The 72,089-nt window shown below is 48.1% G+C and overlaps 1 long non-coding RNA gene across 1 annotated transcript; it reads right to left on the bottom strand.

Moving 5' to 3' along the window:
• Positions 1 to 51,694: 51,694 nt before the first annotated feature.
• Positions 51,695 to 70,557, bottom strand: LOC118708845. The gene is made up of 3 exons (XR_004984742.2): positions 70,508 to 70,557; positions 64,118 to 64,120; positions 51,695 to 51,810 (listed from the first exon to the last, which is right to left on the bottom strand). It is a non-coding gene; the product is annotated as an uncharacterized LOC118708845 (long non-coding RNA).
• Between the last annotated feature and the right edge of the window lie 1,532 nt (positions 70,558 to 72,089).

The raw sequence follows: 72,089 nt of genomic DNA, 5'->3' as shown, positions 1-72,089 counted from the left end.
GCTTATAGGGTGACACTCCCACCAGCTGAGCTACCTGGCCAGGACCTAAAATATTTCTCAAATTGCTTAAAACATAAAATCAACCACATGATTTAAACAAGAAATACAAAAAGACTTGGAAATTTTGAAAGAAAAGTGATGGGTAATAACATACAAGCAAAAATAAACAAAAAGAATTTAGGAATCCACTATTAATATTAGTCATAGTTGAATTCAAAGTGGAAAGCAGCCCTAATTGGTTTGGCTCAGTGGATGGAGCGTCGGCCTGAGGACTGAAGGGTCCCAGGTTCGATTCCAGTAAAGGGCATGTACCTTGGTTTCAGGTACATCCCCAATAGGGGGTTTGCAGGAGGCAGCTGATCCATGTTTCGCTCTCATTGATGTTTCTACCTCTCTATCCCTCTCCCTTCCTCTCTGTAAAAAATCAACCCCTCAGGGCAGTCATAAACCTTCACACCAGAACACAGGCATTCGCGAAGCAAGACCGATGAGAAACACCTGGAAATATAAAACCAGTCCACGGCTTCATCGATATTCTCTAGGCCACCAAATACGAAGTGGAAAATACAGACTAATACAGCTCTAACGTGCTGGTTAATATGGTGTATCCACTAGATATGTCAAGCTTGCAATCATTAAACTATCATGGGCCTTTCCTCAGGTGCTCAGGGACAGTTCTTGTCTTTGACCACATGCTTTGCCACAAAGATTTCAATATTCCCTACAAATTAGCCTGTTGTCTGAGCTCTCTGACAGCAATGTAAAAACTTAGAAGTAACAAGGCAAACAGATAGCAAAATTAATCTTGGTTCAAAGGGAAAATGAAAAGTCAAATTGCATACTATCTAAAAAGTATTAATATGGATGATGCCAAGTATCAGAATTTAATGCTATTAATATATATAATGAATGTAAATAATTTATAATAACACAATAAATGGCAATGATGTTTAGTTTTATCCATGTTGTACCATGTATCTATATTTTATTTTAATTTAGAGACTCCAAAAGGTAGCTTTATAAAAACAGCATTATTCCTATAAACAATGATTGCAGAATTAGATAAATGTTAATCTAAGATACTAAAAATATCCAAAATACACTGATGAAAGAAAAAAAAATCTAATAGATCAATTGCTACAGAAAATTTTGAAAAAGCTGTCATAAAATTATAGCCTAACCAAAAGAAATAAAACTTTTAATGACAAATGAAAGTGTATATATAATCGCATTCCAAATTAAAAGAATAAAAATTAAGTTCAAAATGAAATGCAATTTCCAAATGTCGGAAGGCAAAGTTAAGCCATTTGCCAGTTCACAGCATGGAAGACATTCCAGTGCCCTGTGCAGAGTAGGAAGGTGGATCCGCATCTGTAGAGTGTAAATGACAACACGTACTTAAAGCGTTCACATCTGACACCAGAACTCTGCTTCTCACAAGTTATCTTACACATGCAACTTCCATGGTGCAAGAAAATGTCCCCAAAGATTTAAAACAAAGCATTGTTTGTAACAAGAAGAAAAACATGTTTAACAAAATGTTTAACAAGGTAAGGTCATCCAAACAATGAGCTATTGCAAGCCAATGGGGAAAATCCCATCAGCATTGACAGGAAGTGTATATGAGGGTGCTGGCACTTTTCTGTTCCTTGATCTCGATACTGGTGACATGGGTGTGCTCCTTTTGTTAGAGTTTATCAGGCTGTATACTTCTGTGCTTGTATCTATATGTTTTCATGACATATCATTCATATCGTATCATATCATATTCCATGGATTGAAAACCAGTTTCTGAAAGGACCAGAGGGCAAATATTTAAGGCTTGAAGGCCAGAAAGTATCTGTAACAACTACTGCCTGCCTTGTAGTGGGAAGGCAACCCTACACAACATGCCAACAAATTAACGTGGCTGTGGTCCAATAAGAGATTTTCATAAAAATAGGCAGTGAGACTGGCACTATGATTTGCTACTTTCTGTTGTACAGTACATAGAATAAATATGTATATACTATATTATTCTATATTGCCTTATTAAAAGTATGAAGTGCATCTATATTTGCTAATAGGTTAAAATAATGTAGGTCAGAACAATTAATCTAGAACAAAGTATATATATCCTCAAAAAGAGGATATATAAAACATATATGTGCATGTTTGTGGATGCTGATTTGAGGAACATTCTATTCTAGAAGTGTTCATAAGACCTCACCCTAAGGGCGTGAAGAGAGAGAAAACTTTCATTGTAAATATGCAGGAATTATTTTCTTATGTAATTATTCTAAGCCTTAAAGGGAGGTTTGACCAATTTGATTATATATAGTAGATTTATCTACTTAGTATTATATTTCTTAAAAACAATCATTTTTCTCCATAAAAATGGTGACAAAATAAAGATAATAGCATTTTCTATCTATGTGTGCAAAAACTTGTCCATCATGTACCAGGAAATAAAACACTGAAACAAGTTACTAACAGATTTTTGTTTCATAAACTAATTATCTCCTTTATTTATAACAACAAATTAAAATGTCATTATCTCTAAAAAATACATTTTTTAAAATTTGCAATTTGTATTTCCATGGGAAGGTATAAAAATAAAATAAAAAGAGAGAAAAATAAAGTATAAAATAATATTAATAGCTATATTTTAGTAAGTCACAAATATGCACTATATATTTTATGGGTATTGTTTTCAATTTCAAAGCTATAAGAATAAAAAAAAAGTTATAACATAAAAACACACACCAAGATATCTCTTTACATATATATATATATATATGCCTAAGCAACTAGCAGACTGGTCAATGGACCCTCAGGTAGCTATGATGTGCACTGACCACCAGGGAAGACACTCAATGCAAGAGTGGAAACCACAGGCATGGAAACATGGAACAGACTGATGAATCTCAGAGGGAAGGGGGGAGGGAGAAGGGTGGGAAGACATTAACCAAAGATCTTATATGTATACTAGAGGCCTGTGCACAGAATCATGCACAGTTGGGGTCCCTTAGCCTGGCCTGCGGCGATCAGGCCAAAACTGGCTCTCTGACATCCCCCAAGGGGTCCTGGATTGCAAGAGGGTGCAGGCCAGGCCAAGGGGCGAATCTGTGCACCAGGCCTCTAGTTGACATATAATAAACTTCAATTATATATTTCTATAATCACTACAAAATGGAAAATCCTTGCAAAGTAGGCAGACTCCTTCAGTATCAGCTGCACTTGAGGAAGGGGTCTAAGCAAAGGGCATGTGCAGAAAACAGACTGAATAATAAGGTATATAAGTCTAACATGTGAAAAATGAGAGGATTAAAATCTAAAACTATCTTGGGGGCCAGTATTTTCCACTGATGGAAGGCTTGTTGGAAGATCAGGGTGCAGAGTGCACCTTCACTGGGATGAAGGGATGGGACAAAGGGTGGCGGTCGCAGGTATTAACAAGAAGCTCCTAACAAGCAAGGCCTGGTGTGCACCTTCGCCATGATGTGCAGTGTCGCTTTCTTCAATAGGTTTGCTTTCTTAGCATTCTCAAGTTTCTCGGGGATTCAGTGAAAATCCTAAAAGGCACACGTCATTAAAGCATGGGCACAGAGCCAACTTAAAAAGTGTTAGTGAAGTCACTATCTATTCTGTAGGCTTTTCCGTTTTTTAATCTACCTCATGGGGCCCTTTGTCATAAAATGCTTGTGGTACTTCATGATATTCTTAGGCTCAGTGGCAGGAAATTTAATACAGAGTTATTAATTGCTGCCTGAGGTTGAATTGAAGTTATCCACAAACGTCTCCTTCCGTGAGCACTAATCTTTTAGCTTTAACTTTCATGAGGCACATGCTGTCTTCCTGTCAAGGGGGCATACACTCACAGGCATGTGCAGCGAAGGACCCTGGCAGAGCTGGAGAAGCCAGGAATCCCAGCGAGTCACTGGCCATCTCTGGCCTGATGGTCTCCCATCGGCCCTCTGCACCTTGGACCTCAGCCTTTGCTCATTGGGGTCCCGTTGGTGTGAAATAGATTTGAATATTTAGGTAACAAAAATGTCATGCTTCTACACAATAAGCTCCTGTATTCCTACCGTGTTTTCCCGAAAATAAGACCTAGCACATGGAAAGATAAGACATCCCCTGAAAATAAGACATAGCGCAACTTTGGGAGAAAAATTAATATAAGACACTGTCTTATTTTCGGGGAAACAGGGTATCAGTGCCAAACCAACCTTTATATCTGTGACCTGATAAATCATCCAAATATCTTTTCTAATGTGAAAGACACTGGATTTGGCCAAAACCGGTTTGGCTCAGTGGATAGAGCGTCAGCTTGGGGACAGAAGGGTCCCGGGTTTGATTCCGGTCAAGGGCATGTGCCTTGGTTGCGGGCATATCCCCAGTAGCGGGTGTACAAGAGGCAGCTGATCGATGACTCTCTCTCATCGATGTTTCTAACTCTCTATCTCTCTCCCTTCCTCTCTGTACAAAATCAATAAAATATATTTAAAAAAAAAAAAGACACTGGATTTGGGGGTAAGAACTCAATTACCTTTGATATTTAAAGGGTTAAATGTAATAGTTGTCTATGTCTTTCATTGACCAGTTATCTCCTAAAATACCCTGAGTGGTGGTCCTGTATTATCAGGGTAGACTCTTCTTACTTTCTATAATTGCCAGAGACTCTCTAGCGCAAGCAAGGAACACTTGAAATGATGGGCATGCATTAAGCACATCCTAGCTCTACACTCTCTGCAAGGGTTGCATGTAACCCTAATTGTGCTCTTGGAAATAGTGCTGTTTCTCTCCCTCTCTCCAAGGGAGAACTGCCGTGTGGGAGGGAGCTCCATTCACGTGGCCAGGCAGCACCAGGGGGGACGCGAAGCTGGCACTGGTTGCAGCCTCCACCATCTCTGCCCTAAGCAGGTGTGAGAGTGTCAGAATGACCAGGCAGTTCCCAGTGCACGCAGGTGGGATCTGAGTAAGCTCTGCCTGGTGAAGTCATTTGTTGTGAGAAAAGGCTCTACTGTTTATGGGTATTAGCTAAGTAATCCAACCAATTTCACACAAATGGTGTCACCAGGTATCGCTTGCAGTTTTAACTTCCCCTGCCATTTAGTTGATAGCCTGCATTTACCAGATGAATGCTTTCTTAGTTATAATGGGATTTATGGGTCATCTACTGCCCACCCCATGCTTTGTACATTATCTCTATCACAGGGACATCCTGCTCCGGTGAAAGACGGGAAAACGGGAGCTCTGAGAGGTGAGTGGCCGGCTCCCTCCCTCAGGCAGCGGGCTCTCAGCCACCCTGTCAGCCTCTAAGCCTGTCCTCACGGACTGTCCATGTGGACTCTTCTTCAAAAACAAAACATCTCCCTTCCTGACCGTTTGCCGTTCTCTGTTACAGAAGACTAACATCACAGGAGAATAGCATGTTCCTTTCAGGCCTCTTCAAACTACGGCCCGCGGGCCACATGCGGCCCGCAGAGGAGTCTGATCCGGCCCGCCAGGTTTTTTGGGCAGTGAGCGCAGCTGAGGTGTTACAGTAGGAATTAGTAGTTCATATAGTCCGGCCCTCCAGCTCTCTGAGGGACCGTGATCTGGCCCCCACTTTAAAAAGTTTGAGGACCCCTGCATAAAACAGAATTGTAGCCACTATCATCTTTAAAGAAGGAGAATTATGTGGACATTGCTTCTCAGCCCACATTTTAAAAGAGGTCAGTGTTGACTTCCAGACTGACTTTGCTTCGCTCCTATCTCTGGTGTCTCTGAGTCCGTCCAAGGTCAAGGTCGCTGGGACTGAGGGGGACTCAGGCCAACCTGGACTGGGTCACTGGAAATATCCCCTGCAGCAATCTCTGCACAAACTATACTTTGGTATTTTTCTAGGTTAGGATAACTCTCCGTCTTCATACAACAGCTTCATACAACAGCCTTCTGTTCTAATGGATTTGATCAGTGTGTTCCCCAGACTTACAGGTTGTTTTGCTATTGCATGGAAAAACAAATTCCTGTTTGTGATGCTTAAAACCCACTAAATATTCACCATTATGTCATTCAGCTCATTTAAATGATCCCCTGCCACTCTGCCAGGTTGTACTTGGGCTCATTTTGATCAGAAACTGCAGGAGTTCACAGGTCAAAAAGGTACTTTAGGCTCCTTATTTTGAGTCTTGCTCATAGCCTCAGCCATGCTCTCTGTAAATTCTTGTTCATTACTCACAACAGAAGCTTTCATTTGGCACATGCAGTGTAATAGTAAGATAGTATGACAGGCTTCATTTTTACATGGAAATTACTCAGTTTGAACCATTGCTACATTGCATTGCTCTGCCTGACTATGCCTACACAGGATCAAACATTAAACTTTCCCCATCAATTGTATCCATGCAGTGGAGAAGTACTGGCAGAAGATAAATAATGGTTTATAATGAAGTAAATCACTCATGTGTTTTGTTAACCCGAAGCTGTGAGACTGGTGCATGTGCTGATATACATAAACAGATGGTGCAAATCCCATGTAATCCCAGGGATGGACCTCACCATGTAACCTAAAGCAAGGTAATTCTCATAGGCACTCTTTCTTTTCTCATCACTGCTTATTCTGAGAATGAGGCACAAGGTTCAAGAACCAAATCAACAATCATCTTAAAGAAGACTTAAGAGCCAGGCCATTTATTCAGTCACCAGGAGAATGCACTGCTTCAGACGCAGTGAAACGTTACCGTGTAAAGACCATTGAATCTGAATCTATGTGCTGGGATTTGGCGGCACCTGAAACTCCTTCCTGCGAAGCACTGCTGTGCTTTATGGCGCAGCGATTCACTTGACAAGGAAGAAGCAGATCTCAAACTTGGAGAAAGGAAAAGAGATGAATGGGAAGAGAAGGAGAAAGGCTAACACAGGGCATAGCAGGAGGACATGAGGGAGAAGTAGACAGATGTGGGAATGGTGGGAGAGAAAGCCAGTGACAGTTACATATAGTGACCCACGTTTGGGCTCCAGTTTGTAGTGGACCCTTTTCATGTCCCGCGTGGTTCAGGGTTCGGGCTCTGGAAGAGGCCACATGCAAATGAAAGAGACTAGAAAATATCAATTTGGAAATATTGGGGGCCAGGAGGGAACCCGACTCAAGGGAAAGGACTCCACCTGGTTCTGGCCTTGCTATCTCTTTTATTAATACTATGGGATCCACCCATAGCCTTTAGGCAGGCAATTCCAATAACAGCCAATCAGCAAGGATTTACATAAGATTAAAAGGTGGAGGTTGCCTTAGCTACCATTATTTCAACTAAAGAGTGGGTGGTTGGCTCTGACCTTTCAGAGCTTCAAGGTTGACCAGCCTTCTGAGTTCCTTGTCCACATCTCTGCCAGTGAATGCAATGGCGGCTTCCATCAGTTACATAAGTGTAGTAAAACATTGTTCATTTTAGGATCATTATTGAAAGTATTTTATCATTTTATCTATTTCTTTTCAGTATATTAATGCTTCTAGGGGCTAACTGAAAAATAAGTTTGATTAGAGATCCAGTTAAGCAAAACAAAGTAAAGCCTAATAAGAAAGTTAAATTCAGATTTTGTCAGTTTGCACACCTAGTCCCAACTTTGCTTTTTGCCTGACATGCTAAATGAAAGTACTTGGTGTAAATAGTGTCTGCTCATATGCACAGTCTATGACACACGATAAGGACAAAGCCTTGTAAATTGTACATAAGCAACCAGTATTTGTTTGTGTTTTATTATTATTATCTGTTTTGAAAAAGAATTTCCAGAGGCCTTGGGTTACACTTCTGATTATTTTCTTAAAGAAGATTTAAGAACCAGACCACTTACCTGGTATACAAGCACCAGAAGATTGTACTGTTATAAATACAGTTAAACAGTACTGTGTAAAGGTTTTATGGCCTATATACCATTAACAGGTCTGTGGGAATTTTGTCTAACATATAAAAAGGCTGAGGATGCTACATAATAAATGGTATAGCATTATTATTTTCTTTGGTGCTTACTGTAATGGGATAAACCATGATGAATCCTTTAACTCCTCATGCACAAATCCACAGCATCTACCTTGTAATTTTCCAGGAAGTAATGCACATCTTTACAACCTCCACTTTTCAGAGAAGAGCCAGAGGAGACGCATTTTAATTGGACAATAGTTTTCAGTCTACCTTGAGAGCACAGCCATCACTGGGTTTCTCCTTTCATGCGGGCTCCTGTCTTCTCTGCATTTCCATGGCATGTAAATTGTATTGGTTTGATACTCCTTCTAATTCCCCTTACCTAAGGCAGGCATTCTTCAATTCTATGTTCTTTCTAGATATTGAGCCATCTTTGACTCCAACCACCTGCCAATATCAAGCTCCTACTCTGGAAACTGCTGATTATAGGCATGTAGCCTTTACAAAGAAGACAGTATTTTTTGATTCAAGAACTTACTAACCACAGTAGAAGGAGAAGGGCTTCTGTTGACTGAGCACCCACTATGCATGGCCATGCCAGGAACACGATGGAAACCCACTCACAGCCACACCCTCTGCTCTGCCTCATTGCATGCCACCCTTACAAGAACTATGATATAATATAGATAGCATCATCATCCTTTATTGGAGGAAGAACTGGATCAGAACCATTAATAAGTTGTCATGACTTAAAAGCTAGTGAGTGCCAGAGCTCGGATTTGAACCCAGGAGTGTCTGACACACAAGCCTACACACTACACCATGCCTTCCAAATGGCTTAGAACAAAGAATTCATAATACACACTATTAGGGTTTAAAAATATATATTTTATTGATTTTCCACAGAGAGGAAAGGAGAGGGATAGAGAGCCAGAAACGTCAATGAGAGAGAAACATTGACCAGCCGCCTCCTGCACATCCCCCACTGGGGATGTGCCCGCAACCAATGCACATGCCCTTGACAGGAATCGAACCTGGGACCTCTCAGTCCACAGACCGACGCTCTATCCACTGAGCCAAACCGGTTTCGGCAAGGTTTAGCTGGTGACACGGGCTGTGAAGAATTCACAACTGAGAGAAGAGATGCAGGGAGGAGATTCATTTTACTTCCCAAGGGGAGGAAGGGCCAGGCAGTACAGGGCTGGGAAGAAAGGGTGGCTTGCACTTTAAAAGAGCAAACAGTTCCTGTTGCTAAGCAACAAGGAAGGGAGGGGAATTGTGTTGAATTTGCCTAGATACTAGGAGGTTTTCTTGAAAAGTTAAAGTTCATTTACTTTCCAGGAGACTGTAGGTCTGGCAGATGTCCTAAGGAGGTGTTTTTATCAGCATCTTCTTCCAAGCTTATAAAACATGCTTAGAACAAAAGTTACAAAGAGTTCTAAAGGGGAAGGCTTGGGTTTGAAGGGGACAAGGAAGGGCACTTTCTGCTAGCTACAGACCCTTTGGTGGAATTATTCCTAAATAATTAAAACGGCAGGGAGGAGGGAGTTGGGGGAGAATGGGAGCCTTGGGCAGAGCAGTCCTTATGTATCCCACTGTTCAAATAGAGGGGGTGTTTAAGTCGAATAGTCAACGATCTTGAGGTTTAATTACCAGGTGCTTATAAACTGTGGAAGGCCACAGCAAAAAAAAAAAAAAAAAAGGGGGGGGGGGGGGAGAGGGAGGCCTGTTTTCTATCCTTACCTAAACACATAACATAAATAATTGGAGAACCAAGGTAGAGTACAAAAAATTGACAAAACGTTCATGAGGGGTAAGAAATTATTGTGTTGAGTTAGCCTGGGAAGTCCAGGTGAGTATGCAATATATAAATAATTTCATTGCATTTAAGTTTAGTTGACCATATTTTAAATCAACATTATTCTGTCTTTTAAATACCCTTCTGGAAGTGCCCAACATTTTCAGAAGGTGAAACAAAACTTGCAAGAATGTAAGACTGAATTGAGTAAAATAAATGAAAATTCAATGGTAGTGCCCTATTTCATTTACAAAACTGAAAATTTCAGGGTTAGAAATTTAAGATGATTTTTGCCCTGAAATCTTTATTTTAATCTGACATAATTAAAGCCCATAGAGTAAAACATATTTTATCCAAAGTCAAAATAGAGAAAAGAAGTCAAGTTTCTGATTCCCAACCAACTTTGACGCTACATTATAATGGAAAATTCCTAGTTTCTTAAAGTACTATTATAATTATCAATTAGTAGAATAAAAAACAGCAATGAATCCAATGCCCCTGAAGGAGAATTAGCTCTTGATTCTGTGAAGTTGAAAAGAGCCCCATGCCAGCCTGACAAGCTCAGGGGAGGCCTGCATGGCGGTCTGGCAAACTCAGAGACCTAAGATAACCACAAAAGATGGTCTGAAAATTAAATATCTAACTACAAACAGGTTATAGTGGGCAGTCATGTCCTAGACTAGGGGTGTCGAACTCAATCAGAGAAGGGGCCAAAATCTAAAATCCAGCCTAAATCGCGGGCCGAATGGTTTACTGAACAGTCATAAACTGTCATTGTGATGGAAACGCAGCGGAGTGCAGTGATGACAGCACGTTGCGGGCCACATTGCAAGGCCTGGCGGGACGGATTTGGCCCGCGGGCCTTGTGTTTGACACGTGTCCTAGACCGATATTTCACCTGACAAAGATCAACTTAGATCTTCTTTATGAGCCCATTTGCCTTCCAGCCTCTAAGATAACATATCTGTGAGATGTCTGGGTAACTTGTAGCTTCCCTTTTTCTGAAGCCTCTGGGACACGACAGAGGCCTCAAATTCCTTCTTTATCATGTTAATTGTTCCTGCACTCACCTAAGTAGTGTCCCTCATTTTATTTTTTATCCAGTCCCAGGGGTTTCCCATCGCTTTGCTTTCTTCTGCCTCCTTAATCCATCACCAATGAATTTCATGTAACCCACCTATGTCCCTCCTTTGATTGCAATGTATAAATAGAAATGTAACCCACCATTCTTCGGAGCATTATCTCAATCCATTGAGGTTCTGCCTCCCAGCATATGTCGACAGTTTGGCTCAAATAAACTCACAAAAATTCTTTACAGGTTTCAATGGTTTTTTGTTGTTGTTGTTGTTGTTGTTGTTAACAATTCAATCACTCGTCTTCTGCACAAACAGAGCAGGCTGCCCTGCAGTCACATCTTCCCTTCGAAATAACTTACTTCCTTTTCCTCAGTCAAGTATGTTGGTACATTTTTTGGTTCACAATTCCCATAGAGGGTATAACAATATGGACAGATACAGCCAATTTATTTTTAACAACAGACATTTATTAAGTATCAACTATGTGTCAGGCTCAACCCTGGGTTCTAAGAAATCAACATCATCTAATGAGGAAAGAGATGTCAAAGCAGGTAATTAGATGATTTCAATATTTTACCCCACTAATTCAGTAAGTATTTATTGAGACAAGCATTTGGCTAAACCATGAACAAAAACAGATATAGTTCTCTCAATCCACTGATCAAATCATCATAAAATAAGTATAAAACTGCAACCAGGGCAAGTGATTCAACAAAGAGGCACCTGTGTCACACAAGTCAGTCATGAAGGTAGTCTACCAAAGGCTGGGAAGTTGAAAAAATGTTTGTGTGCACATGATAACATAAACTAAACATTTTTAAGTTGATGAGAAAGTTATCACAAAGAAAAATGAGGGTAAGGATGGTTAGAGGAAAAATCATGGGAAAGGAAAGATTAGACAAAGTCCAGGTGAAGCCATTTCTCGGAGTAATAGTGAGCCAGCCAAATGAACTGTCACTGATGTTTTACCATTACTTAATTTATTAAAACTTACTTTGACTCCTCATAGGCATTTGCTACAGGAATAAATCATCTATCGTATAGGACCACAATAGTAGGACTTCAATTTGAAAATAACTTTTGAATAATTTGAATAATTTCCTTGGAATAAAATACTCTAAATTATTTCTTCCCTCACAAACATACAAGGTATTTTTCTTGAATCAAATTATCCTAATATTATTATAGCTGGGAACCTCTTTAAATTTAGGAATCTTAGGATGATAGAACCTAGCCTTAGCACCAAGAGAAAAGTTAGGACAAGTATTAAACTACTTCCACTAAACACAGTTCTGCCCCAGGGCCAGCTGTCCAGATCAATAATATCCTGAATACAACAGAAGCTCTGAGGACGCTGCTGTGAGGGGCTGATGATGGATGGCATATCCATCAGTCAGTCAGTAAGACTGAGGTCAATGACTAGTCTTTGGAATAACCTTAGAGTGGTGTTAGAATGAGCAGGTTTGAACCTAACAGTTATAATAAAGAAAAAACAAAAGAGCAAAAGGGCCAATATGAGTTGATAACAAGTAGAGGTTGATAGAGAAAATAAGAGAAATAATTATTATAAGAAAACAGACGAAAAACAGTATGAATTAGACAAAGGTCTTGGTTCAAATTCTTGGATAAAGCTTTTCACCATCTGAAGTCATACTTGTTCAAAAGGTCTTGTGTATGCTGTCTGCTCCCAAACAGCAGCTCCTTCCAGAACAAGCAGGTCAAATGCAAAAGCTACCTGGGCTAAATAAACAAGGTTTAAGTTTATGTGGGCCACAGAAAACAAACTTCAATTTTCATAGAAACATAGGTGTATTTTTATAGAGACATGCTGAATACAAAGGGCTGAAATAAATGATAATCATTAACATAAAATAATAGAACATTTTAATAAAAATTAATTTTTTTCTTGAGCATTAACTTACCAGACACTGAATAACTGCACAAATCAATAAGCCTAACACAAATAGACCTATTTTTCTTGTTCTACAAAAGCAAAATATTTCCTGTTGTGCACACCAAATAAGTCAGTACAAGACTAATGACATGGCCATTGCTGCTAAAATATTTGCTGCTGGTATTAGTGGAGAGAAATGGTGCTCCTGCATGTAAGACACAAATGGGAAATGAATGTAACACGATTATAGTAATCAGTCATTAATGAACCTTGTAGAGCATTAATAGCTAGAGGCCTGGTGCATGAATTCATGTACATTGAAAGGAAATTAATTAGAAGAAATATTTTAATATCACTATTTGCCCTTTCTCTATAATAGAAGTGTCAACCAAATTCATGATCGACAATGACAGATAGAAGCACATGCATGCTATTGGTACCAGCGAAAGCTTTATATATATAAACTAAAGGCCTGGTGCACAAAATTCGTGCATGGGAGGGGGCTGCTCTCAGCCCAGCTTGCACATTCTCCAATCCAGGACCCTTCAGGGGATGTCTGACTGCCGGTTTAGGCCTAATACCTGGACTTGCCTAAGACCATCAGCGATCCTGCTAGCGGTGACCCTCAGACCGTCGTGACCCACAGGTTGAGAACCGCTGCTATAGAGCCTAAGACCATCGGAAAACACAGATATTTACATTACAATTCATTAACAGTAGCAAAATTACAATTATGAAGTAGCAACAAAAATAATTTGATGGTTGGAGGTCACCACAACATGAGGAACTGTATTAAAGGGTTGCAGCATTAGAAAGGTTGAGAACCACTGTGCTAGAGTATTTCCTTTAGCTTCCATATTATATCTCTTTTTGTAAGCCTCAACCTTTATCATAGCCACTTCCACTGGCACTTGGAGTGCATCTCAATGCTCCTCAGTATAACCAGAGGTTCCAGCAGAGGTAAGAAGCCCCCTTTGTTTCCAAAGCACCCCAAAGTTCTGCACTACTGCAGAAGCACAACGTCTGTGGTGTTTGCTCTGCTTCTTCGCCCTGGGTTGATTTTGCCTCGGGTAGAGAACTATGTCTCACAGGATGGAATAAGTTGATGCAGCATATTCTGCTTGATAACCTCCACTTTCAGGTTTGGTATATGATCCACCAACACATACTGTTAGGTGAGAGTTCCCAATGGGAGTCTCTGCCAAAGCTGTGTGAGGTACATGAAGGGCTCCGACTGAGGGAAGATAGCCGAGCTGCCCCTTGCTCTCCGAGGGCAGGAGACGCAGTGAATCCAGAACCGGGACTGCAGCAGTAAGTGCTCATCCCAGGGACATTGAGATCGTTTGGTCTAAAAGACCTGGGGGAGCAATAGGCTGGGGCTTCATTGAACCTCTGGGCATGACTGTCCAGGTATATTGTTCCCCTCCCCGACTCAAGGCCAAAGGCACAGTGAGGAAAGAGCAAAATTCACTACAGAGAAGCAGGTGGCTCCAAAGGAATGATGACACCCTTGGCTTGGGGTTCTGTACTAGAGCAGAATGGAGGGTGCCGATTTCTTTGGTGGCCTTGGTGTCTTAAACAATCAATATCCTTGTCCATTACACTTCTTTCCTGGCAGGACCAGGGTGTTATAGGGTTGGTACAGAGTATGAGAATGGCTTTAAATAGAAGGCATTTTCTAAAGGTCTGAGCCCTTCTTTTGCTTCTAGGTTAATGAATATTGAGGAAATTTGTATAACAATTTAGTAGATCTATCTGAACTTTAATAGGTTCTACTCCAATTATTTTTCCTATTTCGGTGGAATTTTTAATCCCATAAAATATCAGTATGGTGTCAAGAGCTTTACTTGGGATATAAATCAAACATAATGAAGAAGGCAAAAGTATATCCAGAGCAGAAACCACCCAATTATAAGTAGAGGAGTCCTCTGGAATCTCAAGAAGTAGTCCGTTTGCAAAATAAGTCTCTCCCTATTAAATGTGTAGGGATGATGTTACAAAGCAGGAAGGAATGTTTGTCATTCAAGGGCTAAACATTACCAGTTTAAGCTGGGAGACTGGAAAAAGTTGTGGGTGATTTAAAATATCTACCAGCTACTGTAAGTTTATTCTGGGGAAATGTTTGAGTAAAGGTTGTAGGGGGTTTAGTGTAGAAAGAGTAGCAGCCATATTCACTAGGAACTGATCAGGTTGGCCATTGATACTTATAGTTAAATTCACGTTGAGTATTTAAGGTAAAACAAGAGAGTGGGTACTTTATCTTTCCTGGTTGGATCGGCTCAAATCTTAATTAAATGATTTTTTGTCTTGTTTTTACATTGCACGGTTTACAATGTCTGTAAGTGTCTTTGTCAGAGGTGGTCACCGGGCACCGTGCCACCTAACTGACCTACAGGGCATGCATCTGCTTTAGGTCCTATTTCATTTTCACTTTAACTACTCTCCCAGGTATTGTATTTCAAATAAAGGAGTTAATTCCCACTCTAATTTCTGATTTTGAATTAGGTCTCAAATTTTAGATTTAATTTTATGACAAAATAAAATGAAGTGGCCACTACTCCACTGATGCCTTGCTCAGCTCCTGGTGCTTTGGAAAATGTTTATTTGTCAATCCTATAAACCTCCTAGAGTTTTTTTTGTTTGTTTGTTTTTGTTTTTGTTTTCTCTCTGACTTTTATGTTACTGAACTGAACCAGAGTTTGTTTGCTGGCATGCACAAACAAAAAGCAGTGTCTGGCAGTAGAGAACTATCCTGTGATATGAGGATTAATGCCAGTTCAGAGAACAGGGGAGCTTGTTCTGCAGAATACCCGGCTCACAGAGGAGAGGCTCCATAGAGCCAAAATCATGTTGTCAGGAGTAAGGGGTGTGAAGTCGTAGGTGAGACTGATTGGTCATGAGTGAGGTAAGGGCAGTAGATCACGATTTCAGGTCTTGAGATCAGATTTCAAGTTCAGCAGTCTGGTGACATGGGGATGTGGCCAGAGGATTGTCAGCTTTAGGGCTCAGTAGCTGAAACACAAGTAAGGCATTGTGCTATCTTTAGCTGAGTAAAGCCCATACCTTATGACCGATAGTCAGAGCCTGGCCATCATTTCTGGATGACTCCAGGATTCATTATTAGTAAGCGAAAGGCCAGACTCAGCCATCGTTCTACAAAGAAACTGCATGGAGGGCTGAGGCTGCAATGTCAAACCAGTCATAACTTAAATCAGGGCCTCGGTTTCATTCAAGAGGATAATGTAGTCCGTGTTAGACAGTAGAAATGTTTGAGCATGCTTCCTCCTAGTCGACTTGGCCTTGAATCCCAGCTGCACTTCAGAAAGTAAGACTACTCCCATTCCAGAGAGGCCATGGACTATGCCCCAGGTAGAGTTGTTAGTGCTGACATCAGGCCAGGCCTTGAGTTACAGTTTCATAGCCCTTCCCAGTAGGCCTTCTTTCACAGAACACCGTCAGCTTTCTAAAGAACTGGATGACCATGTAAATAACATGATCATCAATAACATGACCCTAACATTACTTAAGAAAAACTATTTTGTCTTAAATTACTTACTCTGCAAAAACAAGATGCAATAAATGGGTTTAAAAGTGGTCCTGCACATCGCCGAAACTGGTTTGGCTCAGTGGATAGAGCATCGGTCTTCGGACTGAAGGGTCCCAGGTTTGATTCCTGGTCAAGGGCATGTACCTTGGTTGTGGGCATACCCCTATTGGGGGGTGTGCAAGAGGCAGCTGATCAATGACTCTCTCTCATCGATGTTTCTAACTCTCTATCCTTCTCTCTTCCTCTCTGTAAAAAATCAATAAAATATATATATATATTTTTAAAGTGGTCCTGTACAAAGGGTCAGTGCTGCACTCTGGACTCTCTGTGTGGAGATAGGCAGAGCAGTCACCAGCTGGCTAATAAAGGCTCCCTAAATTTTAATTTGGTCTGAACTCCAGTGGTCATTCATTGTCATTCACTCCACAATAGTTCAGTCAATTTTAATTGTTAATGTTTCAGATATGGCTTTTTGAGACTTAACTTTTCTAGATTTTTTTTTTAACCTTCAAGTTTCTTATATCGATAGAAAGAGGAATTGGTAGGTCCCTTCCAAGTTCTGTCTAATCAACTTATGACTGCCAGGATTGAAAACCTGGGATCTTTGCCAATGTTATTTCTAATAAGGGCTTAATCTCTAAGATTTACAGGGAACTCATACAACTTAACAAAAGGAAGATAAACAACCCAATCACAAAATGGGCAAAAGACCTTAATAGATACTTTTAGAAAGAGGTCATACAGAAGACCAAGAGACATATGAAAACATGCTCAAAGTAGCAAAGTTGTGGCAGAATGCATGGGAGAATGATCAGCCAGCACTCTGAGGGAGGAAAGTTTAACCTTTATTTCACAGATCTGCCAGCCCAGGGGAATTCCGATAAAAAGCCTGAACTGAACTCATGGGGAGGCTCTGACCTGTGTGTCTCCTCTTGTGGTGGCCCCTGAGGGTCCCTGTAGCTCCACCCAAGTCATTGGTGGCAGGGCCCTGGGGTTAGACTCGGCAGCTCGGCCCAAGTCAGGCCAAGTGGAAGTATGACTATAGTTTTAACCAGATACTGAACTAGGTTGCAAGCCACCCCCACCCCATTTTTCTTTTCATCACTAATCATCCGAGAGATGAAAATCAAAACAACAATCTTACATCTGTCAGATTGGCTATCATCAACAAATCAACAAATGACAGGTGCTGGCGAGGATGTAGATTAAAAGGAACCCTTATCCACTGCTGGGGGAATGCAGACTGATGCAGCCACGGTGGAAAACAGTATGGCGTTTCCTCAAAAAATTAAAAACAGAACTCGCATTTGACCCAATAATCCCACTTCCAGGAATATATCCGAAGAAATAAGAAACACTAGTCAGAAAGGATATATGCACACATATGTACATAGCAACACAATTCACCATAGCTAAGATTTGGGAACAGCCTAAATGCCCATAGGCAGATGAGTATATTAGAAAACTGTGCTATATCTACACAATGGAATACTGTGCTGCTCTAAAAAAGAAGGAATGCTTGCCATTTGCAACAGCATGGATGGACCTGGAGAGTATTATACCAAGGGAAAGAAGTTCATCAAAAGGTTGGTGGATCTTGAGGCTTCAGGAGGGCTAAAGATACATGTTATTGCCTGCTGCCAGACAGCTGAGGGCATTTCCCCAACCTGAAAATCTACATGTTATTACCTGCAATTAGCCAAACAGCTGAATAGCTGAAAGCAGTTCCCTGAACCTAATACTTTACTGCTTATCAAACTTTGCCTTTGTTATGTATATCTGCTGTGCTATATGGCAAAATGTGTGAGAAAAGAGTCCTGTGTCCAGAGATTCAGGGAGAGCTTGGAAATTCAATTAGTATCATTTACTTTCCACAGCCAAGGACAAGTAAAGTTAACACATAAGCCTTATTTCAGACTAATTTAAATTGGCAAATTGAAATAAGTGAATATCCAGGGAACTTAGTTGTACTGTGCAGGAAACTATTCCTAGAGCATTAACTAATGTAAAAATATCTCTGATGTTAGCAACTTCAGCAAATTTGACATATGAATGTTTTTTTTTAAATATATCTTTATTAATTTCATAGAGGAAGGGAGAGGGAGAGAGAGATAGAAACATCAATAATGAGAGAGAATCATTGATTGGCTGCCTCCTGCACACCCCGACTGGGAATTGTGCCCACAGCCTGGGTACATCCCCTTATCTGGAATTGAACCTGGGTCCCTTCACTCCACAGGCTGACGCTCTAGCCACTGAGCCAAACTGGCTAGGACAACATATGAAGTTTAAAAGCTTGTTATCAATACAACAAAATAGCATACACATCAAATCACATATGTGTAACTCCATCTATTGAAAAAATCCGTATTAACTGGTACACCTAGCATATCTGCTTTGCTATATGGCAAAATGTGTGAATAAAGAGCCCTAGGCCCAGAGAGTCAGGGAGAACTTAGTTACTAAAGTTAAGCCTTTTCTGGCTTCCCCCTGTATTCCAAATCTATATTTCATGTCTAGTCTCTTTATTAATTTACTCACAGCCCTTCTCCAGATTCCTGAACCCTTCTAGATGCTGAGAAACACCCCAGCACATTGTTATATTTAAAATACTTTTATTGAAATATTAAAAAACTAGAGGCCCAGTGCATGAAATTCATGCATGGTGTAGGGGGGTGTCCCTCAGCCCAGCTTGCACCCTCTCCAATCTGGGACCCTTCCAAGGATGTTAAACTGCCTGTGGGATCAGGTCTAAACTGGCAGTTGGACATCCCTCTCACAATTCTGGACTGCTGGCTCCCAACTGCTTGCCTGCCTGCCTTCCTGATTGTCCCTAACCTAAGGTGACCAGATCATCCAGCTTTTGGCAGGACAGTCCCAATTTCTAACAAATTTTCCCACATCCCACAGCATTTAAAAAAAAAAGTCCCGGTTTTTGGAAAGAATCTTTCCAATCTTTCCAAAAATCAGGACATTTTTAAAATGCCATGGGACATGGGAAAAATTGTTAGAAATCGGGACTGTCCCACCAAAAGTGGGATGATCTGGTCACCTTACCCTAACCTCTTCTGCCTGCCAGCCTGATCACCCCCTAAACACTTTCTAACCTGGTCTCTCTCAACTGCCCTTCCCTGCTGGCCATCTTGTGGTGGCCATGTTGTGTCCACATGGAGCCACCATCTTTGACCACATAGGGGCAGCCAGCTTGTGTGCTGGAGTGATGTCAATCTGCATATCACTCTTTTAATAGATAGGATAGAGGCCTGGAGCACGGGTGGGGGCCAGCTGGTTTGCCCTGAAGGGTGTCCTATATCAGGGAGGGAGTTCCTTTTGGGCGTGGGGTGGCCTGGGTGAGGGGCTGTGATGGTTTGCAGGCCAGCCAAGCCCCCTGGCAACCCAAGCGGAGGACCTGGTATCTGGAATTTATTTACCTTCTACAATTAAAACTCTGTAGCCTGGAGCAGATCCAAACCCCCTGCTCTTGCTGTGGCTGTTAGCCATTTCTGATGGGGCTCATGTATCTTCTATAATTGAAACTTTGTAGCCTGGAGTGGAGGCCTAGGCCAGCCAGGGTGTGTGGAAAGCTTGGCTTCCGTTGCCAGGGAAACCCAAGCCTCTCTAAACTGCTCTCTGTGGCTGCAGCCATCTTGGCTGGAGTTAATTTACATACTTGCTCTGATTGGCTGGTGGGCATGGTTGGTGGGCATGGCTGGTGGACATGGCTTGAGCGGAGTGATGGTTAATTTGCATATTACTCTTTTATAAGATAGGATAATAATAAAGAAAACCTGGGATCTAACCAACATGTGGATTAGGTAGACCTGGGCCACATGGACTCAAAGAAATTCTGAATTCTTCTAGGAATCTTTCATGTCTTGACTATGTTGACAGGAGTTCTTAATTTTTCTCAGGTCCACAGTTTAAATTCTACAGTCACCTGAACAGCTGAGTCATAGGAGGGATCCTTAGGGGGAACTGGCCCTAAGAGAATTTAGCAAAAAATAGGGGTCAGAGGAAGGGGAAGGGGGGAAGGGACTGATAATGGTGAGGAAAGAGCAAGATGAACAGGAAAGAGAGTAAGATGCAGAAGTAGCTGGGGACAAAAGGCTGCACCTTTTTTTTCTTTATTCCTCACCTGGGGATATGTTTTTATTGTCTAAGAGAGAGAGGAAGGGAGAGAGAAACATGTGGGAGAGAAACACCCATTGGTTGCTCCTGAGCACGCCCTGTCTGGGGATTGGACCCGCAGCCTTTGGTGCAGGATGACCCACCAACCAACCAGGCCACCAGCCAGGGCGTCCCCTGTGCCTTTTACGAAGGCTCTCATTTCCTTCAGTTTCCTACAACATGCTCCTCACTGCCACCCGAGACTTCAGCAGAAGCACTTTGGACAATCATATTTCAACAACAATCTTCTGAAGTCAATCTAGTCTCTTTTATCAAGCACCTCAAAACTCTGTTACCAAGTTCCAAAACTACTTCCATATTGTAAATTTTTATGACAACTGTGATTCATTTTATGGTATCGAAATCTGCGTTAATTTGCAAGAGTGCCTACCAAACTAGCACAGATAAGAACTTCACTGCCTCAGTCTGGAGGCTGGAAGTCCAATGTCGAGATGACAGCAGGTGGCTCTCCCAGCCTGGGGCTCTGCTGGCCCTCTTCAGTTTCCTTGGTTTGTCCAAGTGTCAGCCAATCTGCCCTCGTCCTCCCGTGGCATCCTCTGGGTTCATCCCCCCTCCCCCACCCCCACCAAGCCCCCTCCCCCCCTCCCTTTCTCTCCCCTCCCCCATCCCTAAGAAGGACACTAGTCATACAAGCTAGGAACACACACCACTGCAGGATGCCCTCATCTACCTAATGCATCTGAAGGACCCTATTTCCAAGCAAGGTCACATTCTGGGTCCTGGGGTTAGGACTTCCACATGTGAATTTTGGGGACAGGATTCAAATAATAACAAACTGTTATTTATGTATGCTTTGTACTTTTAAAATATATCATTCTGTCCTTAAAATTAATAATTTCTAAAGTCTTTCATGGATAGAATCTAAATGCATGCAAGAAATTTCTACTAAATGACTATCATATATTTTCTAATAAAAGCTTAGTGTTAAATTAATATGCAAATGGGGGGAAAACAGAGACTTGATAATCTCTGAGACTTGAGCCAAAATTTAACTTGTGATTCCAAGGAAGTGCTAAAAAGCAATATAGCTGGAAATGTTGTTCATAGTTTCTATACTTATAACTGTAAGTGGTTACATGTGAGTCCAGTGGCACTCAGAGGAGAAGTGGGAAGCTGTCTGGACAATTCAGACATGCAGTGTGTCTCAGAGGGAGTTGCCAGAGACAGAGATCGCAGTGGTGGGGACAGGTTCGCTGGCCCCTGAGGATAACTCAGGAAGGCCAAGGCAAGCACAGGGCTCCTCTTCAAATCCTCAGTGCTTTCTACCAGATAACGCTCCCAGTCTCTACGCATTCAAAATGGGATTGAGAACCTCACAGGGGCCGTCTATCCTGCAAATGAAGCCTCCACTAGAATGGACTTCCTTCCTTCACAAAGACCACCATTCCCAAAGCAACTCAGACAGGCTTCCCAAAAATGTGCATGAACAGAGTATTTTGACCTTTATCGTCTTTCAAATAAAATGCAGTTTTAATTAAATATTTGCATAGTACTTTATGTTTATTTTAGATTTGCATCTATGGTTATATTTGCATTTAAAAGTGCTTCACATTCCTGGTGACATTCAGCAAGATTTCTTTCTCTGCATTTGATGACTGAAAACTGAGACAGAGAAATGAAATTCAACTTGCTAACTTCATTATGGCTTGACTGGTACTAGCAAGCAGTGTAGCTAGCTATGGAGGTACCAGTCAATAAGAAATTAGCTGAGACCAAGTCCATTCAGAAAGTCAGCTGGCTGCTTTCCAGACAGTACAGTCATTATGATTCCACAGTTTCTTACACAATTTCCTAAGTGCTTAGCTGCCTCTTGGTTTGCTCCTAAGTGTGAAAAAGTAAAACTGCTTGTTTTCAAACAAAGTATATTCCACAAAGCACTCTCCACTTAAATTTTTAAAAAGCAACAGCTGCCTTTTCCGAGAACACTTGTTACTTCTGTAATTAATGCAAGGTGGCCAGCTGGCCTCCACACGAAACCCCTTTATTTCACTCTACCTGGAAAGCCACTTAAACCAGGAATCAGAGAATATTCAAGGGATTCTTTATAAACTGGGAAGAAGGAAAAGAATCAAGGGTATTCATTGCACAACCTGAGCGGCATACAGGCAACTGGCGAACTACACAGTGATTTCTAATGGAGACCTTTGCAAAAATAAGATTACAAATTAGAAGAGAATAAGAGATGGCATTTATTAAGGGGTTGCTCTGTGCTGGGAACCACTCCAAAAGCTTCTCCCATGGTACTCATCTGATCCTCACCACAGTCCAGGGACAAGCGCACTCATTATCACACATCTGCACCTGAGAACAGTGGGGCAGGGACTTGCCCAGAGTCAGAGCACCACTGCCAACAAAGCCAGCTCTCAGAAACACTAGGAGATAGCGTTACCTTTAGAAAACCACTGGTGAAACACTGAAATATGTTTAGATAAGTGAGTTAAAAAAGACAAAAATGGTGTTGACTTCTATTTAAAGAATGCATCTATAGATGAATGGATATAAAGGCACAATCAAACAAGAATAGATTATGATTTTATTTTTTTTACTAAAAAACTAGGGGCCCCGGTGTACCAGTGGGGTCCTTCGGCCTGGCCTTCAGGATAGGGTTAAAACCCCTGAGGGGTCCCAGATTGTGAGAGGGCACAGGTCAGACCTAGGGACCCCACCGGTACACAATTAGGGCCGAAGGAGGGCTCCAGGGCATGTCCGTTTCACCTCACTCAGTCCCAGCTGGACCCTAGCAGCAAGTTAACCTACCAGTTGGAGTGTCTGCCCCCTGGTGGTCAGTGCACATCATAGTGAGTGATTGAGCGGACTTAGCATAGCATTAGCATATTATGTTTTGATTGTTTGAACAGACGATCAAACAACTGGACACTTAGCATATTAGGCTTTTATTAAGTAAGATTTTATTGAGAGCCTATTTTGTTGAGAGCCATACATTTTTAAAACAATATAGGATATACTGATAAATAACAATAAGTCCTTAACCTCATGAAACTTGCATTAAAAATAAGACAGACAATAAACAAATTAAAAAGTAAATGTGACTTCATAACTGCCCGCCTACTCAGCAGTTAATTCAAGCCACCTGGGATATTACATCATTCTCCTACCTGGGCTCCCTAGCTTTCAGGCGTGCTCCTAAGTCTGTTCTCCAGGTAGCTGCCAAAGTGATACTGCCAATAGTAATGAGATCACATATCTTCTGCTAAAAACTTTCCAATACTTTTCATATGATTCATAATAAATGTCAAACTCTTTACAAATGGTCTACAATTGTATGTTGTTTATAATTATTTATATTTTTTACATATAGATAATAATCTTCCGGTCAGAAGTATGATTTCAAGCTTTTATATTTGTTGAGAAATATTTAATAGCCCAGAATATGGTCTATCTTAGTGAACATTCCAAGTCTAATTGAAAACCATGTGTAGTCTGCTGTTTTGGGTAAAGTATTTAGTCAAAGTCAATCAAGTCAGCTGATAATGTTTTTCAGGTTTTCTATTCTCTCTATCTTTGGTGTTCTGAAGTTTCATTATAAAGTCTTGAAAAAAATGAATCCTTCTTATTTAATCTACTTGGTATTCCTTAATCTTCACTCTATAGGTTTCTATTTCTCTCTAACATGATAGCCAGGCCCTCCAGGCCGCACCGTCACTTCCACCAGCTGGGCAGGCAGCCCCATGCAGAAGAGGCAAGGCGTGTCCCATCTGTGCCATGGAAACGGCCCCAGGCGTGTCTGCAGGAGAGCACACTCCCATCACCCAGGGTGGGAGCGATGCTATGCTGGCCAGGCATGAGCCGGGCATGGGAGGGCGCTGCTCGTTGCCTTCTTCTCACTGTGCTGGAGAGACGAGCCATCACATGAGACCGAAATACTTTTCTAGCAGAGCTAGCAAGATGAAAAAAATATCCAATTAAATTTTAGAAAAAATTATAAAAGGCAAAATATCCTGGTTTGCGTGGTCCCTGAATGAATTCAGAGGTTCAGAGGAGAAAGGGGCACAGTAGTGGGGGAACACTGAGAGACATAGATTGCAGCCCGCCCCTGTGGCTGCTTGGTGGGAAAGGCCCCTTCCGGGACCCAAGTGTAGGAAGCAGGTGGTCCGTGGGCAGGGAAGCAGGGCGCCCAGGAGGCTGCCGTGCTCAGTGGTGACCTCCACACGACGGCCCCACCTCCGTGAGCCTTTCAGCACACAGTGCTCGGCCGCAGCCCAGCTCTTCTATGGAGGCACCTAAGCGCACACCCTGAGGCCGGTTAGGGTCAGGGAGCTACTGAGTAGAGTGCAGACTCTGCTGAGGAAAAGCTGGGGGAACAGACCGTGCGAATGTTCAGATTCTCACAGGCAGACACCTGGGGGGTGGGCAGGTTCATCCAAATTTTCAGGGACCTGTGAGTGAGACTAAATATGTTTTTTAAAATGAATAGGTTCAGGCCCGGAGCAGCCGGGTCTGGTGCGGTCAGGCCCGGAGCAGCGGTTGCCAGGCTGGGAGCGGCCAGGCCCGGAGCAGCGGCTGCAAGGCTGGGAGCGGCCAGGCCCGGAGCAGCTGGGTCGGGTGCGGCCAGGCCAGGAGCAGCAGCAGTCAGGTCCAGAGCAACTAGGTCGGGAGCGGCGGTGACCAGACCCAGAGCAGCTGGTTGTGGAACTAACCAGAGCAACAGAGGCCAGGCCCGAAGCAGCCAGGCCCGGAACAGCTCACTCTTCGCCTGCCCCTGCCCCACGGCCGCCTCTCAGACATGGCTGGAAACTTTTGTGGGAACTTGAGGGTCTGCTGAATCAAGTGATGAAGGCTTAGATCTGGATGTGTTGAGTTAGTATAGGGCTGGGGTGTTGATCTGTGAGTGCCTTGGGTGGGGCCTGGATGAGGCTGGTTGACCTATTTGGAAATGTCTTTTGGGTGAAATGTATCATTGGGCATGTGGTGGTATTATTGATATGAGAAAATGCTAAGTAACAGATTTACTATCTGAAAAGGGATTTACTATTGGGGAAAGGGAGGGAGGAAGAGACTGAACATAAACTGTGCACCTATAAATGAGGACAATTGGGGATGGGGAGGGGGCGGAGGATGGGGTGGGAACTTGGTAGAGGGGGGAAGAAATGAGGAACCTTTGTAACAATATGAGCAATAAAGATTGATTTTTAAAAAATAAAAAGAAGATAATAAAAAATAAAAAAAATAAAATGAATAGGTTCTACCAGTATTTAATGCGCTGCCTAGGTCAGAATAAAAATTCATTCAGTGTTCCTAAAGTGAGGGCTGACTTTTGGGGTTCTCGCTCTGTATACCTCCTCCACACAGGGGGTTGTGCCAGGGCCGTGCCCCTGTCCCTCAGCATCTTATGTTCCCTTTGCAAAGGCACCAGCAGACCCAGCGACACCTGCCGGGGGCTAGCACAGCGGGGAGGCACTCGGAGGACACAGGCCGCTGGGCAGTGCCCGGGGCTGGGGCTCATCACGCAGGTCATGTGTGGTGCTTTTATGTGTGTTTTGAGGAACAAGGAAGATGCGTTTATTTCAAACCACAAATACGTGTCTAACATTTTTGTTAAATATATTTTAACATAATTACTTTAGCATGTAATTGATTATATGTTTTATTGGGGTATAATTTACTTGCAATAAAATCTATGTATGGGCTCACTGAGTTTGACAGTTACAGATATTCATGTAAGCACTACCCGCAACGTGGTACAAAGTGCTTCCCAGACCCAGGAAGATGCCCCGCTGAGCCCCAGCCCCAGCCTGAGCACCCAGCTCCTCCTGCGTCCCCGCTTGTCCTTGTTCTCAGCTCCGCAGCTGAGTGGGCCTGCTCCCCCTGCCGGCCTGTGGGGGCTCAGCAGGGGCTCACCAGCTGGACGACAGGCAGGGGCGGCCTTGCCCCGCCTCCAGCGCCAGAGGGGTTGCAGAGGGAGACAGCAGAGGGTCCTCCAAGGCGGGCCAGTCCGGCTCTGGGAGCCGGGAGGTGGCTGCACAGGAGACCACAGGGAAGGGCGGCCCCTCGGTGCCCCACCAGCCACTCCCACTGCGACCACAGACCAGAGCCGGACTGGGAGGCCCCTGCGGGACAGCCTTCCAGAGGGCTCTGGCCGCCACTGCCCGATGCAGGTCAGCGGTGGGCACACGGCAGCGGGCACGCCACCCCCCTGCTGCCTGTGTAGCTGTTGTTCATGAGCAAAGAAAGACTGGTTTTGTTCAAATGGTTAAATTTAAAATGATGATATAAATACCTAAATCGTAGCCTTAATTTCATCTCTGGAGCCACAAAGTTTAAAGCTTAAAATATTCACCATCTGGCACTTTGTTGAAACTGTTTGCCAACGCCTACTCCGAGGAACACGGTTGGAGAGCCCCTGCCCTCTGTCCTGTCCCAGGGCCCCCAGGCCGGGCACCTGGGAGGCCGCCAGGAGGGCAGTCCCAGCCGAGCTCCTGGGTCACCCAGGGCGGCGAGCTGGAGGGGATGTGGGGGCGGGGTGGGGAGCAAACAGAACACCCAGAACCCAGCGCAGCCAGGCCAAGGCTCACCCTCACCCACCACCAGCCTCTCCGCACTCGGGTCTCTGTGAGGCAGGAAGGCCGATGCAGCCAGGCCACGAGGGAGGCAGAGAGACCAGAGGCTGTGAGCCTGGGAAGGCCGCTCCTCGTCTGAGCAGCCCTGGGCGAGTTTCGAACCTTCCATGCCTCAGTGGCTCTCCTGTGAGGCAGAGGAGGGCAGCCTCGGCCCCCTCGCTGCCCCTTCTAAGGACATCCCTCTCATAATCCAGGACTGCTGGCTCCCAAATGCTCACCTGCCTGCCTTCCTGATTGCCCCTAACTGCTCTTCCTGCCACCCTGATCACCCCCTAACCTCTCCCCTGCCACCCTGATCACCCCCTAACCTCTCCCAAGCCAGCCTCATTGATGTCTAACTGCTCCCCTGCCAGCCTGTTTGCCCCCAACTTACCTCCTCTGCCAGCCTGGTCACCCTTAATTGCCCTTCCCTGCAGGGCTGACCGCCTCCAACTGCCCTCCCTTGCAGACCTGGTCCCTCTCAATTGCCCTCCCTTACAGGCCTAGTGCCCCCCAACTGCCCTCCCCTGCTGGCCATCTTGTGGTGGCCATCTTGATCACATAGGGAGGCCATCTTGATCACATATGGCAGCCATCTTGTGTGTTGGAGTGATGGTCAATCTGCATATTACTCTTTTATTAGATAGGATAGAGGCCTGGAACACGGGTGGGGGCCATCTATTTTGCCCTGAAGGGTGTCCTAGATCAGGGTTGGGGTTCCCTTGGGGCATGGGGAAGCCTGTGTGAGGGGCCTGTGGTGGTTTGCAGGTCAGCCATGTCCCTGGAAATCCAAGTGGAGGCCTTGGTATCTGGGATTTATTTACCTTCTTTTTTTTTTTTAATATATTTTATTGATTTTTTACAGAGAGGAAGGGAGAGGGATAGAAAGCTAGAAACATCAATGAGAGAGAAACATTGATCAGCTGCCTCCTGCACATCCCCACCACCAGGGATGTGCCCACAACCAAGGTACATGCCCTTGACCTGAATCGAACCTGGGACCTTCCAGTCCGCAGGCCGACACTCTATTCACTGAGCCAAACCGGTTCCGGCTAGTTACCTTCTATAATTGAAAATTTGTAGCCTGGAGCAGAGCCAGGCCTCCTGCTCGCTCTGTGGCTGCCACCATTTCTGTTTGGATTTGTTTATCTTCTACAATTGAAACTGTAGCCTTGAGTGGAGGCCTAGGCCAGCCAGGGCAGGTGAAAACTTGGCTTCCCCCTTTGCTGGTGGCAACCCTAGCCTGTTATCTCCAACTCTGGGGCTGCTGCCATTTTTCTTGGGATTTATCTTCTATAATTGAAACTTTGTATCCTTGAGTGGAGGCCTAGGCTGGCCAGGATGTGTGGAAAGCTTGGGTTCCTCTGTAGCCGTGGAAATGCAAGCCTTTCAACTGCTCTTTGTGGCTGCAGACTTCTTTGTTGGATTAATTTGCATACTTGCTCTGATTGGCTGGTGGGCATGGTTGGTGGATGTGGCTTGTGGGTGTAGCAGAGTAATGGTTAATTTGCATATTACTTTCTTATTAGCTAGGGTAAGATTGGCAAGCCAGGAAGGAGACAAAAAATGGACCCTGGAAAAGGCATCCGTGGAGAGAATCCTGGGTGGTCATCCACTTCCGTGTGGGGAGGGATGGTCCAGATGTGTGAGGACCAGGGCGCGTGTGTGTGGGCACCTGCAAACACTGCTGCCTCGGTGCACTTGCTGAAGAAGCAGGCATGCCAGTGCAGCAGGACGAGAGTGCAGGTGGCAGCTGTGTGCTGACCCCCCCCAGGCCAGCGTAGCTGGCTACCACTGCCCAGCTGGAGGTAGAGGCCAGGGTTAGAAACTCGAGAAGAACAAACTGTGAAAGACATCAGAATGCCTGCTGCTCTGTTAGCAAGAGCACCAGCTGATAAAGGTGGCAGGAGAAAGGTCCTTTGAACAGACCCTACTCCTTTCATGGACCATGCCATCTTATTGCACCTGTTTATATGTTCACGTGTGTCTGTTTATAAGTGTTACAGATGTATGCCATTTTCTGCCTCTAGATGGTACTGCTAATTTATAAAAGAGCTATGTTTAATTGTCTTAAAAACAAGCAGGTGCTTGTAAAGACTGGCTATTTAAAATTCTCAGAAATATAGAAAGTAATCAAATACTTGTGAAGTTTATGTGATTTAAGATAAATCTTCAGTAAATAAAATCTAGTTTAACTATGTTAGTTTATATAGAAAAACATGTTGCTAGAGTTATGTAAAAGTTAAGAATTCTAGTTAAGATGAAAGAAAAATGACACGTGATGAAAAGGAAGGAGTGTGGAGGTGCTTTGGGGGAAGGGAGCAATTTTTGTCCTAAAGTGAAGCTGCTTGTTTTAGAGCAGGGAAGAAGAAAATATGAAGTTGTGAAAAGGTACCTTGAGAGGGAAATTTTGTGTGGTCAAGATGAAAAACATTGGGATACATGTAATTAAGTACATGAATTTGAATATCAAGGTAAGCTGATGCAAAAATAGCCTTTTTCTTAACCTGGAATTGGCTTGGGGTGTTCTGGGGGCTTCTGGATTCCTTAGAAGGCCAGCTTCTCTCTCCGTCAGAGACTGAAGCAGTGCGGCATGTAAGGTGTGCTGGGGTTACCTAGGGAACAGTGTAAAACAAGAACTGACACCGAGCCATCTGTATGTCGTATTCACATAAGTTATAAGCGTTTCGGAAGTCAAGTGGAATTCACGGAGACCGGAGGCGTCCTGGTGTAAGATGTCTGTCAGCAAAACTAAGACTCAAACTAAAGGACCGAACCTGCTTATCAGATGTTCCGGGGGATCAGGTCCGTTCTGTTTCTGCAAAGCCAGGCTCTGTCCCTGGGACACGCCACAGTCCTCCTGAGTCAGGCACCGAGGCGGGAGAGCGTGGCTGCAAAGGAGGCGAGCAGGGGGCCCTGCGACTCCCCAGTGGCTGCGTGTCCCCCTGAGTCCGGGCTCAGTTTGCATCCTTGGTGCACAGCAGGGCGAGGCTGGGCGTCAGCTGGGTCAGCGTGGGTGCGTGAGTTCTGGGTGTGCATGGATTTTCTGCATGAGTTGAGGCCTTTTCCTGCCACGTGGCTTATGTTCTCAGTTGCAAAGAAACTGTTAGGAAGTGTTTTCTGCTGGGGGTACACCTTCCAAGTGCACCTCAAGGCCATTTACACAGCCTCTCATCGGCCATGAAACAGCAGTTCAGGACTTGCATTGTTTTCCTTCCAACCTGTGTGAGAGAGCTCATCATACGGATGAACAGTGAGCATCTGCCTCTTTTGTGGGCTTTGCCGGCCCACCTGCAGTGGGGAAACGGGGGGGGGGGGGGGGGGGCAGTGGATCTGCAGAAAATTCAAGGTGCAGGCACCATGGGAATGTGTGTGAGGGTCCTGTGTGAGGGTAAGACCTGTGTTCTCCCCACGGCTGTCATAACAAGCCAACTCCGTGCCAAATACAAGAGATGCAGGCTTCTGTGAGAACTGGGGGTCCTGCACACACTCAATGCCTCAGTGCTCTCCCCAGCAAACCGCCTGGTAAGAAGGGGCCTAAGTGGGACGGGGAGCGAACAGCAGGCTGCCGTGAGAAAGCGAATGCGGGTCAGGCAGATCACAGCTCCTGGAGTCCCAGGTGCCTGCCATTAGAGCTGCCTCAATAACCCACAGGCATGGGCTGGGCATTAAGGCAAAATCAGCAAGAGAAGTGAGTGCCCTTTGGTTTTGCTCATAATTGTAGACAGGCCAGAAGTCAGACACCCCAGCAGTTACAGTAAGAACGTCCCTCCCAGCAAGACGTGGATAGCAAGTGCTCTGGCACCAGCCTCTGCCATGCCCGGCTCCCGCTGCCTACAGGGCAGCCATTCCCAGCAGTGAGTGTGCGCCTGCCAGGCCTGGCGAGTGAGTATGTAACCCCCCAGGGCTTCTCTCCTGGCCAGCGGCAGCCCCTGCAGCCTGCGAGGGAGGAGCAGGGCAAGTGCCGGCGGGAGCCGGGGTCATCTGTCCCCCAGATGGCCGTTGCCATGCAGCCATGAACTGATATTGTCTGGAAGGAACCAAGAAGGCTGGTCTGGCTGCTGACCAGGGTGCTGACAGCAGGCCATCCTAGAGGGATTGACTGTCTTGGACTGTGGGAGACAAAGGGGTGATGACCATGAACAAACCGTTATGGGGACAAGAGATGTGGGGAGAGATCCAGGCCTACTTGCAAGAGTCTGAGCAAGTCCGTTATCTTCCATGCCCTGCTCATAAGCCACAGCCCCCTGAGCAGGTGATCAGGAAGCAGATGCCTCAGCCAAATCCACGCTTTAGAGCTGACTCACCCGTGGACACTGGTGATTGGCAGTGTAGGAAGAGTGCTCTCCACAGCGCCTTGGTGGTGGCACGTGGCTCAGAGGGCATGTGGGTGGGTGTGGCTCAGGAGGGCCTGTGGGGGGTGTGGCTCAGGAGGGCCTGTGGGGGGTGTGGCTCAGGAGGGCCTGTGGGGGGTGTGGCTCAGGAGGGCCTCTGGGGGGTGTGGCTCAGGAGGGCCTGTGGGGGGTGTGGCTCAGGAGGGCATGTGGCACATGCTGGGGCGAAGCTGAGGGCATGCACTCTGGAATCAGCAAAGGCTGTGTTCATTCACTGAGCTCCTGGCGGGTGAGGGACTGACGAAGGACTACAGAGAGCGCAGGTTCCAAGCACGCTCAGAGTGCACTGGACACGTGTCTCCCCGACCACACACCTTTGCTGCTTGGGCGGCAGTTAGTTAAGGGAGGCCTGTGCCTTCGTCCACGCTGAAGGTTGTATGTTTGTTCCAGATGAATACGCTAATGTTTCTTCTTCGTCACCACAGATGAGCAGCCAAGTGAAACCCTGAACGATCTGACCTCAGTTAGGCAACCTGTCAGCATACTGGCTGTTCCCTGGACGGGGGGCCGGGGGGAGAGTTACTACTACCACTTGGATTGCATCTTGAGTTTGTCTCCCTTTTTCTTTGCACATGTCCATGCAGTTGCTGTAAGCTGCATCTAATGTAGTCAACCGGCGCCTATGGGAGCGGCCTCACTGCTAGCAGCCCTCCAGCCGGCTCAGGGCACCTGGCAGAAGAGGGCGGCCTGTGAGATGCCAAGAGCCAGCTACGGGGCGGGGTGGCCGAGGGACTGTCACGTGACAGGAACATGGCCTGGTCCTGCCCCCCTGTGGCTGGACCCTCCCACGGGCTCCCCCAGGCCCAGGAAGAACAATGACCGCTCCCCGAAAACCCCGCAAAGACTGGTCCCCGCCCTGAGGTCCAGCCTAGTTCCTGGCGAGACCCTCCCCTACCCTGGGGAGGGATCAGAGCCTTTTCTCTTTCCTGGGCGGTGTGTCTCCCCACCTCCACCCCGCAGTCCTGCTCTGCTCCAGGTGCCCCGCACCGCCACGTGACACGGAGGGTGCCATGTCATCTTGCCGCTGCCCAAGACGTGCCTCAATGGAAGTTCCCTTAATAAACACAAGCTTTTATGTAGCAGTCAGTCACTGTGAAGTTCTGTGAAGCCTTCATGGAGTAACCTAAATGATTAAAAACAAATGGGTTCACTAGAGGAGAAATGGGGTGAGTTTTGAGGTGACCGTTTTAGCAGTTTTGGTGACTTGAAAACTGAAATGTTCCAAGTTAACTTGAATGGTGCGCAGATGAAACCTCACAGAGGAGCTGCGGTTAGAACAGAGAGCCCTGTGCCCGTCAGCGGGCGGAGGCGGTGGAGAGCAGGGTGGTGCATGTCGAGGCCTCTGTGCACCGCGGGCAGGGCCAGGAGAAGGTCTTGGAGAATAAATCTTACGTGTGTCACAGTAAGAAGACTGAAGCAGACTTCTGTAAGAGCGTGCTACCACAAAATTAGCATTCGGGTTTCTTTCTCTTAAAAGGATAAGCGTTCTTCTGTACTATTGGTACACTTTTTATAGAATATTATTAAGGAAGAGTAAAGATTTTGTGTTTATTACAATGACTTTTTGTGCTGGGCATTGCCAGATCTTTGATTGCTTAGGTAAATCAAACCTTTTAATACTAAAAGAACTAAATTTTGCTTCTAGCCATTTAAATGTATGCAATTGTTTGTGAAGTCTTTTGTCACCATGATTAAATGAACAGCTAAAATAGGAAAACCTCTCTTAACGAAGGAGGGTATAAAACTGATTAGGCCTCCTTGAGGTTTGGAAAGTGTGTTTTAATCCAAGTGCCCCTTCCTCAAGGATATAAATGTACTAGTGATAATTTGCATGTATTTTCATTGAGTAACGGCATTCTCAATGTCAAGGGGTTACAGACAGAGTAGTCACTACAATTCTCCTGGCAAGGATTTCTTTTTCTGCCTGGAATATGCCCACAGACCTCCCACTTTATTAAAAAAAAAAAAAATTATACCAGGTATGCAAAAAACCCCTCGTGTTTATTACCCAAAGTCCTCTGGTTTTATAAAACAAACTGAAGAGAAACTTCAGAGGGAAGGCGAGGGGGAGAGTGGGAAGAGATTAACCAATGAAGTTATATGCATACTAGAGGCGCGGCACATGAACTCTTGCGTGGTGGGGTCCATCAGGGGCAGACCTCTGTGGGAAGGGACTGAGGGAGGGCTCCAGGGCGTGTCCAGCCACATGTTGCTCAATCGGCCAGACCCCAGCAGCAAGCTAACCTAATGGTCTGAGCATCTGCCTGCTGGTGGTCAGTGTACGTCATAGCAAGCAATTGAGCAGCCTTAGCATATCATAAGCATATTATGCTTTGATTGGTTGAATGGATTACCAGACCACCAGTATATTAGGCTTTTATTATATAGGATATGTATAACCCATAGACTCAGATAATAGTGCAGTATAGCCTGCAGGCATGGGGGGGAGCCCTAGGTGGAGGGGGCTCAGTGGGGAGAAAAGGGGACATCTATAATACCCTCAACAATAAAGATACTAAATTATTTAAAAATGCAATTAATGAAACTTGTTGAATTTTTTAACCTGCTTTGGCCTGAAGCCCTTCCCTCAGTATTACTTAACCAGAGATCTATCCCCCTGCTCCCTTTGATTCCCATTGACTGTCCCTTTTTAAAATTGTTACCAGAAGATTTATGAGGCTATATCAGGGCATGTGCCAAGTAAGGAGACCTTCTAAGTCATTTCAAAGACCCTATAACGGCTCTTGAAGTTCGTGCAGTGCCATGCAGCAGCAGTCAAACAGTGCGCCAGCGAGAGGGTACCAGGGCCTACCACCTGGAGATGGCCTGCGGAGAACGACATCTTCACGAGGACTCCCTCCAGCTTCACGGAAAGGATGGCCTCGGCTACTGTTCTGTAGCCTTTGCATCACAAGGTTAAAACGTGCTGACTCGTGAATTGGTATATTTTGCATTTGAAAGGGTTCTCACACTTGCACCTTATTCTCCAGCCTGGACACCCAGCCTATAGGAGACCTCAGATTATATCCAGAGCAGGCAGCAGCTGCTTAGCCTCAGACAAAAAGCTGATGGTCTTTCCCCAGATGGGAACCAGCCAGTCAATTCAGCTTCTGCTACATATAGCCTTATGTTTTCTTCATTGTTGTTATACACTGCTTGGCCAGATTCTTATATCTCAGAATGCATAATAATTCGGCCACTCAGTGTGTGTGTGTGTGTGTGTGTGTGTGTGTGTGTGTGTGTGTTAGAGGCCCAGTGCATGGATAGGGTCCTGCCAACCTGGCCAGGGGGAAGGGATACGGGCAGTTGGCTGGCCTGCCTGCTGGTCGAACTCCTGGTCAAGGGGATGATTTACATATTAGCCTTTTATTATATAGGATATGCAATGAGTAGCCCAATTATTATGAGTTCAGAGATCATAATAATCTGGCCACTCAGTGTAATGATTGTATTCCTGGAAGTATTAATGATTTGAATTCTTTTGCAACAAGCCAGTCAACTTTCCTATATTTTAGATTGTGTTTTCTAGTTATTCCTTCTCATTGACTCTAGAGTATACAACGCTTCCTCATTTTTGCTGTTTTAACCCTTGTGAGAGGCACCTTAAAGCAGAACCGTGGTGACACATGCTTTCCTTCACCCCCAGAACCGGTCTGGCTGCTGGAGTGCCAGCGGGCTCCGGCTCTGCCTCTGGCAACAGTGACGCTCTCGGTTCCTTCTGTTGGCAAGTTTTCAAATCCCCCAACTTCACTGTTGACCTTACAGAACTCCCTCTGCAAAGCCTCCACCCAGGAGACAACCCCATCCCCTGCTCCCGCCAAGCTGCCATCGATGTGACCACAGCGATTTCACACACCCCCTGGGGAAATGATGGGGTTCACAAACAACTGTCTCACATCCCCTGTGCGGGAGCTGTTTGACCAGTCTGCACCGCCCTGTTTCCAGCCAGCAGAGGAAGCCCCACTTGAATGCTCTGGTAGAAGAAAGTGCTGCTAGTTTAGTGCAAAGTACATCATTTTAAAAGCAAATGATTCATCTTAGCTCGAAGAAAACTATTGAACCTATATTGGATCAGTTATTCAAGTCGAAAGGATCTGTATTTCATTGAGGTCAGTTAGATTAATACGGTAAAATAAAGTCGATGGCGGCCAAAAACAACGTTGCATATTATCTTTCTGAATATTTAACAAAGCATCTTGCCCTTTCCCAACACCTTGAGCTGTATTGTTTCCCCTCTCAGGGCTAATTGCATTAGAGCTCCGTAATTTGAAGATTACCTCCTCTTATGAGCTCCTTATCTTTCCCCTCATGACAATGATTAAAAACTGAAATGCATTTTAAGTGATGTCAGAGGGAATAAGCTGAACATTTTAAATACCTATTATATGGATGGCATTTAATGTGATTTTAAAGGTCAGTATCTCTGTAAGCTGTTATTGGAGTTAAAGTGGACCAAGTTATAGATCGTTTTCTTTGAAGCAGAAAAAAAATTCTTTTTCAGATATTATCCACAAAATGATACTTATGCGCACTGACTTTCAGTAGATGCTTTGGAAGATACAGGAAAGAAATGAGACCTAATCCTATTCACTAAGAAATGTTAACTTGACAGAAACAATCAAATTGTTATCTGACAATTAGGAAACAATCTGACTTTATTACCAACTGGGCTTAACTTTTCAATCATTGATCCAGAAATATTTCAGCCACAGATATAGCTTTCTGACAAGCAGGCTTATTATAAGAAAACAGCAATATTCTGGAACCTAGAAAATCCAATTCAATGTATCCCTTAGAGCACCTACCTAAACCTAAATGCTGTAATAAAACTGATATCAGATTTATGAGAATGGGTAAAGTGATAAAAAAAAAAGTTATATTTTTCCCTTTCCATCTTTAAAAGTATGGGGTCCTTACCCTTATAAATTTGAACTGCTTACTTAATTGGTATAATTTTCTATGTATCCTATATAATAAAAGCCTAATATGTTAAGTGTCTGGTCCTCCATTCAACCAATCAAAGTATAATATGCTAATGATATGCTAAGGGCACTCAACCGCTCCCTATGATATGCACTGACCACCAAAGGGAAGACAATCCACTGGTCGACCAATTGCAATGATGTGCACTAACCACCAGGGGGAATATGCTCCGACTAGTAGGTTTGCTTGCTGTTGAAGTCCAGCAGATCTGGACTGAGTGAGATGGGCAGACATACCCTGGAGCCCTCCCGTGGCCCCTCCTGGGCTGGCCAACCTCCTGCATTCTTCCCCAGCCCTGATTGTGTCAGTGGGTCCCTTGGCCTGGTTTGTACCCGCTCACAATCTGGTACCCCTTGGGGCATGTCAGAGAGCCAGTTTCAGCCTGATTCCACAGGCCAGGCCAAGGGACCCCACTGGTGCACGAATTTGTGCACTGGGCCTCTAATTAATGGTATATTCATGGAGATTTTGTACTATTAGAAACCATCATAAATTACACAAACAGATTGTCATATGACAAAACATTATTGTACCTCTTTGTAAACCTGACTATGATTCTGGTACTTCTGTGGATATAAATGGTACTTTTTCTAAATTGCAATACTACTTTCTGTATATAGCAAATAAATCCAGTTGTATAATTTTAAATATCATCAATAGAAAGCATGTAAGACTATGGTTTTAGCTCCTGGTTTTTATCAGCCCCATTCCTCTTAACCTTAAATCTGTAACCAGATCCTAATCATTCTAAGATGATTGCAGGTAAAATTATCACATTAATATAATTAATATAGTTTTGATAAGAGAATAACAACCACTTTCTTGTGCTTGTGGGTTCATGGACTGACCTTAGAACTGTTAAATTAGATATTATACCACACATCGCTTCTTGGCCTTTTGGCTAAGATCAAGTGTAGATATTATACCACAAAATCCAACCAGATCAGTTAACAGGTGGCCTTTTCAGCCACTAAGCCATCACAGCTCTATAAAGACACCCAGGGTCCCTAGCTTGTCTTTGACAAGAGGATTGCTTATTTATTTGTTTGAAGCCCAAGGGGGAGTGTGTACTACAGCCAATTCCTCCTGCTATAACTAGAGACATACCTCTTCCCAGGTAGAATTAAAACAACCAAACTCTTTAACCTTGTCAAATGCCTTAAGGGGCATTCCTTATCTGCTTCTAGCATTACTGGCTGGTTAGAATTTAAATTTTCTGACATTTTTAATTGTCTCTCAACTGGGCTCAGAGATGTTTAGAGGTCTGGACTGAAAGTTGTTCTATTCATTGTTTTTTTTAATTGTTTCATATATTTCACTGTCAAGTTACTGATATTCTGTAGTGCAAAATGCTTAAAGCCCCTACAAAATTCAAGCAATGGTTATGTAAAGGATGGAAGTGATTCATCAAGTTACTGTGCCTCCTCTGTGTTTATAATCCACTGGTTAAAACCTTGGCTCACAATGCCAAATGCCTTCTTATCAATTGCCCTTGATTTCTTCAGACATTGCAGATTGAATGCTTTTGTTACACTTTAATGATTAATTTTTCAAACAGTTGAGAGACTGAAAATATTCTTTAATTTAGTGGGTACCTGTCAACAGCAAATGGCTCTCGTTGCTCTGTTGGATTCTGCCCTGCCCCAGGATCCCACCAAGGAAGGAAGCTGGAACTGGGAAGGTGGCCAAGCCACTCCTGCACTGGCCTGAGACAAACTGACTGATCAATCATCATACTGGTGACTGGCCCTGATAGACAGAGGGAACCTGAGAAGGATATATCTGCCAAAAGGCCCCTCATGGTCAATTGGACCCAAAATCACAACCAGAGTGTAGCAGCCAATGTCTGCAGAGGCCTCACACTCACAGCGCTTCAGGAAACGCCCACAGACTGGCTCACGGCTCCTGTCCTCTGAGGCAGCTCTACAAGAGCGATCCTGGAGAGGAGTGTGACCACAGCACAGGCTTCCCCTCCAGTGGGCCTACAGAGCTTACTACCTGCATCTTCACCAACCAATCAGAACAGCTTCATTCTGACCAGTCAGGATGGTGTTATCTGGACCAACCAAACTGTGAGTATTTGGAGTTTTCCTTTGCATAAAAATTGACCAATCAGGGGCCAGGGAGGGCTGCTCTCCTTCAGTGGAACTCACTTTCAATCTCCACTGAAGACTGTTTTCCCTGTGGGAGCTGCAGCATGCAGTGACCTCACGGGCCTGGGTGGAGCTATCTAACTGGAGCTGAGCTGCGTGTCTGGGCCTCCCCACCTGGCTGCCTGGCCAGGGCCGCCTGCTCCAGCTGTTTGTGCTGCCCCACAGCCACTCTGTTCAGATTGCGCTGTTTTCACCGAATGAGTAACGCCTGTCCCCCTCACTGCAGCCCAAGTCGCAGGCTCCTCCGGTGTGGGGGTGATGCCCTCCACTGGTAACAGGAAGAGACTTTCTCTGAAACGGGGTGTGTCCGGCGGCAGACGGGCAGTAAGAGTGCCTCCGAGGGGGCAGCGGGTACGGTGCCCCGGCCGGCGGTTCCAGGGGAGCCCTCCTCCTGCCTGTGTGCTGGCCCCACTCTCTCATTGGAGCCAGGCGGACGGAGCAAGCCGGTTTGATGGGGCGCCATGTCCTCCCCCGGTGAAGGGCAGACAACCGCAGCCTCGATCCTGCAGGCTGGGTCCGGCGGCCTAGAGAGCGTGTGCGGAAAGTTGGCGTTCAGAGCTGCCTGTTTCACTTTATTATTAGAAACATATTAATTCATATACGCACCATTTTCATTACTTTGAACACTCAACTCATTTGTTCTGCCTTTGATAAGGTCCCTAATCTTGAGCTACAAGGGCTTATAGTTGTCATTCAAACTAAAATTAATCGCAGTTTCATTGGCTCATTCTTTTTGACATCTGGTCGGAAGTGCAGAGCAGGAACTATTGGGCAGTAATTGTGGTAGCTCTGATTAGAAACTAATGACGTTAGCAATAGCTATAACCACGCTGCCATGGAGCCTAGGGAAGAGGGAAGGACCGCCACAGCTGGAGAGAAGCTGGCAGAGGACAGACCAACTCCGCCCACCCAGTCACGCCACCCAGGAGAGGAACCACTGCATCAGAAAGGAAAGATTCCGTAGCAGCAAAGAAAAATGGTGGCAAATAAAATGATAGTAAGCAAAAATTGCATTGCTTGAATGGAAATTTGGTAAAACAATAGTTTGTATTTTCCACATTCACAAATATTCACAAATATTTCTAATATTTTTTTCTCTTAACATTTCCCTGGCTTCCTCAGCCAATGCCCACACACCCGCTCTTATCTGGTGGTGGCAGCATTTCCTGACACTGCCTGTGGGCCAGGCCCTCTTCCAAACACTTCGGTACATCGGTGTGTGCCACCCTCAAAAACGCTGATGGGTTAACACTGCCCTTCTTCCCGTTCACAGGCCGGGGCACGCCTCCCTGTCCCACAGCCATGCACCCACCGCAGCAACGCCCAGCGCAGAGCCCGGCACCAATGCCCACACTCTGTAAGCACTCGCTACCCTGCCAGCTTTGCTTTCAGGTTTTAACAAGTACTTCTTGAACACCTACAACTTGCCAAGCACTGTGTGGAGGGAGAGAGGAATATAAAAGCAACACACAGCAGACAGCTGTCTCCCTAGGATAACCCACTCACCTCAACTATTGCAATGGCCTCCTAACTCTGACGCCTCCGCCTTCTGCTGCTCTTTTCTAAGATCCTGCTAACTCCCCTCCCAGGCTCCGCTCTCACTCATAGCATGGGCACACCCAGCAGAGTGAGTCACGCTTCCCCAGAACCCCTGCCTTCCCCACCATCACCTGTCCTACAACCTCTGGTTTGGGCAAGCAGCTCCAGAACCTCGGAACCCCGCCCCTCTGCAAGCAGACCTGCCCCCTGCCTGCAGGGCTGGCTCTGCCTCCTGCCTCCCGCCACCAGAGCGTGCTTCCTCAGGCCTCCTCCCCACTGCCTCCCCCCCGCCCCCCCGTACTGTCTCTGGCCCCTTTCCCTGCAGATTCTGCTCCAGTGTCACCTCGCAGCGAAGCAGTCTCCAAACAGCCTTGTTAAAGCGGTGCACCCTCCCCAGTGACACATCCTCCCAACCGCCCACTGCCTAGCGAACTGCGTGGTAGGTGTCAGCTGTTAAGCTTTCGGTTAATTAAACGGTGACTCTGTCCCACTGAAACGTGTGTCACGAAAACGGCAGAGTGCTCCTGTTTTGTCCATCACTGTATTCCTGGTGCCTAGAACGGGGTCTGTCACAGAGCAGGTGCACAATCACATCTGTTGAATGAATACATGTATCTTGCCCTGAAGGATCCCTTCGGTTTAGATATCTTAAAGTAAGCTGCATTCCCCCCACCTCTGCCCAGAAAACTCCGGACACTGTAAGAGCTACAGAAGCCAAACCTCAGTCGGAGTGTGTCTCCGGCATTCCCGCGGAGGACGCAAGGGGACGTCCTGGGCCAGCGGCCAGTGCGGTCTTTTCAGAATCCGTAGATAGGTTACCGGGAGGAGACACAGGGCCGAGCGTAGAAGCCAGAGCAGGCATCCAGTTTAAATCCCGGCCTTCTGCTTACCAGCGGGGTGGCTGGCCCCCGAGCCCAGGAGCAGCCCCCCCCTCCCAGCCTGCTCTCTGGTCAGTAGGATGACAACAGTGTCCCGAGAATGCTGTGCCGCCACACAGAGGACTTGTGTACCAGGTGGCCTCAGCCACGCGTGGTGTCAGTAGTGTGACCTTTGACACCGGGGGAGCCGCTGGAGAGCGTGGGGAGGGGTCCTCACCGCGGCCGCGCAGGCACAGGAACCCGCCCCCCTCCCCCAGGCCAGCACCAGCGGAGCCGACAGAGAGCGAGCTCACGTGCGGACTCGGGTGCTTCCTGGAAGCACAATGTATAGAGTTTACCGTCGTTCCAGTCTGCCAGGAGGGCCAGCAGCACAAGCCGGGGCCAGCGAGGGGCTGAGCTAACCTCAGGGCTGCCTGCGGCATCCTCCCCTTAGCGACACCAGGGCCTGCCCAGGACTCTATGGCTGAGGTCGCGTTCCCAGCCACACCCAAGGGCCCAGGAGAGGTGGGGAGGGCAGGGGCGGGGGGGGAGGGTTGAGAGCAGGTGGGTCCCTCTTTGGTGAGACTAACAGTTTCCACGGGTGTGGCTCCTGCCGGCCTCATGTCCCTGAGGCTCAGAGTAGCCTGTGGGGTGAGCGGAGAAACAGGTCAGGGTGAGCCCCGCCTTCCAAGCGAGGGGTCAGACAGCGATTCCTTGTCTCCCTCCTCCGGGGCCAAGAGGAGCTGAGGAGCTCCAATGGCCCTGACCTAGGTCTGGGCGCCCACGCCATCGCCCCTGCCCCCCGCCTGGGTGTGCAGCCTCAGGAGCTCCAGGCAGGCAAAGGGGATCTGTGCCCCAGGCTCCTGATGGGCACTGTGTTCGGGGGGGCACTGAGGCCGGAACAGCCCTGGTACATAGCATGCACCGATTGCTTTGCAAACCTCAGCAAACACTGGGTGTCACTGCCCCCGTCTTCCCCGTGGTCCTCTTTAAAGACAAGGAGATTGAGATCCAGAAGGTGAGGGACTTTCTCAGGGCCATGCAGCTAGAAAGTGCTAGAAGCACAATGGAGTCAGTGCCCTCCACACCAAGCCCTTCCCTCTGAGCAGGGCCACCTCTTGGAGCCGCGAGAGGATCTGCCTGGGGCCCGGGTCTCGTCCATCCGCAGAGCTCAGGAGGAGCTCCCTGCGAGACACCGATCTTCCTGATCCGAGGAGAGGCTTTCACACTGCGGGCTGCGTTCGGTGCCAGTTCCACAGGGAAAGGTCTCGGTCAGCTCACCCAAACTTTGCCAATCTGGTGAACGGGGCTGCTGCCGCCCACCACATAAAGTTCCCGGAGGGTCATGAAATGGCCAGTGAAACGCACTCAGCACAGGGTGCGGGAGGCCTGACCCCTGGGGGGGGGGGGGGGGGGGGACCCAGCGCTGAGCAGGAAGCTGGGTGAGGGCCGGACAGGCGAGCAGAGGGGCGGGGACAGGGGTGGAGAGCTGAGTGGAGGCCAAAGGCTGGCTGTGACTGCCTTTTCCGCCGGGAGGACCAGAGCTGTAGACATTTTTAAAGAACCTTTTCTGTGGGTGTCCATGCTCGGCAGGAGGCACACACAGACCCAGCCTGCCAGTCCTGGCTTCTGTCCCAGAAATCGGTCCCCATCCATCACAGTCAGAAGTGTGGCCTTGAACCCACCATCTCTCCCCAAATTTGCCAAGTTCCTCAGTTACAAGCGAACCTCCCTCCCGCTGGCCCAGCCTCTGACCCAGGCTTCTTCCTCCTCCTCCCAAGCAGCACCTCCCCCTGGGAGAGGCTTTGCACTGTGGCCGCTGGTCAATTGAGGCACAGGGGGCGGGGAGGTGGGGAATGGGGGGAGGTGGCCCCCTCCATCCTTCGCAAAGCAGCAGCGTCACTCACCCCCGCCCCCCACCCCGGGGTGGGAAGGACAGGGAGCCCGCAGGCACCTGGAGCCCACAAGCTTCCAGGGCTGCTTTGCTCCGTCCCCTCCATCCCCTCCCCCTCCAGTTAGCAGGCAGCTGCCCCCCAGTGTGGGTGCAGAAGGCATGTCCCTCCCCTGAGCCTGGGCCGGCTCCTAGGCCGGGCTGGGCTGGGGCTCTGGTCCGTCTTCCCAGCACAGCTGGCTGGGAAGTAAGTCCCCGCTCTGTCAGCCGTCCCGAGCTCCCTCAGGGCCAAGGCGGAACTCCAACAGGCCTCTGGGTGCTGGATGGGATGGACAGCGTGGCCTCTGCTTCCACCTTAGATGACAAGGCTCTGCAGTCAATTTACCTCCGATGGCCATGGCACAGGGCAGCCACACGGGTTTGCTTGGTGGATAAAAATGAGTGAATGAAACCAGGACCAGCTAAGCTCTCCGCTGAGATGAGCATTCCTGAAAGAAATGCTGGGATAGCAAAACCGCTGTCACCCTTCACCCTCACAGCTGTCAAACTCCCGCACCTCGCCTTCTCTTCAGCAGGCCTCCTGCTCGGGCCTGGCAGGACGAAGCAGCGTGGTGAGCGCTGAGTGTTCCTCTTTGGTACAAAAACTAAGAACGCCTGGCCTTAGATACAAACACTTAATTCAAAGGCTCAGATGCATGGAGTGCGGGCCAGAGGGGCTGGGCCACACGGCCTGTGGAGGGGCGCTGTCACCGGTGCATCCCCTTGGCTCTGCCTAAAGCTCCCTGGAGTCGCCCAGACTTTCTAACTTGGCGGCTGGCGGAGGGGCCCAGAACACGCATTTATAAGGAGAAAGCGCTGCCGTGGTCCTGGGGCCTGAGAATCACACTTTCAAAACGCTGCGGTAGGTGTTAGAAAACAGCCTAAGCCGAGGGCAATTTGCTGTGATTTCGGAGCCCTGCTCTGGACTGAAGGGCCCTGGAGATCAAGTGTATTTGATTCTCCATTCAGGACTAACGGGAGCAATCACTTCTCCTCAGCGCGGAGAGCCCATTAGGAGAGCAGATGAGCCGGTATTTAGAAGATCAAGATGTGTTTAGAATATCATCTATGAAGCCTCCTGCCTAGACTACTAAAAGCACTTCCAGGGCGGAGAGAAAGGGGAGGGGAATCTCTCAGTGCTCACACCTGCCTGAGCCACAGGGCTGCACTCCTCACCTTCTGCAAACACAGGCACCTCTGCTCACCTCGTCCACCGGTGAGGGGGGAAGTGGGACCAACTTAGAACCAAATCAAACCTAGACACTCTCACAGCTGTTTCCTCTATGTTTACTCGGAATGTCTTCATTTGTTTCTTTGTCTGGTTTGTTTGTTTTTGCTCAGTGATAATAGGGTGATTGTTGTGTCCAGACAGGGACTGAGCCCCCAGCCCATCCCATCTGAGAAGCTGTGAGCCTTCCCCAGGCTGTCCCGCCCTGGTAGCAGGTGTGTTACCCACAAGCGTTCAGACTCCTTCAGAATCCCCCCTCAACATAAAGATGAACATCAAAAAGTCAGACTCATCCACAAAGAGAAAGGAGACAAAGAAATAAAATCAGACATGAAATCAGAGAAGTAACTATTGACATCACAGAAATATAAAGGATTGTAAGAAAATGTTACATACAGCTATATGCCAACAAATGGGACAACCTGGGTGAAACAGACAAATTTCTAGAAACATACAATCTTCCAAAAATGAATCAGGAAGAATCAGAAAGCTGAATAGACTAATAAAAACTAATGAAATTGATGCAGTAATATATAGAAAAACTCCCAGCAAACAGAAGTCTGGACTGGGTGGCTTCATAGCCAGATTTTACCAAACATTCAAAGAAGAGCTAGCACTTGTAGTCCTCAAACTTTTCCAAATAATCCAAGAGGAAGGAACACTTCCAAGCTCTTTTCATGAGGCCAGCATTATCTTAATTCCAAAACCAGATAAAGACACTACAAAAAACGAGAATTACAGGCCAATATCACTGAAGAACACAGATGCTAAAATTCTCAACAAAATATAAGTAATGTATTAAAAATTTCAAATCCCTATGACTAAGTGGTATTTATTCTGGGGATGCAAGTCTTGTGTAATATTTACAAATCAAGAAATATAATACATCACATAAACAAAATGAAAGACAAAAATCACATGAGCATATCAATAGATGAAAAAAAAGCATCCAACAAAATCTAACATTCAGTTTTGATAAAAAAAACTCTCAGCAAAGTGGCAACAGAGGGAGTATATCTCAACATGATAAAGGCTATATATGACAAACCTACAGTGAACATCATACTTAACAGGCAAAACTATTTTTCCAAAGAACAGGAACAAGGCAGGGATGCCCACTTTCACCACTTGTATTCAACATAGTACTGGAAGTGCTAGCCATAGTGATCAGACAAGAAGAAGAAGAAATAAAAGGAATCCAAATTGGAAAGGAGAAAGTAAAACTCTCATTATTTGCAGATGACATTATATTGTACATAGAAAACCCTAAAAACTCCACCAAAAAACTACTAGATTCAATAAAGGAAATTGGCAATGTAGCATGATATAAAATCAACACCCCAAAAATTGATGGTTTTTGTAATACACCAATAATGTATTCTCAGAAAGAGAAACTAAATAAACAATCCCTTTTACCATTGCAACAACAAAATTAAGATGCTTGGGAATAAACTCAACCAGAAGGTAAAAGACTTGTAGTTAAAAAACTATAGGATGTTGAAAAAAAGAGATAAAAGAAGATATAAAAAGTAGAAGAATATACTGGTTCATGGGTTGGTAGAATCAACATCATTAAAATGCCCATACTACCCAAGGCAATCTACAGATTCAATGCAATCCCCATTAAAATACCAATGGCATATTTCACAGATCTAGAACTAATACTCCAAAAATTTATATGAAACCATAAAAAGACCCTGAATTAGTGCAGCAATCTTGAGAAAGAAGAACAAAGTTGGAGAAATCACAATACCAGATTTCAAATTATACAAAAAAAGCCATCTTAATCAAAACTGTCTGGTACTGGCCCAAGAACAGGCATGTAGATCAATGGAACAGAATAGAGACCTCAGAAATCAACTTAAACCATTACACTCAATATTTTACAAAGGAGGCAAGAGCAAACAATGAAGACAAGACAGTCTCTTTGATAAATGCTGCTGGGAAAATTGGACAGGTAAGTGCAAAAAAAATGAAAGTAGATCACCAACTTATACCATACACAACAATAAACTCAAAATGAATAAAAGACTGAAATGTACAATAAGTCAGGAAACCGTAAAAATTCTAGATGAAACCATGGTCAGTAAAACCTCAGAAATCTCTCTTAGCAATATGTTTAGGATACATCTCCTAGAGCAAAGAAAACTAAGGAGAACATAAACAAATGAGACTACATCAAAGTAAAAAACTTACTTACAACAAAAGAAAACATCATCAAAACAAAAAGGGAGCCCACTATATGGGAGAACATATTTGGCAATGATACATCTCATAAAGGGTTAATATCCAAAACATATAAGGAAGTCATATAACTTAAAAAAGAAGGAAGACAATCCAATTTAAAAATGGGTGAAAGACCTAAAAAGATACTTCTCCAAAGTGGACATACAGATGCTGGTGAGGATGTGGAGAAAAGGGAACCCGTGTGCACTGCTGGTGGGAATGCAGACTGGTGCAGCCATTGTGGAGAACAGTGTGGAGTTCCTCAAAGAATTAAAAATGCAACTGTCATTTGATCCAGTGATCCCACTTCTAGGAATATATCCTAAAAACACACACACACATAAAAAACAAACTCATCTGACAGAGGTGCTTGTAGCGAGTACCAAAGGACCCTGAGGAACACTGAGACTCAGGAACCTCATAGGGCAGGGCTGATGGTAAGCCAAGGCTGTAGGCTTCCACCCTGAAGAGGGACCCCTCCCAGGCAAGGCAGTGAATAAAAATCTGCAACACCCATGAGGCTCTGAGCCTGGGACAACGGGCCTTCTCCAGAAGGAACGCTGACCATGCCTGCTCAGCCTCCTCTGTGGATGGGTAACGCACACAGCCCCGGGAGCGCTGAGTGAGAGCCACAGGGCCACAGGGCTCCATTCTGCGGATGTGCGTGCTGTGCCTCGCCCTGTCCTCTCCGAATGTGAATTGTGCCCTGAGCAAAGCCTCCTGCCTGAACCCTCGGTTGGTGGGAACCCCTGGCTACTGCTGACCCAGCCAGTTTCCCAAAGGGAACGCCCTGTGGGCATCTCAGTGGCTCCTGCCTCTGCGGCAGCACCACTACCACCCACCACCCACCACCCACCTCGCACCCCACCACTACCCACCCCACACCCAGTAAGAAACGAATAGCCGCGCACACAGGCAGCACGGAGCACAGCCTGCCCCAGAGCCGCCTCCGGAGAGGGAAGCGCACCAAACCTGGAAGGTGCTTGCGCGGCTGCTCCTGTGCCTGCCCTGGGGCGGCCTGCCGGACTCAGGTGCATCTCATGGAGAGTGGGATGGCCGGGCGCAGGGAGTGGAATCAGAGGCTCCAGCTCCTCCCGAAGGGGGTGGGACCGCAGGAGCCTGGGGGCTCAAGTCCTCTCGCAGCTCTGGCCCCACCAGCCTGGCACGGGTCAGCTGCAGGAGGAGGTGTTAAGGAAGGAATCACAAGGCAAATTGCGGAATAAAAAAGCACACTAAAAAAGTAAAAGTTCTGCAAAAGTGACATGAAAAAGTAGTTCCCTGCAGTCAGTTTGGGTTGCCATGGAGCGGCCCTAACAGCCCCAGACCCTCCACCTGCAGCTCACCCTCGGGGCCCGCAGGCCTCCTGCGGCTCCTCGAGGCTCTGCATGGAGCCCGCTCGCTGTCCGCAGCGGGTAAGAAGGGACCTGGTCTCTCCTGCCCGCTCTGTCTGTGCAGACTGGCCTGGCCATGCTCCAGGGCGAGAAGAGGGTCCATCGGAACCCGGAAACTCAGCATCAGCGCGGGTCACAGTGCGGCACTGGCCTGGGCCTCCTCTCTCCGCCGGCTGCCACCTTCTCCTCCCCCCTCACAGGCCGCTCCCACTTCTTCCCCAGAGCTGTCAGCTGCCTGGCTGCATCCCCCCAGGAGCCATCCACTCACCTCCCTGCAGGCCTCACAGGCAGCAGTCTCCCCGGGAGTAAGTAGCCCACAGTTACCCAAGGAAGCGTGAGTTGGACTGTGAGCCAGGCTCTCCTCCCTGCCGTCCTCACTGGGGAGGAGGCCCGAGTGCTCCCCGGCCCCTCCCACAAGCCTGGTCCCCATGTACCCTCCGCGGCCCTCCCTGCAGAAGGCTGGAGATGCGCAGCTTCGCCTGAGGAGGAGCGTGGTAACGCAGCGCCCATCCCGTGGGCAGGGACGTGAACCTGCAAGGCTTTCGTTGAAAACTGCAGGATAACATCACTAACCCCTCCTCGTCTTTCCCCCGGGCAGCAATGGGCCCGTGGAGAGGTTTTCTGAGTTGAAAGGGACTTGGAATAACTGGTCCTAAATATTCCTGAGCAGCGCTCCCCAGGGGAGAAGGCAGCGGTCCCTGAGGCGCTCCCTGCGGCCCAGCTGGTGGATGGCGCAGAATCGCCCAATAGAGCAGTGAGCCCCCCAACGCCGTGCCCGCCCTGCCCACCGATGCTCCACGGTCTGACCAAGAGCTCCCCTGAGCGGCCCGGGGAGAACGGGCATGGAAGGGCATGGGAAGACCTCCCGCTGAGGCATGGCCAGCCTGATCCAGCCCCACCCCCCAGGCTGGTCAGCAGTCGGCCACAGGAGGTGGAGCCTCCGTGCTGGAGGTATGGTCCCTGTTCTCCTGGAGCACTGGAACTACCCACGGGTGCTAGCAGCCACCTCACTCTCCTGGCTCTAGCTGAGCCAGCCTAACCCAGAGAAACCAGCTTATCCTCACAAGCAACTTTTTAGGGAAATGCTAAAAACAACTCTGTACAAATCAGTAGTAGAGCCACTGTATTTGGTAATTCCAGAAAAATAGCTTCCAGAGCATTCTAATCGCACGCGAGCTGGGAGAAGAGAGGCGCAGCCACCACATGGGCCAGGGCTCCCTCCACGTCCCCTGCGCGGGTCCCGCTGCCTGGGCCAGTGCGGATGGCTCTGCGGCAGCACGTCAGGACCCACGTTTGCCTGGCTTACGCATCTCTGAAGTGCATTTGTGGAACTTTCTGCGAGAATACTTCAAAACGATGTCAAGAAACTTTGAACAGGGAGTTAGAGAATCAACTTTCTGCTCACAAGATATTGTCACACAAGTAGGTTTGTATATTTAGGGACCCTTCTCCACGCAGACAAAGCCAGAGAACCGGCACAGGGAAGTCTCACAGCGGAGCCTCGCACTGCCTCCAGCAGTCGGCTATTTCAGGGGTGCCCAATCTTTGAGGTTGCACTGCAGTGAAACACACAGGCCAGAGTCTTCGGGGACAGAACTTGACTCCGAGGGTGAGTGCTCTGCCCCAGGCCCACATCTGAGTAACCATGTCTCCGGACAGCACACGTGACAGCCTGGATCAGGAACGCAGGGCCAGCTGACTCCTGCCTACGTCCGCAGCGCTCAGCAGTGTCAGCACACAGTAGGGACTAGGACAAGGTAAGTGAGTGAATGAATGAATGAATGAATGAATAGGCAGCCTAGGAAACAATTCCTTATGTGCTACCTGAGGACAATTGTGAAAGTACAGGTTCTGCCCAGCCAGGAGGGCCCAGTGGTTGAGCATTGGTCTATGAACCAGGAGATCATGGTTCCATTCCTGGTCAGGGCACATGCCCGTTTCTGGGCTAATGCCCAGTGTTGGGCGTGCAGGGGGCAGCTGATCAATGATTCTCTCTCATTATGGATGTTTCTCTCTCTCCTTCTCCCTTCCTCTCTGAAATCAATAAAATATCTTTCAAGCAAAGCACCTGTCCTGCCCAGGTCAGGATGACCACAGCATCAGGAAGTAGGCTGAGCCCACATTCATTGCAGGGCCCTCCGGGCAGCTTCGTCCTCGCCTTCCTCACCCACTCGGTGGTGGAAACCACACGAGGGGAGCCTTCTCTCACACATCGGGAGCAACGCCCTGGGCTGAGCAGTGCACAGAGACCTCTCCCTGAGCTCCTGGTGGCTGTGGCCACGGCCCTCCCACACTGGGGAGTGGAGGAGGGAGGGGGGACCGCTCTGCACCTGAGAAACAGCGTAAGACATCAAGTTAAAGGTCTTTGTGGGAAGGGACAGAGGCAGGAAGGGGACATGGAGCAGGGAATGGGCTTGGGAACTTGCAGAATGGGGCAGGAGCTGTGGGAGCAGCTTCAGTGCAGGAAGACTGAGTGCAGGGTGGCGGACTGTCAGGGTGAGCTGGCTCAGAAGCATTTTTGCAGCCCAGGCACTGCGCAGGGCGGGCGGGGGCCCCTGCAGGCTCCCACGATCCCACAACAGGAAGCAGAAGCAGGACACCTGGGCCCTGAACCAAAGCCAAAGAGGCCTGAGTTCATCTCCAGCAGGAACGGGCATTGTCTTCTGCACAGGAAGAAGCACTCTGTGATTAAGGCATCGGTAACCACAGGGCAGACAGACCGGGTTGGCGAACACATGGCGTCAGCCCAGCCAATGCGTCCACAGACACTGTCACCGACCAGCAACCAGCTGCCTGGCCTCCCGGCACACCAGATCAGAGGCCCACGCTCTCCCAGAGGCCTCCACTCGCTTCGTGGACCTGACCTGCTGCGCTGTCTCCTAGCAACAGCGCCTATCACCTGGCAACAGCACCCTAATTTCCTCCGGGAACTTCACCCTCACACCTCAGACTCAGCCTTGTCCTCGGACATATGTGTGAGCCAGGCCTGCTCTGCAGACCCTGAGGCCTCGGCCCCAGAGCTCAGAACAGGGATGCTCATGGGCTCAAACCTGGTCCAAAAAGACTTAATCTCAGAACATCAACCAGAACTGCCAGGAAAGGGAGTTTACTTCCCTTCTGGACCCAAGCTCATAGCATGGAAAGCCTGAAGCCACGGGGGAAAGTCCCGCCTCAGGGTGATACCAAGTCAGACATCAAGACCGTGGGAGAGGGCCCTCGAGTCCCTGTGCCGAGTGACACCATGATTCCGTCCTCTGTTCTTGAACTGAGATCTGCCTCTGCACCTCCCAGTACTGTGAGGCACTGCGATCGATTTTAAAAGCTGGCGTGAGTTGGGTTCTGTCACTTGTGACCACACAGCCTGGTTGGCCCCAGCATGGCCTTCCTCAGGGACCACAGGAGCAAGGTCGTGGAAGGTTGCAGGGCCCGCCTGGCCAGGGGCATCAGGCATGCTGCTGAGGCCAGCTCCCCGTACTCCCCACCCCAGGAACATGGAGCCCCGCTCACACAGGCCGCCCAGTGGACGGCGACATTGCAGGGTGGTTACAGGGAGGGGACTCTGCAGAGGGAGACCTTTCCCGTGGAGCTGAGAGCCACCAGTGGGCAGTCCCAGGCACGAGATGGAAAAGTGAGCCCAGCTGCCCACGCGCTCAGCACAGATCTGCACCGCCTGCTCCGCCACTGCCTGAACCCACTTTATTGTCCTGGAGGCCAGGCTCTGCCCTTCCCCCACCTTCCCTCTCCCCAATTCAACCTTCAGAGTCACTTTCTGCCTCCCCCTGGGCTCCAGGACCACAGGACTCTCCCTCCTATCTGCAACTGCAAGGTTTGGCCAGCTGTTGATTCTCCTTCTCCGGTGAAAAGCTCCCACTGGCCTTAGTCTAGTTCCTTAAAAGGGTCTGGACACAAACCTACAATGTTTTAATTCATTTTGCAGCCCTTGATTTCTTCATGTGAAGGCAGACGGGGATTTCTCTGGACATCAGGGCTCCTTGGAGACATGCTGAGCTGGTTTCTGATGGCTGAATAAGAATCTTGTTTTCCTATTATTATCAACTAGAGGCCTGGTACATGAAATTCGTGCACATGGGTGTGTGTCCCTCAGCCCAGCCTGCACCCTAGCCAATCTGGGACCCCTTGCGGGATTTCCGATTGCCAGTTTAGATCTGATCCAAATAGGATGGGGCCTAAACAGGCAGTGGGACATCCCTCTCACAATCCAGGACTACTGGCTTCCAACTGCTCGCCTGCCTACCTTCCTGATTGCACCTAACTGCTTCTGCCTGCCAGTCTGATCACCCCATAACCATTACCCTTCCAGCCTGACTTATGCCTTACTGCTCCCCTGCCAGCCTATTTACCCCTAAATGCCCTCCCCTGAAGGCCTGGTCACCCCTAACTGCCCTTTCCTGCAGACCTGGTCCCTCCCAATTGCCCTCCCCTGCTGGCCATCTTGTGGTGGCCGTCTTATGTCCAGATGGGGGCAGCCATCTTTGACCACATGGAAGCAGGCATCTTGTATGTTGGAGTGATGGTCAGTTTGCATGTTGTTCTTTTATTAGATAGGATTAAATAGGATAGATGCCTGGTGCATGAGTGGGGGCCAGCTGGTTTGCCCTGAGGAGTGCCCCAGATCAGGGTGAGGGTTCTCTTGGGGTGTGGGGCGACCTGGGCAAGGGGGCTGTGGTGGCTTGCAGGCTGGCCATGCCCCCCAGCAACCCAAGTGGAGGCCCTGGCATCTGGGATTTATTTATCTTCTACAATTGAAACTTTGTATCCTGGAGTGGAGGCCAAGACAGGCCAGGGCAGGCGGAAAACTTGGCTTCCTCCATTGTCGGGGAAACCCAAGCCTCCAGCTCTCTCTGTGGCCGCAGCCATCTTGGTTGGGTTAATTTGCATACTCGCTCTTTATTGGCTGGTGGGTGTGGCTTGTGGTTGTAGCAGAGGTACAATAATTTTGAATATCACTCTTTTATTATATAGTATGTCATAAAAATGCCAACATTCTCTCTGTTGGTGTAATATTGGGGGTTAAAATATTAATCAAGAAAAATCTGTATATGTTATTCATATATGTTATGACTATATATTGTGGGCACAGATGCTAAGAAAGTACACATATTTCAAATGTTAAAACCTTATTCTTTTCCAGAGAGCTTGCATTTCAGCCACCATACCAAAGGGGACATTTGGGCACCTTTCTTGGAAAGTGCCAAGATCAAAGAGTGCAGTTTAGAGCCCACTGTTAATAGCAGATGCCCCTCATGGGCACTTTGTCAAAATCTCCTAACATATACCCACTCACTCCTTGGCTCCAGCACTCTCCTGGCTTTCATGCCCAAGAGAAAGCATATTAGAGAAAAAAGACTTTAGTGTTTCCATTAATAAAACAAAACAACTCTGACAAATCCCATAAAGAATTGTTCCCTTTATCAGCTTTCAAGAAATCCTGGGAAATCTGTTAACTTTTAGGAGCTGTTATGTAGTGTTCCCACCACTATAGAAGGGACCAACTATATCATTTCTCTGTCCTTGGAAATTGCCTTTTAAGCAGAACATTTGTGGAACTATTTCTAGTGAGAAGACTTTTGCCAATTCAAGGTATTTCTTTATCTCCTGCCTACACCCCCCAGACAGCTCGTTCCCGGACGCATCCTGACTCCTCTGCCGCAGTCACCAATCCTCAGCCTGCCAGACTCCTCGCCAGGGCCTTTGCGCTGTGCAATGTCTGTCCATACTTGTCACCAGTTCCATCTTCCTAAGGCCTCACAGACTGTACGGGGCAGAAGGCCAGAACCCATATTGCCCAGACTCGGTGCCAGTGTGGCTCTTTTTTTCAGTCTTCCATTGGAAGCAGAAATAGCAGTGGGCTCATTGCCCCAGCAGCGGGTGACGGGGGCCTGGGGCCGGTGGCAAGCAGGAGGCTCTGCAGCAGTGGCTAGAGAGTCTCCTACAAGCCAGGGCTCAGGATGACGGCCAGCGGGGAGTATCAACAGCTCTGTGTCTTCTTCCCTGGCATCTGTTGAGTTCTGGCTGAGGTTGTGGTCTGAAGGCAATGCAAGGCTGTGGGGGAACTCTAGGGTGTCTACACTCCCTGTGAGTGGAACGCTGCTGGGAGGACATGGCAGAGGGCGCACAGAGGAGAGGAAGAAGTCTCAGCAGAATGGAGATTTGGAAAGTCAGCTTCTTCAGAATTCAAACAACAGCGCCCATTCCAATTCCCGGGCCCTCCTCTTTCTCAGTCAGTGTGCTAAATTTTATTTTAAAAACTGGGTAGGCTGTAATGTCAGCCTAAGTCATAATATCACCATCTACAGGATCAAACCATGCCGAGAGGAAGATCTGCACTGATTCATGAGCAGCACCAATGGTTGGCTACCTGGGCAGAGGCTAGAAGGCGATGTCAGGGAAATGGCCAGGAGCCTGAGGAAGAGGAGAGTAATGCACCTGTCAGGGTGAGCAGAGGGTGGAGCTGTCTGCACTCCAAGCAACTTTTCACCTCGGGCACTTACTGCACAGGCGGGCTCAGTAACAGAGCAGAGAGTTAGTCCGTTCTAGACAACCAGCCTCTGTCCCTAGCTGTCCCAGAGCATGCTCGGTGGGCTCCTGGGCAGTGTGGCCAGGACACAGACAGATGCTATGCCTCAGTCAATGGTGTGGAACCCTGCTGGCTGCTATCATCACAAATGCCCCATCTGCCACGTGCAGAGACGGGAGACATGACGTCCTTCCCTAGAGAAGCAGCGGACACCTGGTGGCAGTGGACTTACATTCTGATGGAGGACCAGCACTCTGTCTCCACTAGAATAAGCTCACTCTGGATTTGGACTTGCCTCATTTGTCCCTGATGTTTCTGTTGGACAGTCAACATCTCTGATCTACTGAGTGCCTTTGTTAGAGGCACAATATCCCTTCCATGTAACATTGCTTCTCACAAAAAAAAAAAAAAAAAAAAAGTTCATTTCATCAGAATTCGTGAGACTTGTGCCCTTGACCTTCATAGTTTTTGCCATATTCCCATCAAGCAGGAAGAGCTGACCTTCTGGAAAATCACTGGCCAGTTAGCAACTAAGTATGGCTCTGGCTTAGCAACACCACTGCAGAGTGGGAAGCAGTCACATAAAATGTAGCTCGTGCTGTGACCAGCATCCTGCAGGCGCTCCTGTTCCACAGCCAAATGCAGGTGGGAGACCCAACAGTGATTGCAGGGCAGTCACCCTGCTACTCTGTGACCAGTGTGGAAACCTGTCCTCACGTCTCACAGCCTTGGTGTCTCTGGTGTAGAGGTCTCTGAGCCCAGGGCAGAAATGCTTTCACTGGAAAAACACAACTACTATATTGAACTTTCACTAAGATGGTCACCTGCCCATTTTCAGCTCCTCCTTTCACTCAACCAACAAGCAGAAAAGAGGGTTACTGAAGCTCCTTGAATGATATCTCCTGATTATCACAAAGAAATACAGCTGCTGTTAAGCAATGGGGACAACCCCATTGATGTGGCTCAGTGGTTGAGTGTCTGCCCAGGAACTAGGAGGTTACTGTTCAATTCTCAGTCAGGGCACATGGCTAGGTTGCCAGCTCGATCCCCAGGAGGGGGCATGCGGGAGGCAGCCAATAGATAATTCTCTTTCACCATTGAATTTTGTCTCTCCCTTCCTCGCTCTAAAATTGATAAAATATATTTAAAAACAAACAAGCAAAGTGATTCCATGACAAATGGCAAAAGTTACTCAGGAACACCACCCCGGGTACAACTTCTACAAAAATGAAGATAAAATTCAAGTCATCCCGCAGCTAAAACCTGTGATCAGCCAATGTGCTGTATAAGGTAGAACCAGAGAGCAAAGGGAACTTGTAATGGGTAGCAAAAATAAATAGATTACAAATGCTTAGTATGGTCTTATAACCGATTACAGAAACAGGGTTACAACAGCTATGCAAACCCTTCCTTGTTATTCTCATGTTTGTATATATTAACCAATTATTCCCATCTGCTATTCCTTTACCATTTATTTATGTGATAACATGTAAGTAATGATTTGATCTTTAAGTGGTAAGATACTATCGGGGAATTATGGCTGATAGAGAAGGCCATGAGCATCCCTTAGAGTCAGGCATATGGCTGCTGTGACTTTATTTCCCCTATTTTGTGGCGAGAATAAGAATCATTGTGTTAAGAGAGATGGTTGCATTGATATTGGGTAGAAGTATGTTATGTCTATTACTGTTGCTCTTTGGGGGCTTAAACTTGAAAAGGGGCATGTTGAGGAATCCGGGGACACACAGCAGATCTGTGCTGGGTGCAGTCATGGCATTCACAATGACCTGCCCTGGCCTCCACCCTGAGGGCAAGGCTGATGTCTGAGAAGCACGTTTCCAAAACTCTCTTCCAATGTGGCTCCCATGACACTGCCAAGGAGGGTGCCTTCATGAGCCTGGGAATGCACACTAGAAATAAAGGGCGTAAGTGGTTTTGGATATTTGGCAGCATCAGGTTTGTCATCAATTTCCAGTGACCCTGAGCAGAGAATGTGACTTCCTTATCTCTGGCACTTAGCAAACACTTAGAAAATACTCTTTCAACTAGATGGATTCGTTAGTAAGTAAGTAGGTGAATATATAAAAGGATGGATGGATGGATGGATGGATGGATGGATGGAATGATGAGTAGAAGGATGGATGATGGATGGTGGATAATTGATGATGGGTGATCCATGGATGGGTGATGGATGGGTGGGCAGGTGGATAGGTAGGTGAATTAAAGGATGGATGAAAAGAAGTTAAGGAGATAACATATAGTATACATTAAAGGAATTTGATATCCAATGGAAATTTGGGGGGAGGGGTGGGGCATAGAAGGATCAATTGATAATTTTGGTTTGGTTTTAAAGAAAAATAAGAGAGTATCTAAAGTTAAAAGAACATTTAAAGTTGAAAGAGAAACCCTCAGAGAGAAACAAAATTTAATTTGCTATAGTTAACGGTAATCACTACTAACAAATTCCCTGAGGAAATGGGAAAACATAAAAGGGTGTCTTTAGAAAAGAAGACCCTGAGCCTTTTTCCAAGGAGAAGGAGGAGGATGGGGCTGGGTTAGCCTATTAACCCTGTGTCATCGCTGTTTGGATGCATTTCCGTGTTGATGGGAAGCCCAGAGAAGCAGTTTGGTCTCTATAGAAGAAGGAACTGTTTACCCACGGAAACCATTAACCATGGAAGTGTGCGCCTCTGTCTGCAGTAGCTTCCACACAGCAGATAGGTGGCAGGAAATGGAAATACTGCAGACAGGACTCTTGGCCTGTGAGGGAGCTGGACAACCATTCCAAGATCCTTTCAAGTCCAACTTCCCAGTTCCTTTGCTCGCTTCTGGGTGGTTTGGTGCTGGGCTGTCCTGCGCACGAGGCTCGCCTGCAGCCCTGTGGCAGCTACTTTTGGATGCGGGCCCGCCTGCCCTCCTCAGTCCCCACATCAGAGCCGTGGCCTCTCTGCCTGTGCGGGAAAAGGGTGTGAAGAGAGTCTGCTAAGGAAGGAGTCTAATGAATGACTCACCAGGCAGAGTAGCTCCTAGTAGCTTCAAGGGAGACAAGTGCACAAATCACAGTGAAACGGGGCATGAGCATGAGCCTCTGATCTTTCCTTTTTAAAGGTGATTTCCACCTGCAGCCCCAGCCCTATGGCCCCCCAGCCCTGCAGCTCCCAAGCCCTGCAGCCCCCCATCCCGCTGCAGCCCCCAGCCCTGACCCCTGAGGCTGGGGAAGTGGTGGCAGGATGCCCGCTGTCTCAGGCTGAGCGAGCTCTCCAGCAGAGCAGGGTTAAATGCCCACGGCTCCTCCTGCCTTGGTGCGAAGGGCCCTGGGCTCCCAGCCAGAGGCAGACGGTCACCCTGGCGTTCGCTTCAGTGTCCAGCCCACGTGCCCTGCTACCAGGCTGTGGATTCACACGAACGCTCCTCTTCCTCGAGCTTCCATCTTTGTCTACAAACTGGGCTCCGTGTTCCTGCAGAGTTCATGCAAACATTAAATGAGGCATATGTGCACGCTCTGAGGACAGCCTGTCACCACAGGTTCTCACCAAAGCATTGCCCACCCTCTAACCTTAACATCGCTGGAACTTAGAAATCCAAAGGTCTTGTATTTTTCCCTCATGTGGGCATTTCTTCATTCTTACGTGGCTTTTGCATCTATAAAGTGTTGTGGTTAATAACTACAGGTTCACACATCAGTTAAGCACATATTGATTGAGGACCAAAGATAGACCAGGCCGTGTGACTGGGGCTTTGACTCACAGAGACAAATGGACAAGTCCTGCCCTCTGCACTGACCCTCGCAGCAAAGGCAGACGCGTCGCTGTTGTCTAGAGTACCGCTTAAGGCTCTCCCATCGCTGGGCATGCAGCTGCTGTGTTGTCAGGGCGGCGACATCGGCCTGAGACAGGGCTGCGTTGAAGACGTCAGCTGTAGTCCCTGAAGTGGCCCGCAGCCTGGCAAGTGCTTTTAACCGAGCTGGCAGCTACGCAAAAGAGGCTCCCAGCGTGGCCTGTCCACAGCCGCAGAGCCAGGTCACACAGGGTGCTGGCAGTGCCTGAAAAGCGTCCTTTAACCTGCTGCCGAGTGGCTTGCTCATTTGTTTCATGTCTGCTAAGCATTCCTTGAGCACCTACTATGTGCCAGACACTAAGGCAGGTGCTGTGAAGACAAACATTAGATCGATGGTCCCTGTGCATGAGGCACCTGGAGGCCAATGCAGAGCCAGGCAGGAAGGAGGGTGCGGCCTCGGTGCCGCCAGGGAGCTGAGAGCACAGAGGGGGCTCCACGCAGACAAGGCCCCCGCAGGCCTCCTGGCGGCAGCGAGGTGAGCCTGTCTGGGGTGCAGACCCACATGAAAGGCCAAGGACCCTCAAGAGCATCACCTGATGCAGACCCCACCGGGGGCCAGGCGAGCGGGAGTGCGGGAGGCCCCTCAGGTGGCGATGGGAGACCCGCCATCACGGGCAGGAGGTGCGGGCGGGGGGAGAGGATCTTTCCTGGGGGATGGACAAGGACACTGACCCCACTGAGCTCGGGAAGGAAGCGGCCCTGATTTCGCAGCAGGAAATGCACACACAAAAGCTCGTGTGAACATTTGGGCCAAGACAAAAGTGGAGTAGAAAGATGACTGATGACATTGAGATTACATATAAAGCCTGCAGTATCATCCTATCTAATAAAAGAGTAATATGCAAATTGACTATCACTCCAACACTTAATATGCCTGCCCCATGTAGTCAAAGATAGCTGACCCCATGTGGACACAAGATGGCCACCACAAGATGGCCAGCAGGGGAGGGCAGTTGGGGCCAACCAGGCTGACAGAGGAAGAAAGTTGGGGGCGACCAGGCCTGCAGGGGAAGGCAGTTGGGGGAGACCCAGGCCTGCCGGGGAGAGCAGTTGGGAGGGGGAGGGGGACCAGACTTGCAGGGGAGGGCAGTTAGGGGCAAACAAGCTGGCAGGGGAGCAGTTAAGCATCAATCAGGCTGTCACTAGAGTGGTTAGGGGTGATCAGGCTGGCAGGCAAAAGCAGTTAGGGGCAATCAGGAAGGCAGGCAGGTGAGCAGTTGGGAACCAGCAGTCCTAGTTTGTGAGAGGGATGTCCGACTGCCCATTTAGGGTAAGATCGGGCCCATACAAGCAGTTGGACATCCCTCAAGGTGTCCCAGATTGGAGAGGATTGCAGGCTAGGCTGAGGGACACACACATACTCTCCCCACCACCACCACAACCACCAGCACCACCCCCTGCACAAATTTGTGCATGGGGCCTCTAGTTATATAGAAAATGGCTGTTAACTTTCACAACACTCACACACCATTATGCAATATCAAAACTTACACATAGCAGATCTCCATATCAACTCTTACATTGGCATTCGGAGAAAATCACCGCATTCCCTGGAGCTCGTTGTGAAATACAGAGGCTGCAGTCACAGCTGTCCCTCAAATGCTGTGACCATGCTCTGCCAGGAGTGAAGGCGAGTGTGCTGTGCACATGGCATGAGAACTCGCGGGGAGCCATGCTGCACAGGCTGCCTCTAACAGGCGGAGACAGAATGCGCTGCGCCCAGCCGGTGTGGGGACCGCGTGGCTAGGGAGCTGGTAGCACTTCTGCTAGCTGAGCAGGGAGTGAAACGGGCCCAAGGCCAAGGGCAGGGCCCCAGTCAGGTCACAGGCACCTGACAAGCTCATTCGGACCTCAGCGTGGCTCTGCACCTCTTCCTGCCTGAAGGCACAGGTCAGAGCCCAGGGGCCCTCCTCTCACGTTCGCCTCTCAGGCAGCCCTCTGAGTGGCCCCCAGGCTGGCTGTGTGCCACGAAAGGTGCATCTGGGCACCTGTCTGGGGCCGCCACTGCCCTGACCACAGGCAGCCAAAGGAAGGCACTGAGCCTGACACTCTGGCCCTTAGATAATTGATTCTAACGATGCTCACCCACCTGTTTCTCCAGCTCCTCCTCTGAATGCAGAGACAGAAATGCTCCCCACCCCTCTCAGTACAGCCACAGCTCAAATAGAGAAGGTGTCCCCAAGATTAAAATCATAACCCAACAGGCTACTAAATCGGAGGTTCCAAAGGAGATACATCAACACATAATTATATCAGTTTCCAAAATCAAGACATCAGACAGGCCTCATGCAGCATTTCAGCCTGGCTCAGAAGCAGAGGCTGCAGATGGAGAAATAGAAGAAGCAAGGTAACTATTAGCAAATGTGCCTTTAGAAAAAGATCCCGTTGGAACTGTCGCCGGGAGCTGGGAGTGTCCACACGGGACGGGAGACCACAGAGGGTCCACACAGAACCTGGCCCGGACGGAGGGGCCGACTAGTCCAGTCCCACTTCTGGAGGCCGGCCGATCTTTAAGCACACCCAGGGTGCACGCACATGGCAGCAGGAAGCACAGAAGAGCCGCGCGGGCCACAGTGAGGCAGCTGAGAGCCAAGCCTTGCTTCTCAGTGGCTTCTGAGATTGTCTCAGCCACTGGGCCTGGGAGCCTGGGGAGCCTTGGGCTCTGGCGGACTCACTGGCAGGCAGCTCCCCCTAGTGGCTGAAGTCAGGGTCTCCAGCAGCATGCAAACCACAGCGGCGCTCACTGCTCACAGAGGGGCTGTACTGTGAGCTTACCTCAGGCCTACACTCAGGCCTCCATGACTTGAGCCTCACAGGGGTTTCCAGAACTTTCCCGGGGCTAAGAAAGCAATGTGTCATTTCTTGAGACCTTAAACCCTTAAGAGTCAACTACTAGTTTGTGTCGGTGCCTAAAAGAAAAGTCACCAGGTTTCATTGTAACTGTTCTGTCACAGGCCCCTGGGTCCTGACGCTTCCTCAAGCCAGCAGCACCAGCCTCCGTGCACGTCCTCGCCCTCTGGGCCTCCTGACTCCATGCTCTGGGCGGCCCGCAGCTCGGGACAACTGAACGAGCTCCAGGGCCCTATGCACGCTCAGGTCTGAGGCCAATCTCAGAGACCTCCCACCAGTCATTTAACTGGCCAGCCAAATACGGCAGGCAAAGCCAAGACGGACTTCAGGGTGAAGGCTGCCGTAGGAGGAGCCAACCACACCCAGCACGGGGAGAAGTAGTTTCCTCATGCAGGACCAGAATGGATGCCGCTGACACCACCTGCTCCCACCCAGCAAGTCCCCTGGGAATATCCCTGACGGTGCTTTCCCATGACTTCGATCGTCCTGTCCCTTATCTCTAACAAATCGCCATTTCAGAAGAGGAAGTACCAGCAAAAAGCCTTGCAGGGAAAGTAAGTCATTGTCCCAGGGTATGCTCTTCACCTGCTCCTCTGGCCTATTGCCTCATCCTAAGGGCACACCATACTCACACACATACACACATACGCGCACACACACACACTCACACACACACATACACACACTCACACATACACACACACACACACTCTCTCACACACACACACACACTCTCACACACACATACACACACACACCACACTCATGCATACACACACACTCACTGGCAGTCACACTGGTGCACACACAGTTATGAAACCACACTCATCCACACTGGTGCACACACATGCACGTGCACACATATAGGCACACACTCGTGCACACATACTCACCCCCACACACACACACTCCTGCACACACACTGGCGCACACACCCACACTTCCATGCATTTCTGGGACAGCCCTCGCCCCTCTCAGGGCCAGCTTCCTGGGCAGCCCTGCCGGCTTCCGGGGTCTCTCTTTTCGGACCTGGACACAGGGCGGCGCCCTCCCTGGCATCACGGCTGGAACTGGCTTGACGATGTTGCTGCCTTCTCCCTTCTCCTGGGGTTGGCATCCCCACCACGCCAAGGTCAGCCTGAAAGTCTCCCAGCTCCTGGCCCTCTGCTGTTTCAAAAGCACAACCAGAACACTGCACACGAGAAGAGAACAAGCTACACAGACCACCAGGAGCGAGGAGAACCTGGGCTTCTGCGCCTGGGTCAGAGAGGGGCTTCGGGCCGTCTTCTGGCCTCCCTTAAGGAGAACTGGCGGCCTCTCCTGGCTCACCCGCTCAGGGGAAGACAGCCCTGCGCTCCCTGCCCGGCGCCCGCAGGTGCCCGAATGCAGCAGCCGCGTCACAGCTGGCGCTGGCGACCGCGTGGCGAGGGAGCTGGTGGTGCTTCTGCTCTCTGAGCGGACAGTGAAACAGGCCAGAGGCCACGGGCAGGGCCCCGGTCAGGTCACAGGCACCTGACAAGCTCATTCGGACCTCAGCGTGGCTCTGCACCTCTTCCTGCCTGAAGGCACAGGTCAGAGCCCAGGGGCCCTCCTCTCACGTTCGCCTCTCAGGCAGCCCTCTGAGTGGCCCCCAGGCTGGCTGTGTGCCACCAAAGGCGCATCTGGGCACCTGTCTGGGGCCGCCACTGCCCTGACCACAGGGAGCCAAAGGCACTGAGCCTGACACTCTGGCCCTTAGATAATTGATTCTAACGATGCTCACTCACCTGTTTCTCCAGCTCCTCCTCTGAATACAGAAAAAGAAATGCTCCCCACCCCCTCTCAGTACAGCCGCAGCTCAAATAGAGGTGTTTTCAAGATTGAAATCATAACCCAACAGGCTACTAAATCGGAGGTTCCAAAGGAGATACATCAACACATAATTATATCAGTTTCCAAAATCAAGACATCAGACAGGCCTCATGCAGCATTTCAGCCTGGCTCAGAAGCAGAGGCTGCAGAAGGAGAAACAGAAGGAGCAAGGGTAACTATTACCAAATGTGCATTTAGAAGAAAGATCTCTTTAGAGCTGGTCACAGGGAGCTGGGAGTGTCCTCCCCCACACACAGGAGGGGAGGACCGAGGTGCCCCCACCGCCCCGGGCTGCGAGGCTCCGGGTCCTCTCTCTGCCCCGGGGAGGGTGGGGGGGAGCGCTGACTGTGGCAGAGCCCAGTCCTGTGCCTGGGAAGCAAGTGCGCATTAAAGAACAAGCCAAAGCCAGGAACCCCATGGCTGGCGAAGTTCGTGCCTGCGCCACCCGGTCGTGGCTCTGCTGGCGATAAGGCCCGGACCACCTGCTCCCCAGGCTCTTCCTGACGGGAGGGGACAAGCATGTGCTCCACCCCAGAGCCCAGCAGCCAGGCCTGCCGTGTGCGCTGCTCTCCTCTGAAGGAACAGCGAGCGGAACAGTACTGCGTTTATGGTTACACCATTGTCACCGCTCACTTACCCTGCCGGTTACAACTTGCTATGCCAGAGCCCTGGCCTCGCCCTCTCCTCTGACCCTTCCCTGGGCCAGTCAGACCACCAGACCCGGGTGCTGCGTCCAGTACCTCCCCAGGCCCAGCCCTCCGCCCCTGCACGGCCCCTGCCCAGCCAGCCCACCGCTCTCACCGCCCAGGAGCCAGGCGCCTCCCACTGGACCTCCCGGACCTTAGCTTTCCTGTCAACCCACTTTCCACTGCAGCCAGGTCATGGTCTGAGCTGCAGAGCCCGTCCACCTGATGCTGAAGGCACGGATTGAGGTGCCTTCCACGGACCCCTAGAGACTCCGGTGTGAGTCCAAACGTTCCTAAGAGCGTTGGGATCTGGGCTCGACTTCGCCCTGCAGCCGCATCTTTCCCCTCCACCCTCCAGCCTCCCGCTGACCCAACGCCCGTCCACTCCGTGGACCACGAGCTGTTGGCTCCTCCTGGTCTTGGCTCTGCTCTGCTCAGAAGCCATGCGCTGGGCTCTTCGTCCCTGTGCCCAGCCCACCCACCAACAGCCGGGACCCTGTGTTTTTTATCTCATAGCCTCATTTCCCCCGTGCCATCGGTGCACACGCCGGAACTGTCCTGGCACAGCCGGAAGAGCCCGGTCAGAGTGAGCCCACAGGGGGCAGGTAGGGTGCTCACCATGTCCAGCCTCTGACCCTCAGGAAGCCGCCCTGGACACCCTCTCCTGGCTCAGCCGGCCGCCAGGCAACTCCGTGCGCGCCTTGTGGGCACCCGCTGCCACACTCACCCCAGGGCCACGAGCGCCGAAAAGGCGAGGCTGAGTCCCATTCAGAGCTCTGTTTTCAGTGCCAGCCATCGAAGCGTTCAAGCCCACATCTGTAATAGGACACATTAGTCTGTCCCCCAGGGAGCTGGTACGTCAAAATGAGAAAATTAGTAAAAAGCACTTAGCATGGAGTAACAGAAAGCGGTGTTGAAGTAAAGCAAGCGAATTCATTAAGGAAGCAAAGCAAGCCTATTTATGGAAAACTAGAGGCCTGTTGCATGAAAATTTATGCAGTGGAGGGAGTTCCCTCAACCCAGCCGGCCCCCTCTCACAGTCCAGGAGCCCTCAGAGGTGGGAGGGGATCCAGCAATCAGGGAAGGAGATGCCCCATCACACCTCTGCTGCTGCCACTGCTGGCAGCGCAAGCCTTGGCCGGCCCTGGTTACCTGAGTGTTGGGCAGCCCTGAGCATCTGGGCAGCCACCATCCAAGACTTGCCTGCACCTTGGGCTGGCCCTGGGTGGCTGAGGGAACTGGGGGACTCTGGAGACAGGTGCATGAAGTGGGGATGGGCCCAGCTGTGCTGCACACCTGCCGCCCAACAGAGCTGAGGGGACTGGGCGCCACTATCTAATGGCTGTGGGTGCCGCCATCTTTGTGGGTGCCGTCACACTTTGAGGGTGTGACAGTCAATTAGCATATCCCCTCTTTATTAGATAGGATTCACTTGGGGCAGAGGATAAAATGTCGCTGAAAGGCAGACCTGTCCTACATCTCATCCCAGGGCCAGGATGGAAATTCAACTAAACTGGAGAACATGCACCTGGAATTGCCTTCTGTGGTCCAGCGCGGAGGAGGAGACGTATATAGAGGAAGGACAGAGGCACTGGGAGACCGGTGGGAAGATGAGATTGCAGAGAGGGGACACCAGAGCACACACACCTGCCCACAGTGCTTCAGGGCCTGGAGCTGTGCGGCCGGCAGCAGCGGTGCCACAGTGGCTGCGGCAGGGAAAGGTAGCGGGACTGCTGGTGGCAGCAGAGTCTAGACCCTGCAGACCAGAGCCAGTGGGGGAGAGGACCACAGATTTTATTCCTTTTCCTAAAAAAAAAAAAAAAAAAAAAAAAAAAAAAAAAAAAAAAAAAATCTCTAAACCCAGAGCACAGGAATTTTCATTTGTAACTACACACCAAGGCCTTGGCACAGGGAAGGAGGTGCCTGAGGACAGGTGGGGAAGGGAAGCAAGACAGGGAGACCTTGAAAAGCTCAAGGTCTTGCACAGGTCACTCAGACACTTCCACACCAAAAGGGTCATTCTCCCCGGGAGGAGCTGCCTGCCCCAAGCACCCAGAGGGCAGGTAAAGGAAAAGCCCGCCCAGGTGAGGCAGCCTGCCATCGCTGTAGTGGGAGCTTTACTGAGGAAACACAGGCAGAGGCCAAGCTTATGGGTCTGAATAGTCTCCAGGAGCCTCGGTGACTGGCCTAGAGGAGGGGCCGCCCACCCCACTATTCTAGGAACCAGACTGGTAAAAACTCCAGGGCCCCAGCTGGCCCTACTGGTCTCCATGCAAGGACTCCTGTCCAGCCAAAGGCAGAGAAATACTTTGTACCACTCATGGAGTAGCTCTGGGACAGGAAAAAACACCCATCAAATACCCTGAAAGCAAAATAGCACCAACCCCACCTAAAGTTCTGTCAGAAACAGACCCTTGAGTGATTAAGATTGACAACCGGTGGACAGGTAAGGAGGGCAGATGGGCCCCTCCTGCTTGCAGCCATGGCCCGTGGAGAAAGACACAAGTAGTGGACCTTGGATCACTTAGAACACATGCTAAAAGCCAAAGATAGTGCCTGGCCGTGGCCTGCACCTACGCCCTAACAGGAAGCCCAGAATCCACAGCAGAACAGAAGAGTGAGACCCTGAACCAGCTCCCTTGGGGCATTAAAACTCGGCTGAAGCAAATGACACTTCACTTCATATTTTATGTTTAATTTTATTTTTTATTTCTCTAATATTTTGCACCTCCCACCCCCCTCTTCGCTTTTTATCTTCCCATTATTCTTATCCTTTCTCCTTATTATGTTTTCTCTTTTCTTTCTATTTTCCTCTTTTTTTAAATTGATCTTCCTTATCTATAACTTCACTGATTTGTTATTAGTCTAGTCTCTGCTGTTTTGTTCATATATATATAATTTCCTTTTCCCTGCTCCTACTCTCTTTCTCTCTCTCTCTCTCTCTCTCTCTCTCTCTCTCTCTCTCTCTCTCTCTCTCTCTCTCACTACTCAACTTTTTAATTTGTTTTCTCTCTTATCTTTCTATTTTCTTCTACTACTTTCTTAATTTGTTTCTCTTTTGCTCATCCAGTATGGCTAGAGAGTGATCCAGTTCTAGAAGCAACTGGGGATTGAGAAAATGAAAGAAAGACACAGAGATAGAAGGAAAAAGCTGGGGCCGGATGGAACCACTGTCCTCTTCTAATGGAGAGACAGTGACCCAGAGTCAATTCAGCATGTTTATTTTATACCCCAAATACCAGGAAGTTTTACCAAAAGTCAAGACAAAGGAGATTATGCTCTGATATTAAAATTATTGCAAACAATGCCAATGCAAAAACTACAGACATGCTATTATTTTAAAACTTGAATATCAAGAACAAAACTCTGGTTATTAAAATAATAACAAACAATGCCAATGCAATAAAGCAATAAAAGAGAAATCAAGCTACAGACATGTTAACATTTTTACTTACAAAATGAAAGTTTCTTTTGCTGCTGGTGTATATTTACTCAGAGTCCTTGGACTTGGCTGTGCAAACCTTCGCAGAAGACTGGCAGCTAACCAATGCTAACATAGCCAGAAACATGGCAGAGGGAGCAGCTTCCACTTCTTGCTTTTCCACAACTGCTGTCCCTTGCTTAGCCTTCGGTTTTCTTCTTCTTCCACTTTGCTATCACTGGGGGAACTCTCAGTCCTTTTGAGTGAAGGGACAAGGAGCTTCTCTGGGTCCATTGTGGTGATGCACGTAACTCTCTGGGACCCAAATTGGCCACAATGCTTCTTCTGGAAAGACACAAAACACAAACTCTTCCCCACATCATTACTGAATCGATAAAACTCTTGTCAGGTTTGTGCATCCTTCCACCTGGCTGACTCAGTGGAGGCTATTATACAGGAGGCCTGTGCCTCTGCATCACAATTCAAAAAATTTAAAGTATAAAGAGCATGACTAAGTTTGTTTTGAGGTGACAGATAACATCTATCTCCCCCCTTTTTTGTTTTATGCAGCAAGGAAAGACACTGAGCCAAATCCTGCCCAAACTTGAGACCCCAGCATGGGCCCTGCCCAAGGTGTGGAGGGAAGGCCATTGGAAATCAGACTGCAGTCAGGCCCCTCCAGGTCAGACCTCAGCTAGTCCAGCATGGCCACCCTCTGGATCCGGTTTGGAGTTCTCAGACCTCCTGGGACTGATCACTGAAGAAGTTGCCAGGCCCTGACAGGGCCCCACAGACTCACATCACCAGGACAGAGCCTCAGGTAATGATTATGGTGGCAGGTAAACTGATCTACCTTTTAATTGACCCTGGGGCCATTTATTCTGCCCTCTCCGGATTCACTGGGACCCTTGTCCCCTCCTCAGCCTCTATTATGGGGATTGATGGGTTAGTCTCACAGTGTCACCTCTACACTGCATCTCACTAAATTCCCCAATTCACTCTTTTCTCATTCTACCTCAGTGCCTGGCCAGGGCTATTGTGCATCCCCTCATAAAACCCAGTTGTCCCAAACTACAGTCACCTACCTCAGTGTCACTCTCTCTCCCCACAGGGCAGAGCCATTCCTTGGACTGCAAATGCCTTATCTAAAGAAAGTAAAAGTCTTTAATGCAGCAATTTAAGGTTTAAAAGTAAAAACAGAAAGGATTAAGGTTCAGTAAAATATAAGTTAAGCCAGCGAGCAGCACATATAACTTTAGGAAATTTAAAGTGCTAAATTTGGCTCATCTGAGTGCAGTGCCTTACTTCTTATCCAACCATCCAGGTCTCTGGCCTCAGCTGCTCCTTTCCTTCCCTTTCTCTTTTCCCTTGGATAGCAGCCCATCCTAACGTTCCCTTCCAGTTTCACTGCAATACAATCTCAAACACTCATCTTCACCCTTATTGGTAGCGCCATGCCACTATCCTCTCAGCTTTGAGCATGGAACTAGGAATGAGAATCTCATACCCTTTAGTCCACCTGTTCTCTCTACAAACTTTCAGCTTGTCTCCATGATCAGGGATTTTTCTTCCTCTGTGGAGAGAACACCTACATCTGTCTCCCCATCAGCTGCACAGGAGCCTGTACTCGCATCCATGTAGATGCAGCCCCAATGATCAGTCTTTACCTGTCCCCTAACCCACCATATCTGACACAAAAGGGCAGCCCAGATCATCCCTCTCCTCATCACCCTGGGCATCACAGCAGGGGTTGGAACTGCCACAGGGAGCTTACCCACTGCTCTGTCTACTCTGAACCCCTGTCTCAGGACCTACAAGAAACACGTGGATGCCCAGCAAGGGGGAAATCTGGGAAAACAAGAGCCTCATCCCAGGGTCACCTCTCCTCCCCTTTCATATCAATAGTCAGGCAACCCCTGATCTTTTCCTCCTAAAGATAACATCTAGGCTTCAGTTTTATTTCAGGCCCAGATAAGCAGTAAAACCAGACAAGTGATGCTGTGGCAGCCTCGGGACCAGCTTTTACATCCCCAGTCAACAGGATCGCTCTCGAAACTTCACCAACCAGTCTCTTGGGGAAATCATGCTGCTACACCCCTTGTCCAGCCCACTACTGTCAAAGTCCATTCCCCTGTGATCTTGACATCCCACCTCAGCAGGAAGTAATTACAGAAGATTTGACCTTCATTCCTATTTTATAAAACAAAAAGGCTGGAATGTTAGGTTGGAGCAATTACATTGATATCCTTTCCCTGGGAACTGGCTTTTCAGGTCATTTCACTATGGACATTATCTTTATGGACCACATTTCACTTGTGGTGATCATATTCCGTATGCATAAAAAAGTCTCTGCCCAGAAAAAATCCCACCAAAAGTCCTTTAAAAGCCTCTGACTCCCATCACTGAGTTCTAGAGCCATCCAGGTTCAGCCACCTGGTGTGCAGGTAAGCGAATAAATTCATAATCCCTCACCACACTGGCCTCGTGCTTTCCTCCTTCAATGACATAACAGCTGGCACCCCGAGTATCCCACAGCACTGGCCCTGGCACAGGCCTGCCATCAGGGCCCTGGGTCTGCAGACCCTGCCCTCCAGCACAGTGGATTGGGGCGGGGGGGGGGGGGGGGAAATAGAATAGTGGGGACTAGCTATAGTTACAAGGAGCATTAATCATGTTCTGATTGGAGAAAGCACATTCTACCTGGCTGAGAGTTGTACATCCCAGAAATGTGGCCCATTCTCCTTGTCTGAGAGCTGCCTACCATCATGGGAAGATTAACAACCTAGGTGCTGAATCAGCCTGGTCCCAGAGGCACCTGTCCTTCGAGGCCTCAGCCCGCATTGCCTGTAACCATTATCCCTTGCCTACTTCCCCATGCCTGTAACTCCTACTTCCAGTGCCTGTAACTCCTACTTCCCATGCCTGTAATTCCTATTTCCCCATACCTGTATGTCTGTAATTCCTACTTTCTCTTGGAATCGTTGTCCTTCTGCCCAATAAGCAGCTAGTTTATGGCGAGAGGTAGGGCAGATTTTTGTGGATGAGCTACTGCTCTCCCATGCTGCTGGCAGTATTGGAATAAATGCTGATGTATGATTCAACCCTGCCTCTGCTTAATTGGCTCAAGTAGTGACAGGCAGCCCAGACCCATTTGTTATCTGGTTTCAATTGTTATACTTAATCTTCATTTATATATGAACCAGAGGCCCAGTGCACCAGTAGGGTCCCTGAGCCTGACCTGCACCCTCTCACTATCCAACATCTCTCAGGGGATGTCAGACTGCTGGTTTCGGCCTGATCCCTGCAAGCCAGATGGAGGGCCTCTAGTATGCATATAAGATCTTTGGTTAATCTCTTCCTGACCTCCCCCTCTTCCTTCCCTCTGACATTTATCAGTCTGTTTCATGTTTCCCTGCCTGTGCATTGAGTGTCTGTCCCCTGGTGGTCAGTGCACATCATAGCTACTGGTCGAATGGTCAAATAGGTGAACAGTCAAAAGGTCGCTTGGGCTTTTACAATATATACTAGAGGCCTGGTGCACAAAATTTGTGCATGGAGGGAGGGGAAGAATGCCCCTTAGTCCAGTCTGCACCCTCTCCAATCTGGGACCCTTCGAGGGATGTCTGACTGCCTGTTTAGGCCCGATCCAGGTAGGTTAGGGCCTAACCAGGCAGTTGGACATCCCTCTTACAATCCAGGACTGCTGGCTCCCAACTGCTCACCTGCCTGCCTTCCTGATTACCCCTAACCACTTCTGCCTGCCAACCTGATCACCCCCTAACTGCTCCCTTGCCAGCCTGTTTGCCCCCAACTTCCCTCCTCTGCTGGCCTGGCCACCATTAACTGCCCTCCCCTGTTATCCATATTTTGGTGGCCATCTTGTGTCCACATGGGGACAGCCATCTTTGACCACATGGGGTCAGCCATCTTGTGTGTTGGAGTGATGGTCAATCTATATATTACTCTTTTATTAGATAGGATAGAGGCCTGGTGCATGGGTGAGGGCCAGCTGGTTTACCCTGAAGGGCTTCCCAGATCAGGGTGGGGGTTCCCTTGAGGTGTGGGGCAGCCTGGGCTAGGGGCCTGTGGTGGTTTGTAGGTTGGCCACACCCCTGGCAACCCAAGTGGAGGCCCTGGCATCTGGGATTTACTTATCTCCTACAATTGAAACTTTGAAGCCTGGAGTGGAGACAAACCTTCTGCTTGCTCTGTGGCAGCCGCCATTTCTGTTGGGATTTATTTATCTTCTATAATCGAAATTTTGTAGCCTTAAGCAGAAGCCTGGGCAGGCCAGAGTGTGTGGAAAGCTTGGCTTCCTCCATCGCCTGGGAAACCCAAGCCTCCCTCCTGCTTTCTCCGTGGCCGCAGCCATTTTGGGTTAATTTGCATACTTGCTCCTGATTGGCTTGTAGGCATGTCTTATGGGCGTGGCTTGTGGTATAGTGAAGTGGTGGCTAATTTGCATATTACTCTTCTATTAGATAGGATAGATTGCAGACACCAGGCACCTTTATGCCTTCTCTTGAGAGAACTTGTGTTCTCTGGAAGCTATTGATTTGCCATTCAGGGTCTGTCTGCTACACTTGCCTCTGCCAAGCAATAGCCTCTGTGCATCACCGTCAGTCCTTCAAGTCTTCCAATCCTTAGAACCATGCCCTCTCACTGCAAGAACAAATGTGTGTATGACCTTCCCTTTTTCCCATTATAAAAGTAAACATGCTCATCACAAGGCATTCCGAAAATACAAAGAGTAGGCACTCACCCACCATTCTCAGTATTTACATTTTGGTACTTTCTTTCCAGCATGTTTTCTACATATAATTTTTGCTAAGTTTTAATCATAAAGCATGAATATTTTATACCCCCTTTTAATGCCACTTAAGAATATTAGCATTTTCTCATAATAATACCTTCAAATTATTGCTGAACATAATTGCTTTCTCATGTATAAGGTAAAACTGGGAGTAAGCAACAGGAGCAAAGTACTAAGTACTAAGTACAAACAGGTTTTCATGACAGCCAAGCTGACCTAGAAAATCCCAAAAATTCCATGAAAGTGTGTCCCTTTCTCTGCCTCGGAAGAGTTCTGGTACTGGTCAGACCTGCACTGAGATGACCTCCCTCCCCTGGAGGTCGCCTGGTGCCCTCTTTCCCCTTCTCACAGGTCCAAGCCCAGGGACCAGGCCTTTAGGCAGACATGTCCGTCTGATCTGTCTTTGACTTGCTTGGATTCCTTCAGCTACAAAGACCCACACAGGAACA

The sequence above is a fragment of the Pipistrellus kuhlii genome, unplaced genomic scaffold (genome assembly GCF_014108245.1).
Source record: "Pipistrellus kuhlii isolate mPipKuh1 unplaced genomic scaffold, mPipKuh1.p scaffold_m20_p_66, whole genome shotgun sequence".
Lineage (NCBI taxonomy): Eukaryota > Metazoa > Chordata > Mammalia > Chiroptera > Vespertilionidae > Pipistrellus > Pipistrellus kuhlii.
The sequence above is the reverse complement of the archived record's forward strand: the minus strand, read 5'-3'. Positions and strand labels throughout refer to the sequence as shown.